Source organism: Meles meles, chromosome 3, assembly GCF_922984935.1.
Source record: "Meles meles chromosome 3, mMelMel3.1 paternal haplotype, whole genome shotgun sequence".
Lineage (NCBI taxonomy): Eukaryota > Metazoa > Chordata > Mammalia > Carnivora > Mustelidae > Meles > Meles meles.
In genome coordinates this window covers 33,600,514-33,661,461 of record NC_060068.1, presented here as the reverse complement: position 1 = coordinate 33,661,461, position 60,948 = coordinate 33,600,514, and the positions used below count along the sequence as shown (strand labels likewise).

The 60,948-nt window shown below is 51.9% G+C and overlaps 1 protein-coding gene across 7 annotated transcripts; it reads right to left on the bottom strand.

Annotated features, from left to right (window-relative positions):
* Positions 1 to 208: 208 nt before the first annotated feature.
* Positions 209 to 39,343, bottom strand: FLT4 (fms related receptor tyrosine kinase 4). 7 transcript variants are annotated; one of them, XM_045999775.1, is made up of 30 exons: positions 39,228 to 39,343; positions 25,171 to 25,267; positions 24,505 to 24,749; positions 24,238 to 24,350; positions 23,943 to 24,108; positions 23,644 to 23,783; positions 23,135 to 23,303; positions 22,740 to 22,857; positions 19,936 to 20,090; positions 19,655 to 19,817; positions 18,296 to 18,422; positions 17,156 to 17,264; positions 15,834 to 16,196; positions 15,396 to 15,542; positions 15,166 to 15,297; positions 14,931 to 15,037; positions 14,540 to 14,675; positions 14,000 to 14,104; positions 13,541 to 13,654; positions 13,309 to 13,397; positions 13,027 to 13,177; positions 12,196 to 12,290; positions 11,695 to 11,817; positions 10,501 to 10,612; positions 9,337 to 9,436; positions 8,909 to 9,014; positions 8,185 to 8,330; positions 7,122 to 7,242; positions 6,149 to 6,234; positions 209 to 2,005 (listed from the first exon to the last, which is right to left on the bottom strand). In XM_045999775.1, exons 1-30 carry the CDS (start codon positions 39,292 to 39,294, stop codon positions 1,804 to 1,806), a joined length of 4,104 nt encoding a protein of 1,367 aa, XP_045855731.1. In that variant the 5' UTR covers positions 39,295 to 39,343; the 3' UTR covers positions 209 to 1,803. The 7 variants fall into 7 exon arrangements, with proteins under 7 accessions (XP_045855731.1, XP_045855733.1, XP_045855736.1 ...); XM_045999777.1 differs by having other exon boundaries at positions 209 to 2,002; XM_045999780.1 differs by having other exon boundaries at positions 6,173 to 6,234.
* Between the last annotated feature and the right edge of the window lie 21,605 nt (positions 39,344 to 60,948).

Genomic DNA, 60,948 nt, shown 5'->3' with positions numbered 1-60,948 from the left:
CCGAGTGCCCTCTGCTGGTGGTCCTGGGGAACTGCAAGTCAGCTGGGGCGGGGACCAGGAGCTCCAGTCCTTGGGGTCCCTCCTGTGGCCTGCCCAGTGGCCTGGTGGGGCTGATGATCCCATGGGAGGACGGCAGGAACCCAACCTTCACAGACAGCCAGGACTGAGCTGAGAACCCATTTACTGTAACTCAAAGACTGGCATCAAATTTATTATTATCTTTTGTTAAATATTTTAGATCTTTTCAGAACACGTGGTCTACAAGGCCATGGTGGGTTTTCTTCCCAGTACATTTTTGTGTGTGTAGTTAAGTGACAAGGGGAGAGAGGTGACGTAAACAGGTGGTATGCACGGGCGGAGGGCCCTGGGGGGCCGCCCCTGCCCCTGTCTCAGGAGCCTAGCTCCGCTGGGGGAGAACGGTCTCTGGGCTTCCACCAGCTAAACCTGAGACCCAGGTCTCCTGGTCCGGTGACATCAGAGGAGGAGGGCCACTGGGGACAGCAAAGATTACAGTCACACGTGTGTTCAACGTGTCTTAAAGGCACAATACATGGTGGGGGGTGGGGAGTGGGGGTGTTCTGCTGGGCCAGCCCCTGCTCGCTGCACGGCCGCCTGTCCTGCAAGCGTCTCGTGGGGGGGGTGGGGGTGGGGGGGGTGATGTCCTTCTCCATGGTGCTAACTGGACAAGGGTCTCTCTCCGGCCAGGGGTAGGGGTGGCTGGGCAGTGGGTGCTGGAATGGGGAGGGGCTGGGCAGAACAGCTCCAGCCTCCAGAGGGCCCTGGGCCACTACCCTGGGAGGGCAGAGGCTGGACATCAGGCTCAGACCAGGGGGAAAGACACCCTCTGGACCAGCACCAAAGACCTTCCTCAGTGGGTCCCACAGTGTTTACTCCTCAAAGGGCCATTCACAGCTTGGAAGGTGTTTGGGTGGCAGATCCAGGCCCCCGAGGGAAGAACCAGCCATTTCTCACACTGGGCCACTTGGGACCATCCGTGGATTCTTCCAGTTTTGGGCCAGGCAGGTGGGGCCGCAGCAGCTTGGGCTAGGTCGGCTCCTGACTGGGGGTCAGAGGCAAGAACCATCTAGATTCACAAAGGCCTTCCTTGGGCTCCCCTCAGACTAAAGTTTTGAAAAGTACATTCTTCACAGCAGCTCAGAGTCTCTAAAGTTCTAATGAAAAACCATCTGTTGAATAGTTGTCAACACCCAGGGGAAGGTACACCGTGACGCTTGGCCCAGCAGAGACCACCGCCCCTGGAGGGCAAGCTGTTTGGCCGGGCTCAGGAGAGAACACCTCACCCCCCAACTTCTCATTCATCGTTTGAGATGGAAATATGGTGCATTCTCTCAGCCTTGGAGAGCCAAGAAAGCCATTCCCATGGGAATGAGTGGAGTGGACAGTGGGCAGGACCTGGAGTCTGCAGCTCGAGTCTGGTTCCACGTCTGTCACTGTGACTCTCAGACCCTCAGAGTCCTTCTCAGAAAGTGGGGATCAAGCCCCCACCCGCCACAGTGGGAGGAGGCAATCAGGACTGGCCCTATGGGTATGGGGTTGAACGGAGTCTGAATCTTGAGGGAAGAAAGTCCCAGGGGATCCGCAGGGTGGCCTAGGGAGGCAGGTGCAGTGATGGAGTCTGGGGGAGCCCTGGAACCTGGGTCTTGCCTTTCCTAACTAGGGAGGAGGAAACATCTCCTATCCAAGCTGAGGGAGAGGAGTTCCCAGCCTTCTGGTCGCTTCCGGGCACGGCCCCCACCAGCTGTCAGACCCGGGGTCTTGGGGGCCTTGCCCGGGACAAGTAACTCAGTAGCTATCGTCTGTGAAGAAGGGCGCACGGGCGGACTGAGGATGGTCGCCCCCATCCTGCGGCCCCGCCAGCTCCCCGTACTCGCTGTTGTAGAACACCTGCCCTCCCCGTGCCCCCCGATCCGGCCGCCGCCGCCGCCCTTGGGTGTCAGGGTGTGCCCTGGTCACGTCCATGTTCCGGCCCGGTCCTTTACAGCTGCTGAGACAGGGAAGGTGATGGTCAGTGAGACAAGAAGAGAAGAGGGACAGGACCCTGATCAGGGTCCGGCTGGAGTCACCAAAGACAGCATTGGAGGGCTGAGCGAGCCCAGAGCCCTCAGAGACACAGACTTGACTCCCTCACACAGAGAACCGGACTGATGGGAGTGTTGGCAAACCCTGGAGCCAACCAGGCCCCCGCCTGGGTGTGGGGGACAACGGAAAAGGCCCAGTTCATGCTCGCAAACCTGTTTCTTTCCTAGACTCACCCATCCCTATAATGTACTGACTCCGTGGCTCAGGCCCCTGGGCATCCTCCTTGCTCTTCCCTTTCCCCAAACCCCTCACACCCAGTCCATACAGAAGTCTCGTCTGTGATGACTCCGGAAGGTGCCGGGCTGCTCTCTGTGTGCCCTCCTGCTCCAGAGCGCCCCCCTCCGACGCTGGGTTCTCCCCTGGCCCCTGTCTCTTCTCCCAGCCCTGCTTCAGAGATCCTTTCTGTGGAGACCATCCTTCTCCCCATAGATCCCCCCACGGCTCTTAGGTACTCTCAGAATGAGCACTGGGCTTCTCACCCTGGGAGAAGAACCAGCCCCTCCCCCTGCCTCCTCTCTGAAGGCCCTAGGACACTTCCTACTTACCTCTCACTGTCCCCAAGATTTAAAACTATATATATTTATTTATTTGAGAGGGCCAGAGAGCACTAGCAGGGAGACAGGCAGAAGGAGAGAATCCTCAAGCAGACACCCGGCGAGCACAGAGCTTGATCCCAGGACACTGAGATCACTACCTGAGCCGAAACCAAGACTCAGACGCTTACCGGACTGCTGCCCACCCTACGCCCACCAGGCACCCCATTCTTTGAGATTTTTGAGGACCTTGCTACCTTTCTTCTCGTATTGTTTTTGCCTTGCCCGGTGTTCAGCCTGATTTTTTTTTTCTTTTTTTCTTCATAAATGACCCAGCCTTTTTTTTTTTGGCCTGAATTCCCAGAAGGTTTACCTTGAAAATCTAACAGTTAAAGTCAGACATGCAGCCAAGTCTGCTGTCCTGGGGCAGTTTCCCCAGGACCTCTTCTGCTGTGTCAACTCAGTTCTTTCATGTGAGAGGGTCCCTTGAATTACAAGTTTAAAATATCAGTTCTGTCCCACCACCAGCATCGTTTCCTTCGGAAACTCCAAATCTCATGTCCACTCAACCGCTGCACTTGCTAACTTTCTCTTTGTTCTTCTTTACCTCTTTATTTATTTTGCTTTTCTTTTCTGGTCCATCTTCTGTGGCTTTCCCCGTAAGGGAGCATCGATCATATCTGTTGATCCCTGCCTCCCTGCCCCCCTTCCCCAACCCCCCGCCACCCAGTCTTCATTTTGGAGGTGGAGATCTGTCTCTTATTTCAGTTTCTTTCCCGAACGTAGCCAGCCACCACTCGACACCTTTGCACTGTTCATTTCCGTTCTGAGTGACTGAATTTCCGACTCCTGGTGCAGCTCGTCGTTTAATTATATATTTAATTCGCATTGGGCGTATTGTATCAGCTTTTCTCTGCTTTTTCTTTTTTTCTTTTTTTTTTCATTTTTTCTCCATTTTATTTATTTTTTCAGTGTAACAGTATCTTTTTTTCTTTTTTTTTGAGTGTTGACATCTACTGAAAAGTTTTCATTCCATTTTATCCTATCTTTTTAATGGATAGTGTATGGATTCATTTTTTTTGATTCATTTTTATTTTTTAAAAATATTTTATATATTTGTCAGAGAGAGCATGAGCTGGGGGAGGGGCAGAGGGAGAAGCAGGCTCCCCGCTGAGCAGGGAGCTTGGATGCGGGACTCGATCCCAGGACCCTGGGATCCTGATCCTGACCTGAGCGGAAGTCAGACGCTTAACTGACTGAGACACCCAGGCATCCCGTGCTTATTTTTTCTGTTTGTGATTATTCGTGCTGGGATTTCTGGAACTAGAAATATCTAGTTATCCTATGGAAGTGGCTTGGGAGATGGGCGGTTTGGGAGGCTTCCTCATTTAGGCTGCATTACACCCACATCTTTGGTATCACCTTGAATTCCTTCAAGGGCATCCCTCTTTGCAAAGGCTCCAGTCCTGTTATGATGTAGTATTGCCACCAAGAAACAACCAGTCGCTTTGCCCGGTAGTGCTGGGCCCCTTCTCGGCGGCTGTCATGCAGCCATGCCGACCTGCCGCAAGCCGAGGGCTTCCAGACCTTCCTCTTGGCTATACACTTGGAGGAGACACCCCCCTACAGGGTGTGGACTGGGCATTCTGCGTGGCCACTGAAAAGGCCCGAGGACTGACCTGGAGGTGAGGAGCCCATGGGGGCTGCTGATCAGCGGTTCGCAGGAGACAGGAAAGGACTGGGCAGAGAGACTCTCTCCTCCACCTCCCCCATGGAGCCATCCAAGGCACCTTCTGTCCTTGCACTCATTTGGAGAACGTTCCACATGCCAAGGGAATGCAGGTGCCTCTCTCGATGCTGGTCTGGATGTGTGGCCAAGGGAACTTGTGTGGACAAGAGGGCTTCGTGTCACTGCTATTGCGAGGTACAATTTCTGTACTAAATGGTTCCCTTGGGTGTGGATGTGTCTTCTGGGTTCTTGCTTCTGGAGACTCTTCTGTGACTTTCTTCTTCCTTCAGCACTAAAGCACTTGTGTCCTGTTCACGGGCCATACAGAAGCAGTGCCTTCTCCAAATGGCTGCCCTTGGAGCCTCCTCCATCAGACCTCTGCCTCCTCCCTCATCTCTCTGGCTGGTCCCAAGGACCACGAAACACTCTTCTCTCTGGGTGCGGGGCCCATCATCCTCTCCCTCTGCCGTGACTCAGGTATGGCTCTGCTGGTCTCAGCGCTGAGTTTCCTACTCACCCATAAACCCGAGTCTCTCTCTCCTGTTTATGGTACAGGCATGAGCTCTGAGGGACTGTTTTTATGAAGATGTGTGGAGATTAGAACAAAAGTAACAACCGTCCTCTGGCTCACCCTCTTATTGAATTACGTTTTTTTGGAGGGGGGATATAAAATACTGTTGGGTAAAGAAATGTCATTCAGACACTATTTCCAATAATGCGATCAGCGTTCATTTCCCAAAAACTAGGTTACCAACGGAGATCACCGTATAGAATTCATGGAAACAAAAGAGGGGACCAAGATGCAAGGAGCAGACAGTAAATTCGGTTGGACATGTGAGTCCTCAAACCACCAGCACCCACAGTGCCACAAACACACCCTTTGTGGGCTGCTGGGAAAATCACCACTAATGGGTTCAGCTGCAGAGATGGTAAAGACACCTGCCAGAACAGTGGAGACTCACCACAACTGTCCTAACGCAATGCAAACAAATGTTTGCGGTCTCGGGGGAAAAAACTCAGTGACATCGTCCTACATCGATTAAAAAATGGCACAGGCAGAGGCTAGGATTTGTTCCTGAAAACTGTGTCAGAAGACCCCAGAAGGGGGCTCTGAACAAAGACACAGATCAAAGGTCCCCTGCTTTACCAACGGAGCCCGCCAGGCACCCGCCTCCCCCGTGGGTCCTGTCCTTTAAACAGCTGTGTGCAAGTCCACTACTAGAGTAAGTAGGTAGACATTTAACTATCTCATCTCCACCCTTAAAAGATGAAACATTCAGGGATTTCTTTTGGGCGGGTGCTATCCTCTTGGACAAAGGGAGGTCACTGTCTGTGTTGGCACATGAGAATTTCTCTGTGACTGCATTCCTGCGTTCTTATCAAACTAGGACACCAGCCAGCTCCAGGTCACGTGATCTGTCTGGTTCTGGGGTCACTGGAGTGTAAATGTGGGCGGCTCTGGGGGTAGTGGTGACGCTTCTGGCTGCAGGAGGGATGTGTAGGCACTGTGGGCATACTGGATCTTACTCATTTCATGGAGGCGGGCGTCTGAGCACCTGTCAGATGGAAGGGAGATGGGGGGACCAGGTGTGCTGGGCCAGGATGCTGGTGGGAGAGGGGACTTCTCCGGTGGCCAAAGGCCTTGAGTCCCAGAGCAGCATGCTTTGAACACCCAGAAAAGCAATAGGGAGCCATGGTAGGTTTCGGGTGAATCAGTGATAGGCATGCCCAGGCCCGGCTTGCCCCTCCCGGCCCCTTGCAGGGAAAGAGACTCTGGAAGCCCTACCTGAGCCCGCTTTCTTGTCTGTACCTGCTCTCTAGCTGCTCAAACTCCTCGGAGGCCAGCACCATCCCACTGTCTGTCTGGTTATCCTGCGGGGAGAGAACAAGCCCGTCTGCAGGCAACCACCCTAGCCAGGACAGCGCGGCACGGACCTCCGCGGCTGGCCTGACACCTGCCCTGTGGAGACAGAGCAGAAAGCAGGTGTCCGTTCCTTGCTGGAGTGTGCAGGTGAGGGTCACACACCCCTGCCAGAGAGGGAGAAACTGAGGCTCAGGCTGCTGGCAGAGCAGGAACACAAAGAGAACCAGGAAGACTCTCGAAAGAATCTGGCAGCTTACGGTGTTAAAAAAAAAAGGTCTTCACGGAGACATACCCCACATTTAGTGGGGTTCTGTTGCCCTTCGATGGTGTATGACTTGGCTCCTGTCAGGGCTGGGAGACCCCAACGTATCAATCTGGCCCTGGGGGACATGAATTGGGGACAGCACTTGCTGACCAGGCCTGTCTGGAGAAAGGCCTGGGCGGAAGGTTTCCGGCTGTGGATGCTCGTACCAGGTTGAGTCTGTTCTTTTGCAAAATGGACCCCTGGGCTCCAGCCTCCCAGTCCCTAGAGGCCCATTCTGCTTGAGCAGATCGGAGAACAACGCTGTATCCCGTGCTCCATATCATGGCCTCCTCCTCAAGGGACACCATCCCTTCTCTTGGGCCACATGGCTTGGTGGCCACCAAAGGGAAGCTAAAGCAACAACAACCATCTAGAAGGAGAAGCTGTCTTTCCATTGGGTTTCTCTGCTGTGCGGCGGGGAGACCGGTAATGAGTGAGGAGGGCACGGGGAATGCAGCCGAGACCCCGGCATGCCCGACGTGCCATCCGGACTTGACACTGCAGTGCGGCACCCTTTCCTGAGCTGCGCCTGGACCTCCTCCCAGCTGGGAAAGCCTGCTCTGGGTGCACAGGCCTGCCTGCCCCACTTACCACGGAGGCCTTGTAGATCGTCGGGGTCATGGGAAATTCTTCGAACGTCTTCATCCTGGAGGAGCCCTGCGTCTGAGTCCCTCTGGCCAGGCACCCCGGAAAGGACACACAGTTATAATATCTGTGGGGAGAAAACAGCCTGCTGAAGGAACGTGTCCCAGAAAGCCCTCCCTACCTCTCCTTCTGCCCCCTCTCCTCCCAGAAGGACCCTGGGCCTGGGCTTTGAATATGGGGCGGGGGAGCCTGCAGCCCTCCAGCACACACTCCCCCTGTGCTGATCTGTCTCCTCTCCTATGCAAGAGAACACCTCCTGGGAAGGGCATGGGAGGTGGGTGGAGTGCACCCAGCCTGGGTGTGGCATGGGGGCTGGTGAGATGGGGGGGACCCCTCTGTGCCAGCCGCCCCCCGCCTGTGTGTGTGCATCTGTGTGCCCTGGGTGGCTGGTCGAAGAAGGCTGGCGGGCACCCGCTAGCTGGCTCTTCCTGTCCCCCAGGCCTGGCCCTGCCCCCTCCGCTGTGGCACAGGGGAGGCGGGTCTCGGAGCCCTTCTCTCGGCAACCCCAGTGGGAGCACGAGCAGCCTTCCTGGAGTGTAGACAGCTGTGGGCGAGAGACATTGGGTTCAGATCTCTGGGAACTCAGGCTAAGTTCTAAATCCTGAATGTGGGTGGGTGGCTGGCCCATCCTCCTCCTGGGATCCCAAATGTCAAAGAGGGGAAGGGCTTTTGGGAGCCAGGAATGCCAGACGCAGGAGAGGCTGCAGGGCAGACAGAAGGTCTGAGGGGCCGCAGAGGAAAGCAAAGTCGCAGACTACATGGCCTTGGAGGGGACCCCCAAGGCTCGCCAGGCCCTCCAGGGGGCCCCAGAGCCCAGTATGTCCTTTAAAATCACTGCGCTCTTTCCGTCGGGGTACAGAGGTCTCTCAAGGCCTTGTAGTTTGCTGTTCCTTGATGACTGGCGGGAATCAACTATGCTGTATCCAACCTGCTTTCTCCCTGTCCTGGCGGGGGTGGGGGGTGGGGGGCGGGGGCACGGGATCCGGGAAACCCCGCGAGGATGGCTGACCTGGCGGCCAGGCTGTGCCGGTGCAGGCTCGATGGGCTGTCCTCGGGGTCTGCCTCGGCCACATGCAGGGCAGTGGTGGATGCTTGCAAGAAGCTGCCCTCCTCCAAGCTCTGAGAGCCACAGGGGGCCATGCAGTCCTCCTCCTCCTGGCAGGAATGGCAGAGGCCCCGGGGGTTAGAGACCACTGCCCCCCTGCTGTCCCCACCTCTGAGCTCAGGATTGCCAGGGGCAGGGGGTTCCTGACTGACGAAGTTCTGTGTTCCAAGGTGCTCTGGGGATTCAATGAGCCTGTCCGGCAAATTCCCCCAACAGGCGCCCCACTTACAATGAGCAGGGTGCAACAGGGGCCACCCCGATCCAGGGACCCCCCTTCCGGGGGCAGACTTGGACTCTGCTGCACAGCCCCCGCTTACTCCTCCCGCTCCCAGGCCACCAGGGCAGCCCTGAGCTGGTTTTGCTCCCTGTGTCCCCAGGCACCCCAGGCGGGGGAGCCAGAAGTCAAGGGTGGGAAGGGTGGGTACGGGGACGGGGCTGCAGGAAGCAGGAGGTAGAGGAACACACCAGCCTTCTGCCAGAGAGAGGGGCTCCTTGCAAACTACCCCCCGACCCAAAGACCACCCCGGGGCTCCTCATGGCCAAAGATGAGCCCTGGCCAGTTGCTCAAGGGCCCTGGGGCTGCTGGCCAGAGGTTGTTGCAGCTAGACAGGGCGGGCAGAGGACTCACCGGTTGGCCCCGACCCTGCAGCAGGTCCCCCAGGATCTCCACCAGCTCTGAGAACGCAGGCCTCTCTTTGGGGTCCCCTGACCAGCAGCTTAGCATGATGGTGCGTCTGCGGGTAGAGCTGGCTGCTGGCCTGTGGTCTGAGCACGCCCGCACCCTGCACCAGCAGATCCCAGCTCCCCTGCCTAACCCCTGTCCCCCACCCCCCCATCTGTCCACCCAGTCTCTTCCTCCCTGGCGGGGCGGGGGGGCAAGGTGGAGGAGAGCTGTCGGTGGACCAGTGGGTGGGTCAGGGGTGGAGTAAGACACTTCATCTGCAGGTCTCCAACCCACCCCTGGGCCTGCACCTCCTCCCCACCCCGGCCCCCTGCCTGTGTACAAGACCCCTCACCCATGGCAACCTTCCCCTCTAGCCTCCTAGGGAAACTCACATGGCGGGAGTGGCTAACTCTGGGGCTCGCATCCGTGTGCCCTCTTTTAGCCGCTGGCAGAACTCCTCGTTGATCTGCACCCCTGGGTAGGGGGAGGCTCCTGAACAGGATGAGATAGGGGTGCGTGGGGAGAGGGCACTTGTTGCTCTTACCACCCAACCCCCCAAACTGCTTCTCTCCTGCCCCCTATGGCAGGGGCTGGTCCTGCTGCTCCCAGCACAGGACCAGGGTGGGGTGGGGGCCCACCAAGGCACTTCTGTCCCCCAGTGATAGTTCTTCATTTGGTTAAAAGGGCCCCCGGGGGCAAGCTGCACAGGAGCAGGGCAATCCTCTGTTCTCTCCCTTGCTCCAAGCCCTGAGTGGCTCTTCAGGGACTCAGAGTACAGGTCCTCACCCAGGCCAGCTTGCAGGGGTTGCAGGGACCTCCCCTTCCCGCCTCTTTGCATTTCCCGATGCCCCTTGTCCACAACTGGCCCACCTCCAACATGCGGGGACCAGGAGCCTGACTGTCCCCTCACCCTGACCTGCTGTCTTCCTCGGCCCGCCCGCCCTACCTGAGCCCCTTCCTCAGCTGGGCGCTCCCCTCTGAGTCACACATAGCCCTGTCCTCCCCGTGCCCTCCAGGCCCTGGCATCTGTACTAACAGCATTCATGGTGCTGTTTTAATTTCTCTGTTTTCTCCCTGCCCATCTCCTTCCTAGCATGCGGGCTTCCTCCTGGTCCCAGTGGGACCCCGGGGCCCCAGTGGAGCTCTCATAAGTAGGTACACCTGTGAGTGAGCATCCAGCCTCCACCGGACGCTCCCTGGCCCTTGAAGGCAGGAGCAGCTTCGCCAGTGACAAGCTGAGGGGTGGGGGGGCTCGTCCAGGGAGGTGAATATCTGGGGACCCGTGGTGATCCCAGGGACTGCCTGATAAACACAGGCTGGGCCCTGTCCCCTGTTCGATGCGAGAGCCCACCACCGTGCAGGGGTGGCTTTGGGGGGGGGGTGCGGGGGCACATGCCGGAGACAGAGGGGCGGGGTGGAGGGCTCTTGGACCACTTGCCGTAGAAAGACCGCCTGCTGCAGGAGCAGCTCCCTGCTTCACAAGCCTGGTGCTATGACCGGAGGCCGAGGCCGGGGATCCCGCCTCTCCCCTCCCCTGCAGCCTGCCCCACACTTACCCAGGGAGAAGATCTCCCAGAGCAGCACCCCGAAGGACCACACGTCACTCTGCGTGGTGTACACCTTGTCAAAGATGCTCTCGGGGGCCATCCACTTCAGGGGCAGCCGGGCCTGGGGGAGGCACAAGGAAGCATGTCTCCGTGAGGGAGAGAAGAGAGAAAGAAGGACAAACATGTCGGTAGCTCCCTCGAACCCCCAGCCTGTCCAGAACTCTGGAGCCACACCCCAAGAAAGGCCTTGGGCCATATCTGCCCCTTGTGCCTCCAGAAGACTCTCACATTCCGCCCCTCCTGCGAAGGCTTCTGCCCCACTGCTGTTCTCCTGGGTCTGTCTGGGCCCCTTGCTTCCCGTGTACAGTTTGGGGGGAGCACTCGGAACGCCTCCCCCTCCAGACTCCAGACGCAGCCTCTGGAAGAATTGGGACCCTGGCCCCCCTCACCATCCCCACCTCAGCGGCTCACTTGGTCTGCACACAAGAAGCCGGACGTCACTCCTGACCGCTCGTCCTGGGGCTCATGACGCGTCTTTCCCATTGCCTGTCTCTCTACCTCTTGGGCCCTCTACTTGGGAGCCCTGAGGGCCCTGGCCCCTCCTGACCGGCCTCTGCCTTCCCCACTACACTCAGCACACGCTCTCATCCTTCTTCGAAGCCTGCAGAGGGGGCTTCTGGAAGGCACACCTGACTCTCCCGGCCACCTGCCTCCACTCACCTGCGAGTTAGAATGAAGTGCGAGGCTGGCGGGGTAACCCACCTCATCCTAGACCCATCCTGCCCATTGCCCGTTTCCCAAGCCTCTTCCTTCCTCCTCCAGGGCACAAACCCCCAATGAGCTTTGCGAGCTCACTCAAGTGCCTGCCACACCATCTCCGAGCACCCTGCTCCCGGTACCCACATGCTTTTCTGTACCCACATGCCCCATGCGGGGTCTGCCTCTGATACCCAGCCCCTGTAGGGTAGGCATTCAGGGTAGGCATGCGGGGTCCATCAGCGTCCCCCTCATAGACAAAGCTCCAGCTGAAGCACCAGGGTCCCTGCTTGTCAGCTCCTGTCCCTACTCCCCCTGCCCCCATGTGCCCCGGTGGGGCCGCTCAGGTCCCTGTGGGTGTGGGCTCTCCAACCTTCCACGGAGATGGCTCTTGGCTAGGAGGTCCATGCCCCCATCCCCAGGCCTCCCCCCATGGCCTGCACTCACACTGCCCTTGCGCACGTAGTCAGGGTCTTTGTAGATGTCGCGAGCCAGACCGAAGTCACAGATCTTCACCACGTCGCATTCTGACAGCAAGATGTTCCGGGCAGCCAGGTCCCTGTGGATACACTGGGGGAATGGGGGTGGTGGTGGTGTGAGGGGGTGGGGAGCACAGGTCCCTGGGGCCCACCCATGCCTGAACCCTGCTCTGTCACAGAGAGATTTCTATGCTCCCCCAGGACTCTCCATGGTGAAGGTTCATGGAACGATGCAGACAGCAGAGGAGGCCGTGGGGTGGGACAGATGGCAAAGTCCCCTTTCTGCCACTGACTAGCTAGAGATCTCAGGGAATCACTTCCACACTCTGGGCTTTGTTTCTGCCTCTGCAAAATGGGAGAAATACGTGCTGACCACGGAATCACTCAGGGGTGAGCTAGGATAGGGCTTGCCTTGGTATGCTGGTGGCCTGTGCCCTCTCCCCTCCGAGGGCCCTGCTGGGGCAGTCACCTTGCGGGAGGCCAGGAACTCCATCCCTCGGGCCACCTGGAAGCTGTAGCAGATGAGGTCCTCCATGGTCAGTGGGCTCAGCCACAGGTCCTGGGCTACACAAAGGAGCAAGGGAGGCTCAGGGGAGGTCGGTGGGGGTGAGGGGGAGGCTCTTCCATGGCTCCCATCTTCTACCCTTCCCCAAAGGGAGCATTTGTTCACCGCCCCTGGTGCACCCTCCTGGTGGGGCCCCGAAGCCCGTGGAACTAGCTAACAAGCATGTGGACCCCCTCTCCTGCTCCTCAGCATCGGGTCTCTGCAACACCCACTAACCACGCCCAGTGCCGGGAATCTTGTTGTGTCACGGGACCTTTGCACCTGCTGCTTCCGCCTGTCTGCTCCCACCCTCGTCTGGATGACAAATGCCTAGATAGCTAGTGATGCCCAATCCAACGACAGACGCCTCCGCGGAAACTGTCCCTGTGGTGTCCTCCCTTCCAAAGGAAAAGCCCATTGCACGCTCTCCCAGGTAAGTCCCTCCAGGGGGGCCCGAGGCCAGCTTCTCCCCCAGTCCCCTGATCACGAGGTATCCTCGTATCAGCCAAACCTCTTTGGGCGAGTGGAAACCAGGCTCTTCTTCTTCTTTTTTTTTAAATATTTTATTTATTTGACAGAGAGAAATCACAACTAGGCAGAGAGGCAGGCAGAGAGAGAGGAGGAAGCAGGCTCCCCGCGGAGCAGAGAGCCTGATGTGGGGCTAGATTCCAGGACCCTGGGATCATGACCTGAGCCGAAGGCAGAGGCTTTAACCCACTGAGCCACCCAGGCGCCCCGAAACTAGGCTCTTCTTACCTTCTTGGACCGGAGGGGCCCGCCCAGCCCCGCCCTTGCCCATCAGGAGCCGGGAGAGGAGGGCCCTCTCGCTGCTTCCCGGCCTCCTCCTGTCAGCTTTGGCACCTTCCACCATGGCTCGAAAGCGCCTTCGCTGCTCAGGGGACTTCTCCTGCCAAGACACAAAGTGGGTCTGAGCGGGGCTCCGCCACCCACAGCAGAGGCACCCCTGCCTCCCCAGCCCACCCTGGCGGACTGCGGGCTCCTGGCAGAGCTCGGGCCAGTCGCAGGTTCCCCACTTACCGCATAGGGGCTGAAGGCCTCCCGCTTGGCACGCAAGAAGTTGGAGAGATTGCCATACTTGCAGAACTCCACGATCACCATGAGGGGGCCTGGGGCAGGGCAAGAGCCAGGGGCTTGGGACGGAGGCCAGGCGGGAAGCCCGGCACCGCAGGAACGCCCCACCCCCGGCCCCACCCCCACCCAGCCCAATAGGATCCTCCCGCCGGGGAGCCAGGGACCGCAAGCTCCGTACCATTTGGCTTCGTGCACGCCCCCAGCAGGTTGACTACGTTGATGTGGTTACCGATGTGGATTAGGATCTTGAGCTCCGACATCAAGGCTCGGTGTTCGCTAGCTGTTGCACCCTCTGGAGGGGACACGGGCGCTTCGCGTGGGGCTGGGCCCGCCGCGCGCTGCCCCCCAGTCCCTGCGCGTCCCTTCTCCTGGCCACCGGCTCCGCTAAGGCGCAGCTAGAGCTCCTGCCCGTGGGGGTGTAGGGTCCCTAACTCGTCCTGCTCGCCCCGTTGAGGCTGGGGTTTCAGGTGGAGTTGGGAAGAATTCCCCAGAACTGAGTCCAGGGCCTCCATGAAGAACTCTGCACGAGTCTGGCACTGACCGTCAGTTTCCCCTCCTGAAGCACAGCCCAGCCAGGCCACCCACAGTCGTTGCCCCGGCCACTCCCACCACCCCCTCCACCCGCTGACCCTCACACCTTTCAGCATTTTCACAGCCACAGTGTCGCAGCTGCTGCCCTTGTGGATTCCAAAAGCAGAGGCTTCCACCACCTTCCCGAAGGCCCCATGGCCGAGGACTCTCCCTGTGGGGGCAGGGACCCAGGTCCAGGTGAGCTGTGTAAGGGTGAGGGTAAAGAGGGACGGGCAGCAGGGGCCACCCGCGCCAACGGCCAGGAAGGAAGGCCCAGGAGGGGGAGGAAACTCGGGGGCCTCTCTGCCAAACAGGAAGCGCAGGGAGAGCAGGAGCGGGCAGCAAGGGAGAGGAGAAGCAGACAGGAAGGCCTGCATCCTCTCCCAGCAGGTGTGATGGGCCCTCCCTGCTCCGAGCAGCAGGAAGTGACCCCGGGGGGCCTGAGAACTGGAGTCCTGGCTCCAGCTCTTGGGATGCACACCCAGATGGACAGGGCAGGCCAGGTGGGATCCAGGCCTGACTTTCTGGCCTGGGATGGACGGATTTCAGCACTGCAGAGGAAAGAGGTCTCTGCAGGCCGGTGGGGCAGGCTGGGTGATGGCCTCACCAAGATGCAGCCGCTCCCGGGGGAACTCCCACTGGCTGGCGTCATAGGACAGGTATTCACACTGCTCCTCCAGAGGCACCTCCCCGGGATCCATGATGATGGACAGGTAGCCGGTCTTGATGTCTGCGTGGGCTGGCTGGGGTGGGGATGGGGACGACTAATTGATGGGGCCATACCACCGTCTTGGGTAAGCCTTCCCCCAGGACAGATGGGACCTCTTTTGGGACTCTCCAGCAAGGAGGGGACGGACAGACTGACCACTTTTGGTCGTGTAAGAGCCCAGCACGGAGGGGTCAGAAAGGCTTCCCAGGTGAGGTTTCCAGGTGAGCCAGGGTGTACAGAGACCCCACAAGGAGCGGTGGAGAGGCTCAGTTGGGAGAGGAGCGCTCACCCTCCTCATGTTACAGAAGATGAGGAGGAGGAGGACCCAGAAGAAGACAGCGATGACCCCGGTGCCAACAAGGATCACGATCTCCATGCTGCCTTTATCCTCGGAGCCTGAGTGGACAGAAAGGGGCGAGTCTGTGTGTGTGTGTATGTGTTAGGGGGAAGAGGGTGTGCTCTGCGATAAGCTCCCCTTCTGGTGGGGACCACTTGGGGGAGGTGGCTCTGAGACCGGACCGGACCTTCCACAGCCACGCTGGCGGAGGAGTTGACGCAGCCCTTGGCGTTGCACACGCTGCACAGGTAGCGGCCCGCGTCCTCCTCACGCACGCGCTGTATGCTCAGCTTCTGGTTCGAGTCCGCCAGGTCTATTCCTGCAGGGGATGGAGTGGTGCTTGGAGTTCAGATGGGTCTGGGGCCTTGCCCCGGCCAGCGTCCGCACCCTGCCCTTAGCCCGGGTCCACTGCCCTACCAGACTCTTCCTCCAGCAGCCTCTCATCTTTGTACCACAAGATGCTGGGCACGTGCGCCCCGGCCACTGGGCACCGCATCTCCAGGGAGTCGCTCACGTTCACCAGCAGGTCCGTCAAGTTCTGCGTGAGCCGCGGGGCTTCCAGGGCTGGGGGTGGCAGCGGGCAGGGAGCTAAGCGGAGTTGTAGAAAGCAGGAGGGCATCCCTCCAGGGCTGGGAGCAGACAGTGGAGAGGGATTGCGCCAAGCTCTAGGAAGGATCGGGTTTGAGCGCAGGAGCGCAGGATTAGGAGGGCTGTGGACCTCCCCAGGGTGGGTGGGGGTGGGGTGGGGTGGGCAGGACCCTCCTGCAGGTTCGGGCTTCCAGAGAGGCAGCCCAAGGCGTGCTCTGGGAGGGGAGAAAGTTTCCTTGGAAGCGCCGCCAGCCCTGCCCGCCTCACCCTGCACTGACAGGTACTTCTTGTGGCAGTGCTTGTCGTGGCTGCGGCGGTCCTGCACCTCGCATACGTAGTCGCCCTCGTGCTCAGGCGCCACGCTGGGGATGGTCAGGGTGAGCGTGGCGTGGCGCGCCTCTGGCTCCGCCTCCTCCAGGTGGGCCGCCAGAGGCGTAGCGAAGAGGTGTACGTTCTTGCAGTCAAGCAGCAGCGGGTTCCCGTGGGCGTCGTGCAGTGTGGACAGGTTGAGGCGGTACCAGCGCATTTGCTCATAGGTGTAGTTGTCGGCCCGGCAGCTCAGGCGCACCTCCTGGCCCTCCAGGGGCTCCTCCGATGGCTCGGATTTTATGCTGAAGCCATCGGGGATGTCTGGGGGTGGGCGGCAGGCGAGGGAGGAGGCGGGTCTGTGACACTGCCCCCTGATTTTGCTCACACCTCCCTGCCTGCCATGAGGCTCACTCTCCGTGTCCAGCTGCCTTTGGACTCACTCTGCTCTCAACCAGAGCATGCATCGCGGGTACCTGGACTGGGTACCCGCCTCCAAGGAGCCCTCTTCACCCCTCTTCTCCCCGACACTGACCAATGGGGCCAGCTCCCTGCAGCCAGCCCCACGGACTCCTCCAGCCTCACCTTCTTCTAGCACTCTACTGCACGCGCCCCATCTCCTGGCCGGAGCCCAGACCATCAGTGCCGTCCCTGTCAGCACATTTGGTGTGGTCCTTCCCACCCTCCCTTGCTGCCCACCGCGCTCCACCACTGTCCTCTCCCGAATATAATCTCATCCTTCCCTTAGTTTGTGGCAATGCCTCGCTCCTGATTTCCTTTTGTCCATCTGGTCACACTCCCTGTTGGGCTCCTGTGGAGTCTTCTCCCCGCTGCCTCTGGCCCCATGTCTCATCTATGATCCTGGGCCCAGTGACTGCCCTTTAATGGGCTTCTTAGCTTTCCTGGGGTCACTAAAACATTTGAACATTGGAAGAAGCTCTGGGCCTTTTCCCCAGGAAAAGTGTACCTGTGGGTCAGCTGCTGTGTTGGAAAGGGGGTGGGTGGGAGATGGAACCACAGGGAGTGGAAGGGCACCAGTGGGGATGTACCTCCAGGGCTGGGGACAGATGGTGCCTTCCATCCCAGTGTACCAGCACCCTGGTCCATGTGCTAATGGTCTCCAAATCTATCCCTCCCTCTGAGACCAAGGAGCCTAGTGTCCCACATCTTCGGAAACTCAATGGGCCCAACCTGACCTCACAGTCCTCTCCTAGGCCTTCTCTCTGGCCTCCAGCGCCCACGGGTTCCCGACCTCCACCGCCCCCCGCCTTCCGGTCACTCACTGGTCACATAGAAGTAGATGAGCCGCTCATCCTGACCCACTTTGTTGAAGACCACACACTTGTACATGGCAGACACATTGGCGTTCTGGATCACCAGCTTGCTCACCGTCTACGCAGAGCATGAGCACAGGGCTCCATTTCCTGCCCAAGCTCCTCCCACCCTGACTGTCCTTCCTTTCTGTAGGGAGGATTGGGGCTAACTAACTGAGGCCTCCAGCTGAAGAGGACCAAAGCTCAGAGACGGAACCAGGGACAGTGAGGTTGGGTGCAGAAGGGGAAGGCCTTGCACAGCAGGGGGGCTCTCTGGAAACATCAGGGACATGGCTAGTAACAGCAGGCATCCGCTGTGGCTGAGGTCAGAGAGCAACGTCAGGCAGGCCTCTGGGTATGGATGGACTTGGGCTGTGGCTGCGTTGAGCAGGGGACAGGCCCAGTCTAGAGATGGGGCAGTCCAAGCCAGGTTTAGGATTCGGGGTTTGGAGCAAGGCTGGTCATTCACCCAAGGCACATTCACCCCAGGGCTGCTCACAGCCCTTTTCTCAAGGCCCTGGGTGGTGGCCAGGAAATGGGATGGGTCCCAGGTCTCCCGAAGGATTTTGACCTGGGGAGTAGGACTCTCGGAGGCAGTGGGGAGGAGAGAGGGCCACAGGCCCTGCCTACCACCAAACAACCCCCCCACCCCACCCGATTCCAAGCTGGGCACTTCCTGGCGAGGCCTGGAACAGGAAGAGGCTCTGGAGGTGTGTAGGAAAACAGGAAGTGACTGTAGGAAGTGGGTGCCTTTGTTCAGTCCCCTCCCCCGCCTGGCCTCTTCTAGGCATTGCCCCCAGGCTGCGCCCAGCAGCTCCCTTCAGAGGGGACCTGGCTAGCCCCAGGCCTGATCTTCCCAGCCCTGGGGCCTGTGGGTAGCTGGGGCCTGGGGCCTGGCCAGGCTCCTTTCAATCTAAGCTTCCTGGTCTGGGAAGCAGCTAGAGATCCCCCCTCTGCATCCACAAGCAGGAGGGGACCTGAGGCCCAGGACAATGCAGAAAGACCACCAACTCTCAGAGCTCTGCAGCCTGGTCGAGATGGAGAGGGCCAGGAGAGGGCCCCTTCCTGCCTCCCTTCTGCTTCCCCATCAGTGACACGGCTGGTGCCTACCTTATTCTTCCCTTCCACAAACTCGGTCCATGTGTCCAGGCTTTCAATGGGGTTCACGGCATCCTGCGTGGTCACCTCTCTCCAGTCCCGACACTGTGGCATGTGGTCTCTCTGCTGCCGCCGGCTGCTGGGAACAGCGTGTCGGGTGAGGGCTGCGGGACACAGCCTTCCCCAGCAGGCAGAAGCTCACGCCTGTGGCTCTGCGGTTCCCCTCTGGACTCACGATGTGCCCCTTCCTGCAAAGTCCACCTAGATCTCCCAGGGGCAGCGGAGTCACCTCTCCTGTTCCAGGAAGCCCTCTCTCTCCTCCTTCCAGAGCTGCAGTCCCTTCCTGGGCTGGGTGTGACCCCCGCACTGTTGGTCTCTTGTTGGGCCATGGGTCTGGGGTTCCCAGGGAGACTGTTGTCTGCTCCCAGCAGAGCAGTGCAGGACCCCAGAGTTCTGTCCATTGGCACAGAGCATAAAGGTAGAGCATCAGAGGGAAGCCAATTTGGAAGTGCCTGGTCTAGAAGAATCTCTTATGAGCCTTAGGTGCAACAGGCCAGCCCTACAGAGCCTCTTCCTCTTCTGTGCTGGGGCTATGGCCTGTCTCCAAGTGCAGCTCTCTGTCTCCTCCTTGGGTTCCCAGCATCCATCCTTTCCCAGGCTGTGCCCCTCTACCCGGCCCACAAGGTTCTCTAGCTGGACAGCAAATGCGACCCTCCCACTCCCCCCACTCAGTGCCCTTCACTGCTCCTAATACCCTCCAGACCTCTGGCCACCTTGGCACCCTCCTCTCCCATCCCCTGCTGGCCAAGCTGTCCCTGCTTGGGGCATACTCCTGGGCCTGTCTGTCCTGGTGGCACCCAGCTCAGCACAGGGGAGCACGGTCCAGTAGGGCCAGCAGTGGGGCAGGCTCTGCTGCTGACAGCTGTGACCTGGGGAAAGGCAGGTTCCCGCTCCGACCCTCCCTCTGTTGCCTCCTCTGTGAGCTGTCATCGTGAACAGGGCTCAGGAAAAGCTAACTGGGCATGGGTGGTGTGTCCCGGGGCTCAGTACAAGCCTCATAAAACTAGCTCAGGTCCACCCACTTGGAGCCCCATTCCTGTGGTCCCCCTGGACGATGAAATTATGTGTCCTGGGGCTTTACTTTCAAGGAGGGGGTTGGGTGGGGGCCGCACCATGCCCAGTGTCCAGCGTGGCCTGACTCATGCTAGGGGGAGGTGAGGCCAGTGAGGTCAGGGATGGGCTCTTGTTGAATTGCCGTAGGTTCCAGCTTAGAGTAGGGCTCTGGGGAGGAGTGGGGGCTGGGAGTGGGGTTCTCCGCCAAGGTTGGGCATGGGGCTGGGAAGCGGGAAGGAACGGGCTGGAGCCACTCACAGGCTGCGCTGGGCGAAGGCCTTGCAGGGAGTCCACGGTCGCCAGTGCCACTGGACGCTGAGAGGAGGGGGGACCCCGTAGGCGGTGCAGGTGAGGGCCTGGCGACTGTGGCGGGAGTAGGTGCTGGGGGAGGAGGCCTCCTTCTCATGGATGTGGGGCGGTACTGGGGGCGCAGGCAGACAGCGGGTCAGCAGGCCCCTGCGTACCACCCACCTCCCCTGGCTTCCCCTCTTCCAGCTTGTTCCTCCCTTCCCTCCCCTCCACCCCCTTGCCCCCCTTACCGTTTACCACCAGCTCCAGGCTGATGTTGCGCCGCAGGCCGGCCGCGGAGTTCCACAGGGCCAGGGTGTATGTGCCCGCGCTGGCCTCCGTCACCTCCTTGAGTACCAGGGCATGCGGACTCTGGCGCCCGGACACTGACTTTCTGTCCTTGTACCTGGCCCAGGAAGGGAGTTCAGCGGACTGCATGGACCAGGCTCCTGCCCCATCCTGGCACGCCTTTCCTGCCACAGCCAGGCCCCGACAAGGGCAGCGAGCATGCTGTCAGGGAAGGCGGGAGGAGGCTGGTGCGAGTCCCCATGGGCCCGGCTCCAGCGAGAGGCCCCTCCTGCACCAGACTAGGCGAGGGTTGGGGCTGGGGTAGCTGGATCCGGACTGGAGAGCGATGGGGATCAGATGGTCTGCAGGCCTGCCCTGGTCTCACCGCGCCTGCAGGCTCAGGACTGGCTACCATGCCCAGTACGCCTCGTCTCTCACTGTGGCGTGTGCTGGGAAGGATTGGAGGTGCAGTCCCCCTGCAGCATGGCCCAGACCCTTACCCCATGGGGGAGGGCCCTGCCTCACTTTCTGAGCCCAGCTCTGCCCTTCCTAGAGCTTTTCAGATACAGGAACTTCTTGCTGTCCTCACACCTGGGGCCTGGGCACTCGCTGTCCCCTCCTTGCTTGGATGCCCAGGCCTCTAGATACTGTATGGCTCCCTCTCTCCTATACGGAGAGCAACGTTAGAACAGCGTTTCCCTACCGCCCTAGGAACCAGCTCCTGCCCTCTGCCCTGCTTCTACCTGCCTGCCCACGAGCATCCTGGTTTTCACACATGTGTCTGCTGACCGTCTGTCTCCCCTAAGGAGTGCTGCAGAGACCGTCCCTGTACTGCCCTTCCCTACACAGCAGTACCTGCAGTTGCCCACCCATACGTAAGCAAATGCATGTGCAAATACATGGACATCTTTCACCCCAAACCCGGGCCTGAGCTGGGCGGCACAGCACAGCCATTCTGCAGCCCGGGCTCCACCTGGAAATGGTCCTCCCTTAGGCAAGGGCCTTCCCCTGGCCGAGGGAGAAGTACACCCTTGGTCAGAGACCAACAGTGAGGGGGAGGTCAGGGAGAGACCTGACTCATCCAGGGTCCCACACAGGGCGGGGCAGAGCAGGCCCGGGGCTGTGGGGTCCGCCGGGATCTGCTGCAGACTTCTGAGTCCACCACCTGCTGTGTCAGTGATCCCATGCCAACCCCTTCATGGCCCCAAGCCCCCAGGGTCCTCTTCTGCAGACTGGGGGAGCAAAATGAACTTTCTTGCCAGGGTCGTGAGGTTTAACTGAGCATTAGTGTGAGCCCTGCGCCAGCCACGAGCTTTAGCAGCGGAGGACCAGCCTGGCTAGCTGTCCACTAGCTCTCCATCTGTTCACTTATAACCATCACATGCTTGACTCGAAGAGAGCCCTGTGGGGCTGTGGGGGCTACTAGTCCCTGGGGCCAGTGTCTCAGTGGACAGCGACCTGGCCGAGCACATCTTGGAGGTAGGTGTTGGCCGAGCGAGAGGAAAAAAGCCAGAGGCAGTGGGAATGGTGAGAAGGCCCCAGCTGCTCGAGCATCAGGCCTGGGTCAGACCCCAGATGCAGCAGAGCTGGGGGAGAGCAGAGCCTCCCGGAGCAGCTGAGTCCTGCTGGCCTTGGAGGGCAGGAGACAGAGTCCCAGGGGTCTCCAGGAGGCTGACATGTAAGGGAGGGTCCAGGCTGCCCCCACACCTCCTCCCCCCCAAATGCTGGTCCTGTACCAGGTACCTCCAATGGACTCCAAAGCCTGTGGTCTCAGAGGGAGGTTTTTTCCAGGCCAGGCCCGGGGCATCCTGAGGTCCTCCCAGGAGGCAAGCCAGCACAATGAGATCCCGGCTGAGAATGTCTGGGCCTCCGCTACTCAGCTCTAAGTTTTTCGAAGTGGTCATCCTGCCCGGAGGGATGTACCCCAGGCTGGGAAGGGCAGGGCTCCTCCAGCCAGCGCAGTGGGGAAATGATGAGGCAGAGCCCTCTCAGGGGGCTTGGAGTTCAGGTAGGAATGCCCTCTCCCCTCCCCCACCTCTTTCCTTGTCTGCACCATGTGACAGCCCAGCCCTGGGCCACACTGAGGGCTCCGATGACCTCTGGGTGTCTGTGTGGGGGTGCTATGCCAACCCGAGCTCTTAGCTCTCGGGGAGCACCTAGCAAGGGTGGAGCCACCACGAAGGGACCCCCCCTTCACTGGCCCTTGACACACCCCATAAGGGAAATCTTACTGTCAGGTCACAGGCCAGAGCTGGGGCCCTAGAGCCTATGGGCCTCCTGGAAAGTCTTGCTTCCTGCCACACAGCTCAGGCTCGGCCCAGAGCCTGACTCTACAACACTTTGTGGAACCTGTGGCATCTCCGAACTTCTGGGTAGGAGGGCCCTGGTTGGGGTGGGCAGCAACATGTTCAGAGGCGGCCCTGAGGAGCTCAAAGCCGCTGCTGCAGGCTGGGCCAGAGCCCCGGGACATCCTCCTGCTGGCGGGGCCCTCCGAGATACTCAGCAGGTGCAGGGATGGGTTAGAGGAAACCCTGCACAGAGCCCAGCATGCCCTCACATGACGCCAGCTTGCACAGTTTCATAGCAAGATAACTTTTCCTCTGGCTTAAATACTGTATCAGGTGTGCACTCCTTAGAGTGTCTTCAGGGGTCTCAGGACATGGACACTTGTAGTAGGGGAAGCTGCCCTTCCCGCCCTGTGGTCTGTTCTCGTTCTGGGCCTGGGGGGTGGGGATCTTGCGAGAGGGGCAGGGGCCAGGGCTGGTACCATTGGAACTCTGGCGGGGGGTACGCCGCTAGCTTCACGGGCAGCTTCACCAGCTCGTCTCCTGCCGTGGCCTCCAGGACCGGACCCTTGAGCCACTCGACGCTGATGAAGGGCTTTTCTGCCGGATGGGAGGCATCCGTGTAAGGCCGGGCCTGGAGTCACTGACCTACCCCTGCCCAGGGACTCCCAGCCATGGTCCGGTAGCCCCAGCGGCCAGACGCTTTGTGGACCCCGCTTGCCCTGCCCTCTGGGGGTCCAGTCATTGCCCTCCCTTCCCTCTGGCTGGACTCCGCCCTGCTCAGGTGCACCCTGCCCTCTGACCCCGGCCCACAGTGCACAGGGACCCTTGTTCCCTGGGCCTAATAACGGACGCCCCGCCCAGCCCCAGGCGGTACCGTGCACAATGACCTCGGTGCTCTCCCGGAATCGCTGGATGCCGTTGTTGGCCTCGCACACGTATGGGCCCAGGTCGTGCTGGCTGACGTTGTGGATGGTCAGGATGCTGGAGAGCTCTGTGTGAGTCTGCTGGGAGCGCCGCTCTGGCACCCACTTACCCCGCTCTGCCTACCCACACCCAGGGGAAGCCCAGGGTCAGAGCAGGTGGGCTCTGGAAAAAACAGCACCAAGGGCACATACCCCAGCCCAGCTGTGGCTCTGGAAGCCTTGGACCCCGACCCAGAATGTTCCTTGGGGTAGCCCCTTTCATCCGACAGGAGCTCCTTGGGAAGGACTGGGTCCACACCTCTTCCATTCAGGGGCCAGTGTGCACCAGGCGGGGGTGGAGGGTGGTGCGTGGGCAGTGAGGGGGACTCCTGCAGAGAGTGTGGGCATAGGGCAGGTGTAGGCAGGGATGGGGCCTCCGGGGGTGGTTCCAGTGTGGCCCTGCAGGGGCTGTCGGCTTCACCTGCTTTCCTGGATAGTCCCAGTTGAAGGTGACGCCCGAGTTGAACTCGGCCCACACGGTGCAGTTCAGGACCAGCTTCTCCCCGACCAGCAGCTCCAGAGACTTCTTGGGGAACAGCTGGATGTCATAGAGCTCATTGCCTGGTGACACAAGCACAGTGACCCCCGGGCCCCTCACGGGATGGCGCGCACACAGAGCGCAGGGCACAGGGTGCCCTGGAGGCCAGCTGTAGCTCCGATGGCCCCATCCTTGGGATTTGGGGGATGCCCCATAGTCCTCCTGCTCTGGGCAGCCCGTACCTGTGATGTGCACGAGGAAGGGGTTGGATAGGAAGTCCTGGCCACCCAAGGTGGTCTCACACTGCAGGTAGAGGGCATCCCGCAGCAGCGGCGTGGGCACGCGCATTCCCCTGCGGTCGTCCCAGACCACCTCCTGCCCGTCGGGCCGCAGCACTGAGCTTTGCTGCTGGGACATGGTGGCTCTCAGGGCCCTTTCTCCTGGCCAGACCCACAGCCACCTTTCCCAGGGACAGGACAGGATGGGAGGGACTGGAGCGTGGGGCGGGAGTTGGGAGGAGGGAGAGGAGGACCGTACCGATCGCAGCGTGACGTTGAGGCCAGGGATGGACACCAAGCAGGGCACCCACATGGAGTCCTTCCTGTTGACCAGGAACGTGTCTGGCTTGTTGATGAACGGCTGCTCCACGTCTGAGGGGAGGGAGGCAGGTTGTGGGAGGGGAAGGCGGGGCTTGGGGGGGTCCTCCGCTCAGGGGAGGGGCAGCCCCCAACCCTTCCCCGGACCTGGGTCTGCAGGCTGGGGTGGGGGTTGCGGGTGCCTCCCGGGCAGCCGCGGGGCCCTCACCTCTCACGAACACGTAGGTGCTGGCGGCCGTGGTGCCCTCGATGCGGGCTTTGATGTACTTGTAGTAGCAGAGGTAGCTGCCCGTGTCGTTGGCCCGGGCCTCCTGCAGCAGCAGTATCTTGCAGTAGGGCCTGGTGTCCGTGCCCTCGCAGTCTCGCACCACCCCTGTGTCCTCGCCGTCCTTCTCCCCTGTGGCTGGTGCCTCCTGAACCCCTGGCCAGGACCACTCGAGGGGGTGCTGCCCCCTGGCAGAGGACACGAGAGCTCAAGAGGGCCCCGAGCCGCAGCCCCCACGGCACAAGCCTTGCCCATAGCTTGTCTCACCCCGAGGTTGGAACAGTCCAATTTTGGGGCACATGCTATAGCTGAGGGTGGGTGTAGGGGACCAGGGGTCCATGCAGGGTAACCTAGGAGACGGGCATGGACTGGCCTGGGGTCAGCGTGGAGTGACCCAGGGCTGGGGGTGGGTGCCAGGTGTCTGCAGGACCGGGGACAGACCATGCTTCCAGGCACGCACACTCAGGTGCCCAGGGAGCCCCACTAAGCCTTGAGGTCGCTCTGCCCTCACGGGAGGTGGGGGGAGCACCTCCTGGATTCTCCTCTACCATCTTCTGCCTTGGCCTAGGGGCACTCAGGCCCCTATCCCCCTGGCTGAGGACTGCATACCTGCAGGAGATGGACAGGCTGTCACTGGCGTCAATGACGTGTGTCTCCTCTGTGATGTTTAGGGTTGGGGGGGTCATGGAGTAGCCCCTCGCCAGGCCTGGGGTGGAACACAGGGTTAGTATGGCGCTGGGTCGTGAACACATGGTGACGTCAGTCTGGTCCTGATGGGCCTTCCCTCCCCCCTAAGAGCATACTCTTCCCCAGGGCCGGGGCTGCTCTAGCTCTTGGCTCTGGGCGTACCTGCGAGGCCCCAAGATAATGAGGAATCTCTAGCTCAGGTGCCCCTGGCCCTTGTCCCTGGCAGCAGTCTGGTCCCACCCTCAGTGACCCCCGACCTAAGGGAACCCCAATCTCTGGCTCCACATACGCTGAGCTCCAGCATAAAGTCAAAGGGGGAGACCACAGTTCTCATCCTACACTGGGGGACACCTGGAGGGTGCGACCCTCCCCCGTCTGTCTCTGACATGTTGGTGTGTGTGTGCCCGTGGGCTTGTGTGTGCGTGTGTGTGCGTGTGCATGTGAGATCCCGGTGGGGGTGGGAGCAGGCCTTGGGGGAGGTCTGGACCTGGAACTCTGGCAGATGCATCCTGCCGGGACCATCCTGAGACAACAGGAAGAGAGGACTGTGTGGCTGGAGGCCCAGGGCTGTGTCCTGTCCCTCCTCCTGTGTCCCTGTCCTCCTGGGGGGCATAGCCCCCTATTGGTCCCAGCCCACAACCCTCTCCAGTCTCACAGATCCAGCTTCCCTGTCCTCCCCAGCCCAGCTCTCTGATGCCCAGTGTTCCATACTGGCAGCTAACTGTGGCACGTGGATCCCAGGGCCCCCCCACGGTAGTTTGCTTTACACCACCCTGACCCTGACCTGCACTAGGAAACAGTCCCAGGACACACTCTGGACACCAAGATCTCATTTCAGCATCCTAGGGACAAGGCAGCCACTAGCCAGGGCCTGGCTCACCCCTCCCTTCCGTGCCTCCTGCTGGCCAAAACTTTCTAGGCACCACACCCTTGTAGGCCAGAGGCAGAAACTCCTCACTGAGCACAGTCCCATTGTACAGACAGGGAAATGGAGGCCCTCCTGCTGGAGGGCACTCTCACTTTCATATGAAGTAGGGGCACACCAGGACTCTGCCCACTGCCTTCTCTCCAGCTTCATCTCCTGATACATCTCTGAGATGCGCAGAGCTCTCACCATTGGGACCAAAGATCTCACTTTGGGACCAAAGTGCCAGGATTTTCATATCTTCTTCTTTTTTTTTTTTAAGATTTAATTTATTTCTTTGAGAGGACGAGAGAGAGAGAGAGAGAGAGAGAGGAATACAAGCATGGGGAGGGGGAGAGGGAGAGGGAGAGGGAGAAGCAGACTCCCCACAGAGCGGGAGCCAGATGTGGGGCTTGATCCCAGGATGCTGGGATCATGACCTGAGTTGAAGGCAGATGCTTAACTGACTGAACCACCCAGAAACCCTCAGGCTTTTCCTCTCTTGAAGTCTTTGCCTTCACCTGTCTTTTTTCCCTGGACATTTGTACTTCCTTTCCTCCTGAGGATCCCCCTCTTCAGGGCCTCATTCACTTATCCCTTCCCTGTGGTGGGCAATCAGTGTTACTCAGGCAGCTTCCGCCTCCTGGGCCCCTGGTGTTAGAATACATCTCAAGCTGAATGGTGGTTTTCTGGTCACATCTGAAGAGAGGCTGTATTTTCTTCACCTTCCTAAGTTCAGTACAAAGGAGAGGCACACTGAAGGTGGAGGGGATGGATTCAATAATGGTAGGATGGGTGATGGATGATCAGATAAATAAGTAAATGGATGGGTGGTTGGATAGTTGGGAGGGTGGATGGGTGGATGGATAGTTGGATGGCTTGATGGTGGGTAGATGGATAGTGGATGGATGGAATGATGATTGAGTGATGGGTGGGTGGGTGGACAGTGGGTGGGTAGATGAATGGGTGGTGAATGGATGGGTGGATTGTGGGAAGATGGGTGGATTGGTGAATGGAATGTGGGTGGGTGGATGGGAGTGGACAGGTGGATGGGTGGTTGATTGTGGGAGGATGAGAGGATGGGGGTGGATGGTTGGATTGTGGAAGGGTGGATGCTGGAGTGGGTTGATGGCTGGTGAATGGGGCTTGTAGGATCTTCCTCCCTAAAGGACACCATACCACCAAAGGAAGAATCCACATCACTGTACTAAGCAGGCAGACCATCTTTGCCATCCCTTTCATCCATCTGTGCAAGTCTCTCCCTTGTTGCCCCAGTGCCCGTCTTCACTCACTTCCACCAGGCCCTGAATGATCAGCAGACTGTGCTGTAGACTTCACTGTCTTCCTCCATCCCTCCTGCCTTAACTGAAACCTGAAACCTTCTGAAGCACTGCTTTCCCTGAGGTAGTAGCGCTTTCCATGGTACATGCCTGGCAGTGGAGGGCTTCCTGTTGTCATCTCCCTTCTCTGATGGTATCGCCTGCTCCCCGCTAAAGCTGTCATTAGTTGCTGTCCTGCTTATTTCCCCTCATTCTTTGCTCCTGGCTCTCCAGCTCCCATTGCCCCAACTCAGGCCAATCCTCATGGTTTCAACATCCACACAGATGACTCACCAGTGTCTTGGCCTTTGTGGTCCTCATCTCCACTGTCCTCCCTCCTCCTCTCAGCCACTCACTTCCTGGGCACACCCTGGACCTGGTCTTTACCAGAACCTACGCCATCACCAAGTTCCTGCCTCTTGCCCTGCTCTCCCCATCTCCCCGCCTCTTGCTAGATGCCCTTGTTCCACCACGGCTAAGTCCTTCAGCCTCATTCAGTCCCAGTCCAGGGACCCCTCCTCAGATAGCCCCGCCTGACCTCATCCCTGTCCTGGCACAGTGGGGACCTCAGCCCATCATTTGTATTCTTTCCTTGCCTCTCACCTTCCACCCCAACCCTGCAGCACCACCACGGCCTCCCGTGGCTCAGCATTCAGTACAAAGCCAGAGCTCTGTGCTGCTGCCCCCTACTTTCTTGTCCTGTAGACAGACCCTAAATGGACCCTTGGACTGAAGTTCACGGTGTTCTCTTCTCCCTCACTCTCAGCATTAATGAAGTAAAGCCATTAGATTGAGATCATCTTCCTACATCCAAACTCCTCACCCCCTGCCTGGGTCCTGGAAACCTTCTGACACTCCCCGTCCCAAGGCCAAGCCTTCCATCTCCCATCCTATAAACAACATACCCCTGCCAAACTCCCTCATCCTCTATTCCCTTCTAGCCCTGCCCCCTTTCCTATTTCCCTTCCTTTCACATGGGCTCATCCTCCCTCTGGGTGCAGATGTCACCCCTGTTTTCTGGAGCCATTGGTCAAGGCATCCCATGATCTCCATGCTGCAGGAACCATGGTCACTTCAGGCAGGAAGCAGGGCTGTCTCCTCCTCTGCCACCTTCTGTGAGCTCACTGTCTCCTTGTCTTCCTCTTTCCCCTATGCCCAGCATCACATGTATCACTCCTCACTCTCTTCCTTACAGGTCTCTCCCCTAAGTGTCCAGATACCTCCAGAGTTTCTTCTACCTCCTGTCCTTCTCTCAACTCCAATCTGAAGTATCCAGTTGCCATAGTGCTTGGTCATCCTACAGATACCCCGGGTCCCATATTTCTGATGTTGAACTCCAGACTCATACATTTTTCACTCTTGCCAAGGATTCACCTTGATAGTTCCCATATCCCCTATGGGAGAAGCTATGGGTGAGATTCTACTCACCCTGCCCAATCCACCACCAAAGCATCCTAGAGCCAGCCCCTGCTCTAATACTGGGGCCTGCTCGATTGCATTTAGCCCCAAAGTGGGTACCTGGGCCTACTCTTACCTTTCTTCAGTCTTGCACATTGTTGTTGGTTAAGAAACAAAAAGGGGCCATATCATGCTTGTGCTTCAACCCCATCAGTGACTTCTAACTGCATTTTTAGGAAAATCCAAACTGGACCACTGACCCCATTTCCATACCCTCTTGGGCCACTCTCACCTTGTGTTCATGTCCTTCAGCCATCTTGCCCTTCAGGCTGTCCCATAACATGCATGTTCCTTCCTGTCCCAGGGCCTTTGCACATACTTCTCCTGATTTGCCCCCTCTCACATGCCCTGCACAGGCTTCTTCTCACCCTCAAATCTTAGCTTAGTCATGACTTCTCACCCTGCCCAAAACCCAAGTCACCTTTAAATAACTACTTTAACCTCTTGGTTACTTCATCCTTCTTGTTGCAATTTATAATTAACTTATTTATTTATTTGTCTGTTCAATTTACATTATTTAAAAAAAAGATTTTATTTATTTATATGAGAGAGAGACAGAGAGAGCACAAGCAGGGGGGAGTGAGTGGCAGGCAGAGGGACAGGGAGAATCAGAGTCCCTGCTGAGCAGGCAGCCCAATGTGGGGCTCGATCCCAGGATCATAACCTGAGCTGAAGGCAGCCACTTAACTGACTGAGCCACCTAGGTGCCCCTCAACTTATGTTTTTCCATTTCTTCTCCTAGAGAGTAAATTTCAGTGGGGGTAAATTTCAAAGGACCAGGACAGTCTCCTTTTTTACCCCACCCCACATCTAGCACAGCATCTGGCACAGAATCAAGACTCTTTAAACACCTGTTGAATGAATAAATGGGTGAGTAGATGGACGGATGAATGGACGGATAAATAAATGAGTGAATGGATGGGAATATGGGAGGATGGATGGAGAGATGGCTAGCTGGATTGTCAGATGGACAGACAGATGAATAGAAGGACAAATAGATGAGTAGAAGGATGAGTGGTTGGTTGAAACGAAGGATGGCTAGGTGGAAGAACAGATGTACAGACAAATGGATGGAAGGATGGGTGGACAGAAGGATGATTGATGGAAGGATGGATAGGTGAATGGATGAAAGGATGGAAGAAGGATGGCTAGATAGAAGGACTGATGGACAGATGGATAGAAGGACAGATAGATGGGTGGAAGGTTGGATGGAAGGATGGATGGTTGGTTGGATGAATGGTGGATGGACGGATGGATGGACAGATGGCTAGATAGAAGGACAGATGGCTAGATAGAAGGACAGATGGATAGAAAGATGGATAGATGTGTGGAAGGTTGGATGGATGGATGGTTGGATGGATGGTGGATGGACGGATGGATGGACAGATGGATGGACAGATGAATAGAAGGATGGGTGGATGGATGCATGGATGCATGGATGGATAGATACATGGATGTATCAGTGGATGGATGGAGAGGTGGGTGGATGGATGGATGGATGGATGGATGGACAGATAGATAGATAGATGGACAGATGGATAGATAGATGGATAGAAGAATCAGTGAATGGATGCCTGGATGCATGGATGCATGCATGGATAGATACATGGATAGATGGGTGGCTGGCTGGAGAGGTGGCTGGCTGACTGGCTGGCTAAACAGGCCTCAGGTTTTGCTTTAGGTTGGAACTATGGTCAGACCCTGTCATTCCTCTGCAAAATATGTTTCCAGTTTTAAAACCAAGCTCCCTGGTGACCATGTGTACCCTAGAATGTTCAGTAGCTAAGACAGATCTGACTCAATGACTGTCTTGCCCAGAAGTTCCAAGCTGCCCAGCCCCCACCTGCAAACCCAGCGAAGATGCATCCTTCCTGCCGGGCTGTTGTCTGTCCGCAATGTCCTTCCCTTCCCACAGCAGGAAGCGCTGTCATCCTGGCCTCTGCTGCACTCCCCCTGCCTTCCTGTTCCTGGCCCAGGAACTGGCTTCTTCCTTCCCCTGGCCTACAGCCCTGGCCCCCCAGCTCGCTACAGAGCAGTCGGGGCAGGCGCCGGGCCGAGGTCAGGGAGGCCAGAGTGCACATCTCCTCTTCTCTGTGCTGTCAGCAGCCTTGGGCAGTGGGGACCCTGGCGTCAGCCACAGGCAGCCGGCCGTGGGAGCAGCACACTGGGATCCTGGGTGAGGGGCGAGTGGCAGGAGGCGGGGGTGTGGGCAGTCCTCCGCGTTAGGCACTAACCATGGCCTTGCAGTTGTTGGCTCCTTTGATCCTCACACAACCCGGGAGGAAGGAAAGAATCACGAGTCCAGTCGGCAGCGAGGAAGCTGAGGCTCTAGGACCCACAGAGGCAGCCGTGCAGGCGCCCGGGTCTGGCCGAATCCAGGCCTGTCCCTGCCCGGTTCCCAGTCCTCATATCTCTGTCTTCTTCTCTAGTGCCTGCCTCTCTACTCTCCAGCAGCCTCCTTTCTGGCTTCCAATCTGTCGCTCAGCCTAGAGGGCTGTCGTGGTCTGGGGACACCCTCACTGGCTGCTCGTGGCCTTTCGGAGCTGTGCATGCCCTTGGCCTGGCCTCCAGGGTGAAGCCCATTCCAACAGACACCGCCCTCCTGGCCAGCTTCACCTCCCAGTGCTCCTGCCACCTCCAGCATCCACCAGTCCTTGCCCACCTCCCTGCAGGCCTCAGGTGGTGTCCTTTGTTCTTTCCTGTTCTCTGTGCCTGGAGAATCGCTGCTCCTACTCCAAGACCTGCGGCTGAACGCATGGTCTCTCCCCTGTCCCTGTCCTTAGTCACAGCTCTGTCCTCAGGTGCAGCACAGCCAACCCAGGGATGAAGTCCAGATGGTCTGTGAGCTCAGGGGTGCCCCTCCATGCACTGACAATTTCTTACTGCAGATGCTATCGCGGTCACCCTGTGGGTGAGGGGGACTTGGTGGCAGTCCTGCCAGTCTGATCCACAATCTCCTTAGCAGCTGTGCCCTGGACATCAGAGGCAGCTAGGAGCCAGGCTGCAGACTGGAGGCAAGCTGAAGGAGAAACATGGGGACAGCTGGCCAGGGGAGGCCGGGCTTGGGGTCTCTATGCATGTGTCCTAGAGTTGGGTGGATTTTGGGAGACCTGTTCAAGGTCCCTCTCCCTTCACTCTTGGAGGGGAGGCACAAGGGTGTTCGGTCCTAGAGTCCCTCCCCCCCACCTCCGAACCCTCCACACCTGGCTGGTAACCTCTGTGCCTCCAGAGGCCAAGGATGACAGTGAAGAGGCCACAGTCCCCTGACCCTACAAGACTGAGATGGCTGGGATAAGAGGGACAAGCCCCCCAAGCCCAGCTGCATGCCGCACAATGCCAGTCTCTGGCTGTGTGGCCTCGGGGAGGGCCCTTCCTCTCTCCAAGCCACAGTTTTCCCACTGGAAAAATGAGAATTGTCCCTAGGAAGACAGGGAAGCACACCTAACACAATAGCACATCACAACCCATTGCAAGAACAAACTGTTGCCGGCTCAGGAGCACCCAGCAGGTGGCTGTCACCGCCTGCTGAGTGTTCTGCACACCACAGCTATGGTGGTGGTGGGGGTGGGTCAGAGAAGGCCCTACCGGTAGGAGGGGGTGAGATGAAATGTGCTTTGTAGAATGAGTAGGAGCTGGCTGGCCCAGGAGAACACACAGGGCAGAGGGGATGGGTGAGGCTAGAATATGGGTGACCTTGGGCTGCCAGGTAGATGGAACAGATGTGGGGCAAGGAGGCCACAGGAAAGGGTTGTTGGCCTTGCCCACTGGTGTGCTCCCTCCTCCTGGTGATGGCACCGTCCAAGGCTCCAAGCCTACTTGAGCTGTTCCACCCTTCCTGGCAGCTTTCCTGAGTGCCTGCGATCGGTGGGGAGGGAAGGGAGGACTTGCTTCCAAAATGCCTCTGGGAGGGCACCCCGCCCAACCCCTCAGACCAGACCATACCCACTGTGGGGCAGGACAACTAGAACCATAGGGAGCAGGAGTCCCCAACCCACAAGACAAACACATGTTTAAAAGGTGGAGAATTCCCAGTATTGGCAAGGTGGTAGGCAAACAGGCAAGTAGGGACTCAGCACTAAAGGAAGGCTCATACTCTGACTTCCCCACCCCCATCGCATTCTGCTTACCCCAGACATCCTGTTAGGGTAATAATAGCAAACACGGATTTAGCACTTTCTGTGTGCCAGGCCCAGCCTGTGCACCTGCACACCCCACCCTCCTACTCATGCCCCCCGAGGTGGGCTCTGTTCTTGTCATTTTGCAGTTGGGAAAACTAAAAGTACAAGGGTTAACGGGCTGCTCAGAGATTATCTCTGGGGGACAGGATCGCAGGAAGCTACTCTTTACTCTGTACATGTCTGTATTGGGGTTTCTGCAGCTCGACCTATCTTCTCTGCAGCAGCCCTGGAAGCATGGCTCTCCCTTCCACTACAGCTGGCCATCCTCGTGGCAGTCACTTGTCAGGCATTTCTAATTCCACTCAGCCCCCACAGCCAGCTGATCATGACGTCATGTCCATCCTCAGAGGCAGCACCAAAGGTGGTGGTGGGGGTTCCCAAACCTGGAAGCTCCGGGTTTGCCCTTCTTCTCTCCCTGCCCGCCCCCCTCCCCAGCAAAGTGCTTCGCACTCAGACACCAAGCAGGGAACTCCTTGTGCCCAGAAAGCCAGATCCTGGGACAGTCCTCGTCCAGTCCCCCACCCCTCCAATCCACTGTCCAGCCAGCCTCAACGTCCATCCCCTGGCTTGCCATGCCAGTGTCTCCCCACTGGTCTAGAGTTACCCAGTGGCTAGATTATTTTTCTAGAACACAAGTCCCTCTCCTGCCTAAAACCATTACGTTACTTGGGGGCAGAAGCGGTGTTCTTCCCATGGCCTTACAGGTGACTACTGCTCCCTCCAATCCTAGAGTCACATGTTGAGGCCCTCTCCTTGGGTCCCTGCTGCATGTTTCTGCGGCTCCGTGCAGCGGTCGGCCCATTGCATCTGACAGCTGCTCAATGCACGGAGGAGGGGGCTTATGCTTGCCTTTCATGGCGGGGTCCCTAGCATGGGACTTGGCCTGTGACTGCCCCAACTCCCTGAGGGTCTGGGGAGCAAAGGGACAGCAAAGAGTGGGTGGGTAGGTGTGCAGGTGAGCGATGGAGGTGGAGATGTCCTGCAGGGAGGTAGGCACGCTGGCCAAGGGTATACTTGGCAGAAAGGAAAGGTGTCTGCAGGGCATATGCTCCTATTGAAAAGTCTCTGGGACAATCAAGATAAAAATGTCCAAGAGGTGGTCAGAAATTTAGGCCCCCACCTGCCCACTCCACCAGACCCTTCATTGGGGAATGCAGACAACCATCTGACCCTTCTGACCCCTTGGCCCCCATGCCGTCTGGGACCAGATCCCTGACCCCTGACACTCCTTCAAAGCTTTGTGAGCCATCCCCAGCCTTAACTCCTCATCTCCAGGACGGACCCAGTAAGCCATGACACAGAGCTAAAACCTTCACATACCCTGGTGTAAAGCAGTCTGCTGAACCGTTTTCAACTGAGGGGAGGCCCCACTTCTAGACACTCCAAAGGCACACCTCCGTGCCCCGTGTGCTGCTTTATACGGATGAATCTCCATCCAGCAGAATTTGGGGTAGCTCTGAGGATGACGCTTTAGGTTGGGTGAAGATCAGAGCTTCTTCCCCCAAACCCACCTGAAAGCCCTCGTTCCATGCTCTGGGGGGCACACAGCATGTGGGAATGAAGCCCCTCCCCCCGAAACCCACCCACTCAGAGCAGTCCCATCCTCTGCCTGGAGTTCTTGGCAGCCCCTCCGAAGGCAGGGTGTATCTAGAGCAGGAGAAAGGTCATGGCTGGAAGCTGGGGTGTGCGGTGGGTGCAGGCTAGGCAGACATGGGGTTAGGGATGCCCTTGTGACGCCGGCAGGAAGGGTTTGGACCACTGGCTCAAGAAGTTGGGCTTATCGCTGGCTGGGGGTGCTGCGGAAAGCTCCGATTTGTGTTTTAGAAAGGTCCCCGTTGGGGCACATTTCTGGAAGCAGGGACCGCTGGACTACCCCCTGAGGGTGGGGGGGGAGGGGCACCCTGGCAGAGGCTGAGCTCCCTGCAGCTGTGGGTGCAGCCGGCTGTGCCAGGCAGTTGCCGTGGCCTGCCTGGGGTCAGGACTCTGCTCTGTGGCAGCAGGACAGGCGGTGTTATCAGACAGCCCAGCTGGCTCAAAGGTGGCCCCCCAGCGCTGCTAAATCGGGGCCGTGGGCTCCTGCCGCAGGAAGAGGGAAACGCAGGCAGGATGTCCTCTCCTGTGGCCGACAAGTCCTTTCCCATGAACCCCTGCTGACCTCGCTGGCCACGTGGCGGGGCTCCCCCACTTGCCACGGTGACCTGTGCCTGCTTGCGGGGCTCCCACACCCTGGCCTGGCTCGGGGCAGGGGTGGGGGGAGAGAGGGGGCCCCTGAGGTGCAGAAGCCCCGGCCCGGGGGCGTGCCCTCTGCTGCCGCACCCAAGCCCAGCCCTGCCAGCCCCGAATGCCCGCACCTTCCTGCTCCCAGACTTCTCCCTTCGGTGTGACCGGAAAACTGAGATCCCAGAGGAAGCCAGTGTCTGAAAAGGATCGAAACTCAGGAATCCCTGGCTCCAGCTGGACACGTCGTTGGCTGCCTTCGGCTCCAAAGTCAGCACAGGGAGTGTGAGGGGCTCTCTAGACTCCTCCCTCGCCCCCCCCCCCTCCCAGAGGACTCTCAGAGAGTCGTGGGGGACCGGGAAGCCCTAGTGGGCAGAAACCTGCCCCGCGGAGGCAAGTGTCCAAACCACAGCCTGAGGAGTGTAAACCAGACACTCTCTCCTGGCTAAGACCCCACTTAATTTTCCTGGGTTCCGGATTGCCCTCTGCTCTACTATAGTCAAGTGCCCCCAAGTTTCCTCCTTCCTTATCTGACCCAATTGTATCAACTGGGAACTCCCACGGGGAACCTCCTCCTGGAGGACCTGGCTCCCGGTAGCCCTTCGTCTTGCCCCACCTGTGCTCCTCCTCGCAGGGTCCCCACCTGGTTAACCACCTTCATGACCCATTCTGTGGCTTAAGCCAGACACTAACTAGCATGCCTCCCTCTCACACGCTCCCCCACCAGCTGCCTCTTCCCCTGCCATAGCCTCCTGGCTGTGGGCTCCCACCTTGTTTTGTCCAGAACTTCCCTTTTGCAGGTGTGCCGCAGGCTCCTGCCACCACCTCCAACTGCCTCATTTCTCCCCACCCTACCTCTGGCCCCTGGAGACTCTAGCCTTATCTGACTACCCGCACGTCCCCATACACCAACTGGACTCTCCTTCCTCTGAGCCTTGGAGGGGTTCTTGGCCCTCCTTGGAATTCCCTTCCCTGGAGTCTGGAGATCTCTTCAAGAAACCCCAAGCTAGAAGCGATGCCCCCTTCCGCTGCAGCCCATGGCTACCAGCTGGGCCGCATGGGGGTCCTGAGCACTTCTGTCCCTACAATAGAGATGTCTGATACCATATCCGTGTCCCAGCCAGGCTGGCACTCAGGAAAACCCCTGCAGGACAGGGCTGATCCAAACCCTCCCTGAGCCATTCTGAGCAGACACCAAAGCTTGTGACTTGCACAGAACTGTGGTCTCCTTCCCTGGGTCAGGGTCCCACTGCCTGGGGCTGCATGGGGGTGGCAGAGTGGGGAACTGGACAGATAATCCTCATTATACTTCATTCTCAGTTTAGTGCCTGGTCGTGTGGGCTCTGTGCTCTGAGGAGGAAGAGAGCCCTTCAGCCACAGTGACTGAGCTGGGGCCAGTGGCTCACAGGACCAAGTGAGGTGGCCCAGCCCCCCACATCCTACCTGACTGGCATGCCCTGTCCCTCCCCCACTGCCCTGTCCACACCTGGTTCTGGCTCAGGACTGAGGAACAGGGACAGCGGAGAGCTGAATGGCTGGCCACATGAGACTCAGCCTACAGCAGGGGCCAGTGTCCTCAGGCCAGGGCAACCTAGCTGCCCGGCTGTCCCTGAGCAGATGGCCCACCGTCCAATGGCACAGACAGCCACTCTCCAGACTAAACCCAAAAAGCAGAGGCCTGTCCTCTGCGACCTGCCCTCTCCCCAGGGACACTGCCAACGAACTGCCTTTTGGAACTAGACTGTGACCCCCCAGCCATAAAGTCCAGCCCAACACCGCCCCTCAAATGCTTGCCCAGTACGCTCCTATGCGTGGGGAAACTGAGGTGCGGGGAGAAGAGGTTGCAGCCCAGACCACACAACCAGGGATTTAGGGACCGAGCTGAGACAAGAATCTGGATCTAGGGCTAGCCAGGTACTTTGTGGAGGAGTCAGTTTCAGCATCTCTGAGATTCTCATCTGCCGCTACCTGGCCCATCCTGGCTGTCCTGACACTTGGCTGCAACTTAAGTGTTTATGCTTCTGCTCCTGCATCCCCAGTCAGGCTGGCAGCTCCTCAGGGCAAATGCAGGGCATATTTCCCAGCAGCTGTGCAGGGGGGCGGTAGGGTCTATCTGGGCCACCCTCCTCCATGGGCCCCTTCAGCTAACATCCTCTTCCTTCCTTGTCACTGCCTGACTTTGGTACAAACCACCTGGGCTCCCCATAGGACCGGCCTCATCCCTCATTCCTCCTCCACCTCCGGAGCACCCAACCCTAGGCTCTCCCCATTCTCACACCTTGCAGAACATTCCCTGGCTCCCTCCCTTCCACATTCCTGTGGGGGAATCCCATCCGGGAGACTCTGCTCTGCTCCCTCTCCAGCTCCCCAGCCCAGCCTCTCTTGAGCTTCAGCCAGGACACCCAACACCCAACACCCAACGGCCAGCCGGATGTCTCCTCAAGGTGGGGTCTCCCATTCCTCAGCCTGACCCATTTCACTTCTCTCACCATACTCATTCAGTCACTCAACAAACACACTAGGTATCTGTGAGAGCCTGGCCCTGGGCTGGATGCAGGGGAGCAAGGAAGGGCAAAGGGGCAGCCCCTCTTCTCTGGGCTGCCGCAATTCAGAGCCATCCTCCATCCTGCCTTTAGATTCATCCACACCTCCTTCCTCTTCCCTGTCCCCTGCCCCTCAGCCTGTGAAGGCATAGAAAACAGGTCTCTGTTATCCTACAGATCTGGGCGGACCATTTCCCTTACTGCTGGCCTTTGGGAACCTTACAGAAGTTACAGATGTCCTTGTTCTATGCTCCCTCCTCTGTAAAATGGGTTTGACACTCCCTTGGGAGGATTGTTAAAAGAGACGAAGGGTTCAATATCTGCCGTTTTCAAAGTAGCAAGGGACCCCTCTATCCCTTCCAGCACTTTCCCCTCAACCACTGCAGACCATGACCCTCTCTCTACCCTCTGATTGTCAGGGTCACTAGATCTTATGTAGACGTCCAGCTCATGCTCACCCCTCCTCTGACATCTCTATACAACGACTCTTCTCTGCTCCTTTGCTCATCTCCCACACGTCCTCTTCTCCAGCCGTACGGGGGCAACTTCTGGATTATACTCCTGTCACAGACCACACCCGCGTGTTTAAGACCCTACGTGGGTGCTCCTGCCTTAGAGTCCGAGCTCTTGAGTTTGGCCTCCAAAGGCTCATACCCCGTCAAATACGGGGAGCGCTGGCATTCTGCCTCTTCTGCCACGTCAATCTCTCCTGGGTTGTCAACTCAAGGTTCTCAAGTTCCCCTGTGCACCTGCGCCCAATCCGCCCGACGGCGCGGGTCTCTGGTGGTCCCCGAAACCCTGTCTCCGCAATCTCTGGCCTTGGGGAAGGTGGACACCTGCCCCGAGCGCCCTCTGGGGGACCGATCTCGGGCGCAGCTGGGAGGCGTCGGGAAGTGCGCACCCAGGTCTGCGGCCGGGCGGGGATCGCCCGGGTACGGTCCCCATTGCGCGCGGGGTTGGCGGGGAGCGCAGCGCGGGGCCGCGCCGGGACTCCTCCGGGTGGCTGGTAAGCAAGGGCAGGATCCTCGCGGAGGATGCGGTGCGATGCGGCCCGGCTCCAGAGGAGCTGAGCCACCCGTAGTGGACGGTGGTCGAGGACCGCGAGCACCATCCCGGCGCTGCGGTGCAGACGGCGCCCGGGGTCTGACCCGCCTGCAGTCTCCGCCCGCCCTTTCCTCAGCCTGGCGGGCCCCGGCCCCCTCCGCCGGGTTCCATCCCGCGTCCGTATCCCCGCGCTCCCAGTGCCCTCTCCCCTGCTGCCCCAGGCTCCCGGGGGTCCGGTGCCCCGCCCGTCCCCGTCGCCCCGGGAAATCGTCCCCGCTCGCGGCCAGCCGCGCACTCCTGCGGGCGGAGGGCTCACCGCGCTCGCCGTCGAGCAGTCCGAGGCAGAGCCACAGGCGCAGGCACAGCGCGGCTCCCCGCTGCATCTCCGGCCGCTGAGGCGCGGGTCCGACCTGCGCGGCCACCGCTCGGGGCTCGGAGTGTGGGCGCACAGAGCGAGAGCCGGCGGGGCCCGGGCCCTGCGCGGCCGAGGCGGGGCAGGGGCGGGACCCTCCCCCGAGGGCGGGGCCAGGCCCGTCGGACCGCCCATCGTACCTATCAGTCCTGCCCCCTCCGCAGCTGGGGTGGCTAGGCGGCGAGGTCCGAGCGTGCGCGTCTCGCTCGGTCCCTGGAGGCTGGTTAGGGTCCCACTTCCGAAGCCCGCGGGGCCGCTCCGGGTGGACGGAGAACGCAGGGAACGCACCAGCCCTCCCCTGCGCGCTGAGAAGGCGACGAACCCCGCCGCGGTCAAGATTGGACGAAATGTGTCAGCGCCTACTTTTCTGTAATTTCCTTTCATCCATAAATAGTGTTCCAAGTGAGAAAAAAAAAAAACAAAAAAGCAATGAGTACAACTTAGAGATCTTTGGGAATGTTCTGCAAGCTTCATCTTACCACCTGCGCGGTGTGGATGGGGCTGTACCCTCGGGGCTGCATCCAGTAGAACCACCCCCCATCCCCCATCCCCCAACCCCACCCCCTACCCCCGACGCACGGCCTCTTCCTTAGATCTCCCCCGAATAGTTTTACTCTGAGCTCATTCATAAGTCCTTGTATCAGGTGACACTCTACTCTCAGACTTGGCAACCCTCTCACAGACTTCCTTTCTCTTTTCGGTTCTGTCTCTAGAATTTTCCTATTTAACAATAAATCCCCTGATGATGACGACCGCGGCCTCCCTCTCCGGCTTTTAGTCCAGCCCCACCCTGTACGCAAAAGTCCGTTCGTCTTGGCGGAAGACCAGGACCCGATTGTTGATAACAACCATGACCAACTCTCAAACTGCGAGTATTAAGTATGTTGTAAGGTTGGAATTCACAAATCGGTGGGGGATAGTTCAGATGATGTAAAAAAATAATGTTGGAGGAACCGGACAACCAAATGAAGGTAGACTTTTTCTCGGCTGTGTATTGATGGTCTTCCAATAGTTTTAGTTTTAAAGGAAAGAAGGATGTGTCAATGTGTTACGAATGGAAGTTTAAAATCTGTCTCCACTGCCCAGATCAGGGAATATAGAAGGGCATCAACATTCCAAAAGTCTCCACCCTTTCCCGTCACAAACGCCTCCCTGACTTCCAAATCCCGGCTTTATCAATTACCCTGCTTTTCTTTATCTTTTTTTTTTTTAACCCAAATATGTGTTTTGTTTTTTAACTTTATTTAAATTGATTCATCCCACATATATCTTTTTGCCCAGCATCTTTTGTGAGATTCACCTATCAGTATGATGAACCATACTTTCCTCATTTTCATAGCTGTGTGATAACCACAATTTATTTGTCCATTGACTGTTGATAAAAGTTTGAGTTGTTAATCAGTTTCCAGTTTTTGCTGCTAAGAACATGCTTATATATATTTCTTGGTGTACATGTGACCTGTTTTCTAGGTGTGTGTCCAGGTGCAAGGTCAGAGCATGTGTATCTTCAACTTCTGTAGACAGTGCCAACTACGTTTTTTTCTTTTTGCTACCATTTTGGACTCCGCAGCAGTGTAACTAGTTCCCTATACTCTGCATCTTCACAGAATCAGCTCTGATTTTTTTAATTTAACCATTCTGTGACAGATCATTATAACTCTCATTAGCTTTCCCCTAATTACTGTTGAGGTTGAGCACATTTTTATTTTTTTTAAAAGATTTTAATTATTTACTTGAGAGAGAGAGAGAGAAAGAGCATAAGAGGGGGGAGCAGTAGAGGGAGAGAGAGAAGATGCTGGGCTCATCCCAGGACCCTGGGATCATGACCAGAGCTGAAGGCAGATGCTTAACCATCTGAGCCACCCAGGTGTCCCAGCACATATTTTATTTTATTTTTTTAAAAAATATTTTATTTATTTGACAGAGAGAAATCACAACTAGGCAGAGAGACAGGCAGAGAGAGAGGAGGAAGCAGGCTCCCTGCGGAGCAGAGAGCCCGATGCGGGGCTCGATTTCAGGACCCTGGGATCATGACCTGAGCCGAAGGCAGAAGCTTTAACCCACTGAGCCATCCAGGCGTCCCAGCACATATTTTAAAAGATTTATTTTTTTATTTGAGAGAGAGACAGCGCCAGTGTGTAAGTGGGGGGAGGGGCAGAGGGAAAGGGAGAGAATCTCAAGCAGACTCCCTGTGCAGTGTGGAGCCCCCCTTGGAGCTCCATCTCTGGAGGCTGAGATCATGACCTTGACTGAGATCATGACCTGAGCTGAAATCAAGAGTAGGTCCCTCAACCAACTGAACCACCTAGACAACCCTATCTTAACTGTTTTTAGGTCCAGCATCTTTAACACTCACATTGTTGTGCCATCATCAGCACAATACATCTCCAGAACTCTTTTTATCTTGCAAAACTTCAACTTTGTACCCATTAAACAATAACTCCCCCCTCCCCTAAACCCCTGGAAACCATCGCTGTACTTTTCATCCATATAAATTTGACAACTCTTAGGCACTTCTTACAATTGGACTCATACAGTATTAGTCCTTTCGCAACTGACTTATTTCACTTAGCACAATTTTCTCAATGTTCGTCTATGTTGTAGCATGTGTCAGTTTCCTTCTTTTCTAAGGTGGACTATTATTCCATTGTATGTATATACCACATTTTGTTTATCCATTCATCTGTCAACGTACACTTGGGTTGCTTCTACCTTCTGTCTATCGTGAGTGATGCTGTTATGAACACCAGTGTGCAAATATCTTTTTGAGTCCCCGAGTTGCATGAGGGTTCTTTTTCCTCCACATCCTTGTCAATACTTTGATAATAGCCATTCTAACAGGTGTGAAGTGATATCTCATTGTGGTTTTGATTTGTATTTCCCTGATGATGAATAATGTTTGAGCATGTTTTTGTGTAACTCTAAGCCATCTGTACGTCTTCTTTGGAAAACCATCTATTCAGACCTTCTGCCCATTTTTTAATCAAGTTATTTATTATTTCCTGTTGAGTTGTGTGAATTCTTTTTATACTTTGGGTATATGATTCGCAAATATTTTCTCTCATTCCGTAGGCTGCCTTCTCATTTTGTAGGTAGTTTCCTTCACTTGTTTATTTTTGTTTTTGTTGTTTTTGCTTTTGGTGTCACACTCAAAAAGTCATTGCCAAGACTAATGTCAAAGAGTTTATTGTTTATATATTTTTAATTGTTTCAGATTCTTTACTTGTTTTTGTTCAAGTCTTTACTTGATTTTGAGTTAATTTTTTAAATTGAGGTATAATTAACGTACAGAGTTACATTAATTTCAGGTGTAGAACATGATTCAACAGTTCTATAAATTGTTCAGTGCTTATCAAGGTAAGTGTACTCTTGGGGCGTCTGGGTGGCTCAGCTGGTTGATCATCTGACTCTTGGTTTTGTGAGATCTCAGTGTTGTGAGATCAAGCCCTGGGTCAGGCTCTGTGCTCAGTGGGGAGTCTGCTTGAAGATTCTGTCCTTCTGTCTCTTCCCTGCATGCTTGCTCTCTCTCTCAAATAAATAAATAAATCTTAAAAAAATATAAGTGTACTCTTAATCCCTCTGTTTATCTCACCCATTCCCCTCCCCACTGTCCCTATGCCAACCACCAGTTTATTCTCTGTATTTAAGTCTCGTTTTTGTGTTGTTTGTCTCTTTTTCTTCTTTATTTGCTCATTTGTTTTGTTTCTTAAATTCTACATATGAGTGAAATCATGCACTTGTTTTTCTCCGACTGACTTATTTCACTTAGCGTTGGAGCTCTGGGTTCATCCATGTTGCAAATGGCAAGATGTCATTCTTTTCAATTGTCCAGTCATATTCTGTTGTGTGTGTGTTTGTGTGTGTGTGTGTGTGTATCACATCTTCTTTATCCTTTCACTTATGGATGGACACTTGTGTTACTGTCATATCTTGGCTGTGGTAAATAATCAGCCTTTGCATTATTTTAATGCTGTTTTTGATAAATGGAAGTTGTTATTTCTAATATAGTCCATCTTAATAATCTTTTCCTTGTACATAACCTTCTATTGTGTTCTATTCTAAACATTTTCTGCTTACCCCAAAGTCATAAAAATATTTTCCTCCATTTTTTTTTTTTTTGCTCAGTATGTTAGTGTTTCCTTTTCACAGCTAAATTGGCAGTTCAGGGGCACCTGGGTGGCTCCGTCATTAAGGGTCTGCCTTTGGCTCAGGTCATGATCCCTGGGTCCTGGGATTGAGCCCCGCATTGCCCAGTGCTTTCCTGCTCTGCGTGAAACCTGCTTCTCCTTTTCCCACTCTCCCTGCTTGTGTTTCCTCTCTTGCTGTGTCTCTCCCTGTCAAATAAATGAATAAAATCTTTAAAGAAGAGAGATAGAAAGAAAAAAAAATCAATGCCAGTCCATTTAGAATTGATTTCTGTGTATGGTGTAAGATAGGAGTCAATATTCATTTTTTAATATTATTATTTAATTGGCTTAGTATAATTTGTTGAAATAAGTAGCCTTTCTACCCTGAATTGTAGAGGCACATTTGTCATAAACAATGTTACATACATGGAGAGGTCTGTTTCTGGACTGTTACATTTCATTTGTGTTGTGTACTTGCATATTCTTGTCCCAATACCAAACAGTTGTAATTGCTGTGATTTTGTAACAAATTTTAATATGTGATATTGTTAGTGCTTAAAACTCTTGCTTCTTTTTCCAGAGTGTCTTACTTTTTTATTGGTTCTTTGCATTTCCATATTCTAAAATGAACCAGCTTGTCCATTTTTGGAAATGAAAAATATGCCAGAAATTTAGTCAGAATTCCATTGAATAGATTTGGAAGAATTACCATCTTAATCATTTTCAATCATGAATACACTATGTCTATCCATTCATCCAATCTTTTATTTCTATCCCTAATGTTGTAGATTTGATTTGCTATCTTTTTTATAATTCACATCATACATTTTTAAATTTCCAGTATGATTTATTCTGTGAATTATGAGCTACTTAGAAATAAATTATTTAATTCCTAAATATTTGGGGATTTTTTTAGTCAACTTTGATTTTTAGTTTAGTTTGTCTTTGATCAGAGAATGTATTCTCAGTGAGTTCAGTCCAGTGAAATTTACTGAAACTTCCTTTTAGGCTCAGGATGTGGTCTATCTTGGTAAACATTCCATATGTACTTGGAAATAATATGTTTTAAGAGGTTGTTTAGTGTAGCATGGCACTACACATGGCATCTAAATCAAATTGGTTAATTATGTTATGCGGAGCTCCTGTATCTTTAACTTTTGGGTTTTTTTTTCCTGTTCTATCAGTTAGTGAAACACGTATGTTAAAATTCTACCCACAATTTGGGTTTGTCAGTTTTCTTTTTAGTTTGGTTAATTTTTGCCTTATGTGATTTGAATGTATACAACTATGTATTTACATATTTATTTTCTATAGGTTAATGAAGTGTTTTTATCCTTTTTAATAGACTAATCACGTATTTTTTTATCATTACACTTTTTTCTTTTATTAATGTAGTAGATTGCAAAGATGGCCACCATTCTTTATTTCTCTCTGTGTCCATGCCTTTTACAATGTGATTGGCAGGTCCTCCTTTCATGTAATGTGAGGAAATATTTTTGGAGGCATGTAAATTTAAGGTTGTTATAACTTCCTGTTAAATTGACCTTTTTATTTGTATACTTGTATATTTTTATTTGTTGTATATGATTTTTTTTTTAAAGTAAGCTCCATACCCAGCATGGGGCTTGAACTCATGACCTGAAAATTAAGAGTCACATGCTCTACCAACTGAGCCAGGCCAGTGCCCCTTTATGTAATACTTGTACCTTTTATCTCTTGTAATAAGTCTTAATGTAAAGTCTACTGGGTCTGACATTATTACAGGCACACCAGCTTTTTGTTGACTAGAAGGTGTTGGTCTATCTTTCACTATCCTTTTTCTCCCAACTTACAGTCAATTCCCTTCTAATTGACATATGCATTGCTAAAAATCACCAGACTATGCAAATCCCACAACAAAAACCACAGTGTAGTGGGGAAATGGGACCAGGGGCATAACACTCAAAAACGTCATCAGAACACATTGAAAAAAGAAAAAGATAGGAGCCTAGTAAAAATGGTAGCAGAGGCTCTACTTTTGGCATAGCAGCGTCAGGAGTCAGTGGACACCGGTGAAAATTATTGTAAAACAGTCATTTAAAGTCTCTGGAAATGGTACTAGAATAGAAATAGAACAGAAAATGAAGGAACTTTTATTCAAGAAAACCTATAAAAATTCGGCAAAAACAGTGAGAGTCTTTGGCCACCGAAGTACAGCCTGCAACTTTTCTCTCCTCCCCAAGCTCAGAGTGATGGACATTCCACTCCAGACCTGTGTACCTGAGAATACAGGGTAGCCTCCCTTCTAACTCTCAATTGGAGGCCTGTGGTTTCTTTCCTGGATGGGCAGGACATCAGCGTTTCTCATCCTGCCCCTTGGCTACCCATTGCAGAGGTTGGGTTTGGGTGAGTGTAGGTAGCCAAGAGGTGAGGCCCCCATCTTCTGCCCAGCTCCCATTCATAAGACAGAGGGTCTACCTCAGGTGTGGTGCACTGAGAATCCAGGTCCCTGATTGCTCTCACTCCAGCTAGTTTGTCAAGTGGGAGTCCTATGATAGGAGAGGCAAAGGAAGAAGAGCAGAATTGCAGCTTTTCCTCCTTTCTATGGATCACCCAGTTCCTAAAGCAGGTATTTTTCCCAGAAAGAAGCATACCACCATCCCCACTCCTAGCTCTAGAGTCTGGCTCTGAGATTTTGCCCAGAGGGAGAGGTAGGTGTAAAACAGAGTACTTTCAAGCTCTTCTCAAAAGAACTAAATTCATTCACAATAGATTAGGAAAGATCAAGCCTAAGGGTATGTCCAGGAACAATGGAGGTTTTGGGGAAAATAAGAGAAGAGGACACTCACAGGTTTGTTAGAGATCTAAGCCAAACCATAAGGGCTAAAAAGAGCTCTTCTGAGGTCAGAACAAATCTCTGACTTCAAAATCTATCCCTGTAAAGGAGCCCAAATTTAATTCAAACACTCTGTGCCACAATTGAAGCCCCAGAGCATTGTTAAAAATAATAGAGCATTCAGTCAGCAATTAATGGAACTTAACATCTGGATGTGGGTGGGAATGAGACAATCAAAAGTGCCCAAATCCCTGTCATCCCAGGGTAACTGTACAGGTTCTACAGTGTAATTGCGAAGGAGAAGTATAAGGTTCACCCTGCTGGAGAAAAATGGAGGCCAGTAAAATAATCCAGTGAATTGTTAAACAAATAAACAACAAACAACAACAAATCCTGGAGAAGGAAATGGTGGAGACCAGTACCTAGAGTTGTTACAATATATTCTCTGAAGTACCTAGTTTCCAACTAAAAAATTTATAAGACATGCAAAATTCTAGGAAAGTCTGACTCATACCTGGAGGAAAAAAGCATGCAGTTCAAGCTTTCTGTGAGAAAAATTAGGTGTCTGATTTAAAAAAGTTCAAAGTAGCCATAAATATCTTCAAAGAACTAAGCTAAATCATGCTTAAAGGAAGGATAGATGAGCTCTGGGTATTATACTCAACTAATGAATCATTAAACATTATATAAAAAACTAATGATGTACTATAACTTGGCTAACTGAATTTAAAAAAGTAAAGGAGATATGAAAACAAACGTCTCATTAAATAGAGAATACCAATAAGAGGTAGAAATGATTAAAAAGAATCAAATGTGGGGCACCTGGGTGGCTCAGTCGGTTAAGCATCTGCTTTTGGCTTAGGTCATGATCCCAGGGTTCTGGGATGGAGCCCTGCTTTGGGCTCCCTGCTTGGCAGGAAGCCTGCTTCTCCCTCTCCCACTTCCCTGCTTGTGTTCCTGCTCTTGCTATCTCAAATAAATAAATAAAATCTTTAAAAAAAAAAAGAATCAAATGGAAATTCTAGAGCAGAAAAGTAGTGGCCTAATACTAGATTTGAACTAGCAGAGGAATCAGTAATCTTGATAATAAAGGGTTAGAGATTATGCAATCTGAAGAACACAGAGAAAAAAGAGTAAGGAAACTTGAATAGCGCCCCAGAGAAATGCGGGACACCAATAATGTACCAACAATATATGTGCAATAAAAATGCCAGAAGAATAGAAGGAAATGAAAGGAAGAAATACATTTGAAGAACAAAACGGCTGCAAATTTCCAAAATTTGGAGAAAAACTGCACATTTGAGAAGTTCAATGAACTATAAGTAGGATAAACACAAAGGTGTCCACAGCAGATGTATCATGGTAGAAATGCTAAAAGACAGAGACAAAGAGCAAAATCTTTAAAACAGCCACAGAAAAATAAATCATCATCTACAGGAATCCTCCAGTAAGAATAATAGCTGACTTCTCAGCAGAAAAAATGGATGCCAGAAAACACTTAGGTGCCATATTCCAAGTGTTTAAAGAAAAAAACTTGTCATCCAGGAATCCTATTGACAATAAAACTTTCTTCCAAAAATGAAGGCATAGTAAAGACATTCCCAGAAAAACAAAATCTGAAAGAATCTGCTGCTAGAAACTCCACCTTACAAAAAATACTACAGCTTTTCTCCAGATTGGAAGCAAGTGATCACAGATAATTCAATTCCACATGAAAAAACAAAGACTACCAATAAAGGTAATTATAAAAGACAGTATAAATGCATATTTCTTTTCCTTTCTATTACTAACAGATTTAAAAACAATTCTATAAAACAATATGCATATGATTACTAGTTGATCCTTTAGTATAGAAATGTAACATATTTGCAATAATAGCACAAGGGAGGAGGGTGTGAGAAAAACTCTGTCAGGTTGCAGACATGACTTCAGACAGTAATTTGAAGCCACAGTAAAAAATAAAGAGAGCCAGAAATGGTAAACAAGAAGGCTAAAATGGTAGAAGCTGTAACTATATACTTGATATCCCTTCTTATCTCAGTTTACACACACACACACACACACACACACAGAGTTTATACACACACACAGAGTTTATACACACACACACACACAATGGAATATTATTCAATCATACAAAAGAATAAAAAAAGAATGAAATCTTGTCATTTTCAACAACATGGATGGTACCACGGAGTATAATGTTAAGTGAAATAAGCCAGTCAGAGAAAGACAAATCTCATATGATTTCACTCAGTTATGGAATTTAAGAAACAAATGAACAAAGGGCAAAAAAGGAGAAAGAAACAAATGAAGAAACAGAGTCATAGAGAACAAACTGATGGTTATCAGAGAGGAGGTGGGTGGGAGGATGTGTGAAATACATGGTGGGGATGAAGGAGTACACTTACCATAATGAACACTGAGTAATGTATAGAATTGTTGAGTCACAATATTATATTGTATTGTATTATACACCTGAAACTAACACTGTATGTTAACTAGATTGGAATTAAAATAAGAAATTTAATTAAAAAAATAAAAGACATAAAATTTTGTAAAGTTCTAATTAAAACTGTAAAGTTTTAAAAGTGTATTGGATTTGTAACAGGGATGAAATATGTGTAACTATAATACCACAAAAAAAGGGGGAAAGGAAATGGAGCTATATAGCAGTAATATTCCTATATTCTACTGGAATTATGTTAGTATAAATGTGAGTAGATTCTGATTGGTTGAGATGTATGTGTAAGCCCAAGAGCAATCACTAAGTTTAGTTTGAAAAATTGTTAAAGAAAAGAAATGTTACATAAGAAAATATTCACTTAGGGTGGCACAGTCAGCCAAGTGTCCTACTCTTGGTTTTGGTTCAGGTTGTGAACTCAGGGTCATGAGATCAAGCCCCAAGTTGGATTTTGTGCTCAGCAGAGTCTGCTTTGGAGGCTCTCCCTCTGTCCCTCCCACTCATGATTGATCTCTCTTTCTTTAAAATAAATAAATAAACTTTAAAAAATAGTCACTTATTGTAAAAGAGAATAGAAGAACAATAGATGAAGAAAATAGAATAACAAAAAAAGATATGAGACATATAGAAAACAGGAAAATGAGATGGTAAATATAAACCCATCATATCAATAATAACATTAAATGTGAGTGAATTAAATCATCTAATCCAAAGGTAAAGATGATCAGACTGTACAAAAACAAGAAGCAACAATAGGCTCTCTACAGGATACACACTTTAGATTCAAAGACACAAATGGATTGAAAGTAAAAGGAGAGAAGAAGATACATCATGCAAACAGCAGCCACACAAAAATTGGAGTGGCTAGCTAATATCAGACAAAATAGCCTTCAAAACAAATGATGTTATTAAAGATAAAGAGGAACATTTTATAATGATAAAAGGATCAATCCATCATGAAGATATAGCAATTATAGACAAATATGCAGATAACAACAGAGCTGACAGCAAGAAACGGAGATATAGACTATTAACTGCATTGTTGGAGACTTTAAACCCTACTTTTGACTTTTTTTTAAAAAAATACAGGGCTTGAACTCATGACCCTCAGATCAAGATGTGAGCTGAGATCAGGAGTCAGACACTCACCCAACTAAAGCCACCCAGTTGTCCCAATCCCTACTTTTATTTTTTTAAATTTATTTATTTGACAGAGAGAGATCACAAGTAGGCAGAGAGGCAGGCAGAGAGAGAGGGGGGAAGCAGGCCTCCCGCTGAGCAGAGCGCCCGATGTGGGGCTCAATCCCAGGACCCTGGGATCATGACCTGAGCCGAAGGCAGAGGCTTCAACCCACTGAGCCACCCAGGTGCCCCCCAATCCCTACTTTTAACAGTGGATAGACCAAGTAGGCACAAGATCAACAAGAAAACAGAAGACTGGAGTGACACTATAAACCACTTGGATCCATAGAACCTATAGGACACTCAACCTCCCAACAGCAGAAACATACATTCTTCTCAAGTGCACAAGCAAGATTCTCCTGAGGAAACCAGGTGCTCGACCATAAAGAAAATGCTGATAAACATAAAACAATTGAAATTAGATAATGTTCTCTAATCACAGTAGATTGAAATGAAAAATCAATCATAGAGAGAAATCTGAGAAACTCAGAAACATGCAGAATTAAACAACATATTTCTAAATACCCAGTGATCAAAGAAGAAATCAAAAAGGAAATTAGAAAACAATTTGAGGTGAATGAGGGGTGCCTGGGTAGCTCAGTTGGTTAAGCATCAGACTCTAATTTTGGCTCAGGTCATAATCTCAGGGTTGTGAGATTGAGCCCCGCATTGGGCTCTATAGTGAACATGGAGCCTGCTTAAGATTCTCTCCCTTTCCCTCTGTCCTCCCATTCCCCAGATCATGCACTCTCTCTTCTCTCTCTCTAAGATAACAAAAAAAAAAAAAAAAAAAAACCACAAAAAACAAAAACAAAAACAAAACCAGAATAAGCCTGAGGGGCTGAATGCCATGAATTTTTAAAATCACTGGGACTTAGGGCCTGGAACTTTAAAAGTCATCTGACCCAGCACTTGGTGACCAGGTAGGGTGAGTGATAGCTGTGTTGCCACACTTAAAGAGACAGCACCCTGCACAGAGAGACAATATAAAAATGGCAGTTGACATAATGCCAGGTCAAATGGGCATAGAACTAGGGGCCCAATACAAATTTTGCTAACACTGCTGCTCTGCTCCCAAGTTCCCTGGTACACATGTCCCCTCAGAGCTGGTCTACATGGGTCCCACTAATACCACAGAGAGCAAGTATAGCACACACAGGCAAAAAGTCAGTAAGACAACTGTACTGAAAGGAAAAGTGACTCAGATATAGCAGCATGGAGTAAGCAACACACATAGGGTACTCTCCTGAAGTGCTAGGTTCTCAGGAGACACTGCACACCAGAGCATTCTAGGACCTTCTCTTCATAAAAATCACTATTTTCAAAAGCAGAAGACACATATGACTTTCCTAACACATAGAAACAGATAGAGTGAAGCAGAAAAAATGAGGAGACAGAAATTTATCCCAAATTGAAGAACAAGACAAAACCACAGCCAAAGATGTAAGCAAAACAGATAAGTAACATGACTGATACAGAATTCAAAGCAATGATCATAAAGATACTTACTGGACTTGAGAAAAGAGTGGAGTACATTAGTGAGACCCTTAACACAGAGATAAGGAATAACATAGTAGAGATAAAGATTTTGATGAATGAAATGAGAAACATGCTGGGTGGAATGAACAGCAGGATGGAGCAAGCAAAGGAAAGAATTAGTGAACTAGAAGACTGAGTAATGGAAAGTAATACAAGCTGAAAAAAAGAATTACACAAAATGAGAATAGACTTAGGGAACTCAGTGATTCCTTAAAACATAACAACATTCTTATTATAGAAGTCTCAGAAGAAGAAAGAGAAAAGGGGACAGAAAATATATCCAAAGAAATAATAGCTGCAAACTGCCTTAACCTGGGGAAGGATACAGATATCCAGATCCAGGAGGCACAGAGAATTCCTATCAAAATCAACAGAAACAGACCCAAACCAAGACATACTGTAATTAAGTTTTCAAAATACAGTAATAAAGAAAAAAATTTCTCTAAAATCAGCAAGACCAGAGAGGTCAGTAACTTACAAGGGGAAACCCATAGGCTAACAGGAAATTTTTACAACAGAAATTTTGCAAGCCAAAACGAAGTGGCACAATATATTCAGTATGCTGAATGGGAAAAGTCTGCCAACAAGAATACTCTATCCAGCAAGGCTATCAATCAGAATAGAAAGAAGGATAAAGAGTTTCCCAGACAAAGAAAAACGAAAGGAGCTTGTGATCACTAAACCAGACCCGCAAGAAATATTATAGGGGACTCTATAGTGGACTCTAAAAGTGGAAAGGAGAGAACAAAAATTACAGTATAAAATTGGAAACACAAAAGCAGTAAAAGTGAATATTTTTGTAAAAAATAAGTCAAGGAACTCACAAAAAAGGATATAAAATATAATAACATACCTTGAAAGTGGGAGGAGAGGAGCAAAGAATGGGTTCAAACTTAAATGACCATCAACTTAATATAGACTTCTATGTGCAGAAGAGGTTATATACAAACCTAATGGTAACCATATATCAAAAACAATGAATAAATATGCAAGGAATAAAGAGAAATATATCTAAATATTTCGCTAAAGAAAAATAAGCAAATCATGAAAGAAAGCCAAGAAAGGATCAGAGAAATTCTTCAGAAACAACCATGAAACAAGTAATAAAATAGCAATAAATATATATCTGTCAATAAATACTTTAAACATAAATGGACTAAATGCTCCAATCAAAGGACATAGGGTGAAGAATGGATAAAAAAGCAAGACCCATCTATATGCTGCCAATCAGAGAGACATAAAGACACCTGCAGATTAAAAGTGAGGGGTTGGAGAAATTTCTATCATGCAAATGGATGTCAGAAGAAAGCTGGAATAGCAATATATCAGATAAAATACACTTTAAAACAAAGACTGCAACAAGAGACAAAAACATATATAATCATATGTAATCATAAAGGGGACAATCCAAAAAAGAAGAAATGACAATTATAAATATTTATGCATCCAACATAAGAGTGCCCAAATACATAAAACAGCTAATAACAAACATAAAGGAAATAATCAATAATAATACAATAATGGTATGGGACTTTAATGCCCCACTTACATCAATGAACAGATTACCTAAACAGAACATCAGGGGTGTCTAAGTGGTTCAGTTGCTTAAGCATCTGCCTTCTGCTCAGGTTCATATCATGATCCTGTGATTCTGGGATCGAATCCCTCATTGGGCTTCCTGCTCAGTGGGGCGCCTGATTTGCCCTTTCCCTCTGCCTCTTCCCTCTGCTCATGCTCTCTCTCTCAAATAAATAAATTGTTTAAAAAACAGAACATCAACAAGAAAACAATGACTTTGAATGACACACTAGACCAGATGGACTTAACAGATATATTCAGAACATTTCATCCTAAAGCAGCAGAATACACATTCTTTTCCAGTGCACATGGAACATTCTCCAGAATAGATCACATACTGGGTCACAAATCAGGCCTTAACAAGTACAAAAATACAGATCACACCACACATATTTTCCAATATCAATGCTATGTAACTTGAAGTCAATCACAAGAGAAAATTTGGAAAGACTACAAATACATGGAGGTTAAATAACATGCTATTAAACAATGAATGGTTTAATCAGGAAATTAAAAATGAAATAAAATATGTGGAAACAAATTAAAATGAAAACACAATGGTCCAAAACCTTTAGGATGCAGCCAAAGTGATCATAAGAGGGAAACATATAGTAAATCAGACCCATCTCAAGAAGCAAGAAAAATCTCAAACAACCTAACCTTACACCTAAAGGAACTAGAAAAAAGAACAAATGAAGCCTAAATCCAGCAGAAGGTGGGAATTAATTAAGATTAGGGCAGAAGTAAATGACACAGAAACTTTAAAAACCCAATAGAACAGATCAATGAAATGAGGAATTGGTTCTTTGGGAAAAAAGTCAATGAAACTGATCAACTTCTGGCTAGACTTATGAAGAAAAAAAGATAAAGGGCCTGAATAAATAAAATCACCAGTGAGAGAGGAGAAATAACAACCAACACCACAGAAATGCAAATAATTGTAAAATAGTATTATGAAAAACTGTATGCCAGCAAATTGGACAACATAGAAGAAATGGATACATTCCTGCAAACATAGGAATTACCAAAACTGAAACAGGAAGAAATAGAAAATTTGAACAGACTGATAACCAGCAATGAAATTGAATCAGTAATCCAAAAGAATCCCCCAAAAAACAAAAGTCTAGGGCTGGATGGCTCCATAGGCAGATTCTATCAAACATTTAAAGAAGAGTTAATACCTAATTCTTCTCAAACTATTCTAAAAGGAAAAGGAAGAAAAACTTCCAAATTCATTATATGAGGCCAACATTATCCTGATACCAAAAATGGGTAGACACCCCATGAAAAAGGGCAACTACAGACCAATATTCCTGATGAACAGAGGTGTAAAAATCCTCAGTAAAAGGCTAGCAAACTGATTCCAACATTACATTTAAAAAATCATTTACCACGATCAAGTGGGTTTTATTCCTGGGTTGCAAGTGTAGTTCAATATTTGCAAATCATTTTGATACATCACATATATAAGAGGAAGGGCAAGAATTGTACGATCATTTCAACAGATGCAGAAAAAGCATTTCAACATACTACAACCTTCACTCATGATAAAAACCCTTATTACCTCAATGCAATAAAGGCCATACATGAAAAACCCACAGCTAACATCACCCTCAGTGGGGAAAAACTGAGAGCTTCAACACAGGGTCATCCACTCTTAACCATTGTAATTCAGCATAGTACTGGAAGTCCTAGTCCCAGCAAACAGAAAACAAAAGGAAATAAAAGGCACCCAAACTGGCAAAGAAGAAGTAAAACTTTGCGATTTGCCAATGACCTGATCATTTATGATAGAAAGCCCAAAAGACTCCACCAAAAAACTGCTAGAACAGGTAAATGAGTTCAAAGTCATAGGATACAAAATCAATGCACAGAAATCTGTGACATTTTTATACAGCGATAATGAAGCAGCAGAAAGAGAAATTAAGAAAACAATTCCATTTACAACTGCACCAAAACAAATTAAGATACCTAGGAATAAACCTAACCAAAGAGGTGAAAGACCTGTACTCTGAAAACTATAAAGCACTGATGAAGGAAATTGAAGAGGATGCAAAAGAAATGGAAAAATATTCCATGCCTATGGAATAGAAGAACAAATGTTAAAAGGTCTATATTATACAAAGCAATCTATAGATTTAATGCAATCTCTACCAAAACACCAGCATTCTTTCACAGAACTAGAACAAGGAATTCTGAAATTTGTGTGGAGCCACCAAAGACCACATAGTTGAATTCATTTTGTAAACGTAAAGCAAAATTGGAGTTATTACAATACTGGACTTCAAGTTCTATTACAAAACTGTAGTGATCAAACTGTATAGTACTGACACAAAAATAGACACATAGATCAATAGAACAGAAGGGAAAACGTAGAAATGAGTTCACAACTATATACTCAATTAATCTTCCACAAAGCAGGAAAGAATATCCAATGGGAAAAAGACAGTCTCTTCAGCAAACGGTGTTGGGAAAACCGGGGAGCAACACGCAAGAGAATCAAACTGGACAACTTTCTTACACCATACGCAAAAATAAATTCAAAATGGACTAAAGACCCAATGTACAAAGGACACCATAAAAAGCCTAGAAGAGAACACAGGCAGTAATCTGTTTGACATTGGCCATAGAAATTTCTTTCTAGATATTTGTCCTGAAGCAAGAGAGACAGAAGCAAAAATAAACTATTAGGGCTTTATCAAAATAAAAAGCTTCTGCACAGCGAAGGAAACAATCAATTAAAATATCAATACAACTAAAACAAAACAAAACTAAAAACAACCTATGGAATGTGAGAAGATATTTTCAAATGGCATATCCAATAAGGGGTAGTATCTAAAATATATAAAGAACTAATCAAACTCAACATCCAAAAAAACAGATATTTCAATTTAAAAATGGGCAGTCAAGAAATGGGCAGAAGTTGGGATGCCTGAGTGGCTCAGTGGGTTAAGCCACTGCCTTCAGCTCAGGTCATGATCCTGGAGTCCTGGGATCTAGTCCTGCATCAAGCTCCTTGCTCAGCGGGGAGTCTGCTTCTCTTTGTGCCTCTGCCTGCCGCACTGCCTGCTTGTGCTCTCTCTCCCTAACAAATAAATAAATAAAATCTTAAAAAAGAAAAAAAGAAATGGGCAGAAGACATGAACAGATATTTCTCCAAAGAAGACATCCAGATAGCCAACAGACACATGAAAAGATGTTCATCATCAACCATCATCAGGGAAACACAAAAGAAAACTGCTATGAAATATCACCTCACACCTGTCAGAATGGCTAACATCAACAGCACAAGAAATAACAGGTGTTGGCGAGGATGTGGAGAAAGAGGAACCCTCGTGCACTGTTGGTGGGAATGCAAACTGGGGCAGCCACTCTGGAAAACAGTATGGAGTTTCCTCAAAAAGTTAAAAATGGAATTATCCTATGATCCAACAATCATACTACTGAATATTTACCCACAGAATACAAAAACACTAATTCAAAGGGATACATGAACCCTGATATTTATAGCATTATCTATAGTACCCAAGTTATAGAAGCAGCCTAAGTGCCCACTGATAGATGAACAGATAAAGAAAATATACATACAATGGAATATTATTCAGCCATAAATAGGGATGAGATCTTGCCATTTACAACAACATGGATGGAGCTAAAGAGTGTAATGCTAAGCGAAATAAGTCAGAGAAAGACAAATAACAAATGACTTCACTCATATATGGAATTTAAGAAACAAATGAGCAAGGGGAAAAACAAGAAGATAGAGAGTAAGAAACAGACTCCTTGTTATAAAGAACAAACTTTATAATGATGGTTACCAGAGAGGGGGAATTGCGGGAAGATGGGAGAAACAGGTGATGGGGATTAAGGAGGGCACTTGTGACGAGTACCTCGTAATGTATGGAAGTGTTGAATCATATTATACACCGCCAACGAATATAACACTATATGTTAACTAACATATAAAATAAAAACTTTAAAACATAATCAAGCTCAGAGCAGAGAAACCAGCCTGCAAACTAGGCAGCTTTCGATTTGCCAGTGTTAGGAAGAAATTTGGGTTGAACTGCCGAAAAGGCCAAGAATGGAAGACTCAGACCATAGAGTTAAAAAATGAAGACACAGAATAGGGAAGTAGCTATGATGTAAGAACCATTTTTTCCTGGGAAAGACATGCATGTCATAGGTAGACAGGAAGAAATGTAGGGATACAAGTCTGAGGAGACCTTGGTCCTCAGGGGGTACTTGATGTCCCCAGTAATTGAGCCTTGTCCCAGGAAGCTGGTCTTGAAATGATGGTCAGGGGATACTTTAGGGCAGGAGGCAGTGCCTTGTTTCTTTGTGGTTTGCCTGGGAATAACATGAGCCCCACAGAGGTAAGCCCATGTCCAGCACAGTGCTGGAGGCACCTAGCCTGAAGAAGGTAGACAAGCAAAGGCTGAAGGAGATGCTCCAAGTCACAGGCCCAAGGCAACCTCCCAGAGGGGAGGTTTCTATCTCGCACCCACCCTCTCCAGGTGTGGCCTGGAGGAAGGGTCACAACAGGAGGAAACAGCAGGACCTTGGCCCCAGGCCAGTTGGCTATATGCCAGTGATCACAGAAGGGGAGACCCTAACTCTGCCCAGAGCTTCTGAGGGTGGAGAGTGACCTCCAGGGAGCCTGTACAACCCCCAAACTTAGATCACCTTCAGGGAAGAGGGGAGGAGATGGAGAGTTGGGGAGACTTGACAGATCAAGCATTTACCCAATGGAGCCTGAGTCAGCTTGGGAGGATCTGAGATTTAATCTAGAAATGGCTAAAGAAACGTGGGAGGACAGTTTGTTTACAACATCTGTGAAAATGGAGGAGGTTGCTTCCTCCAATAATTTCACTCGATTATGGATAAAGAATCATGTCTGTCTGTCTTTCCTTCCTTCCTTCTAAGATTTATTGATCTATTTGTCCGAGAGAGAGCACAAGCAGGGGCAGAAGCAGGCAGAGGGAGAAGCAGGTTTCCTGCTGAGCAGGGAGCCCAGCGCCAGACTCGATTCCTGGACCCTGGGATCATGACCTGAGCCAAAGGCAGACGCTTAACTGACTGAGCCACCCAGGCATCCCAAGAAACACGTATTTCTGTGCCTCTGAGTTACAGTGTGTCTACGTTTAATACTATCAGACTATATGTCTAATACTTCCACAGTTGTGAGACAGAAAAGCCCAAGAAGAGATTTGATTAAGTCAATTAATAGAGGTCCATATCGTGGAATACCAGACAGCCTTAAAGGAGGTGATTGTTTTATATGTACTCGTGTGGAGAGATGCCCATGAGATATGACTAAGTGGAAAAAAAAAAAAGCAAATGACAGGGTATACATATAGTGTGAGAAAAAGGAAGGCAGGCAGGGAGACATGTGGGAAGGACAGATAGATCCAAGGACCTGCCGGTTCTGCCACTGTCTCATGGTCAGTGTGCTGCTGCTCCAAGCTGCAGGGCCCAAATGAATGGAGGAAGGAAGATGCCCACGTGGAGCCCCCCCGCCCCCACACCAGGAGCTCCGACCCTGCCCTACAGGCCACCCTGCCTGTTCATCCTCATTCCCTTCCACTGCACAGGGAATGACCTTGAATTCATTCCCCCTGAGACTGGCCCACATGGGGACAGTACCTATGCTCAAATACCTAATGGGCTATTGTGGGGGCCGTCTGTCTCTGGGGGGCCAATTTAGGACCACAGTCTTTTCAAGTGGTTCCATTTTGTTGGAAATGATGTGCTTCTGAAGACCCTGCGTAATTGAAAACATACATTTATCAAGGCTAATTTTCCCCTTAACCATGTATGTGTGCATGTGTGTGACTGTACGTTTTCTCGGTGCCCATTCTTTATGGCTCTTGTCGTGCGTGTCTACTTTCATACCATCTTTTCTCTCCTCCACGGTTGTCTCTTTCACCTCACAGACTCTCTGGGATTATAGCATGGCATATGGTGGGAGATGTTGGGAGACGTTTCCTTGGCTACATAACATTGTAGCACATGTGATTTCAAGCACGGATTCTTCTTTGCGTTTCTCAGCTCTGGCCCTAATGCTGCCCCCTGATGAATGTGGTCCTTGAGGGTGGCATTCCTGTGGAACACGGCTTGCAGTGTGGTAAGAATTTTAAAACAGCATAGTCACGGACAAGAAAGAGAGAAAGGGAGAAAGGAAGGAAGGAAGGAAAGAAGGAAGGAAGAAAGAAAAGAAAGGGAGAGAAAGAAAGGAAAGAAAGAAGGAAAGAAAGAAAGATTGAAGGAAGGAAAGGAAGGGAAGGAAGGGAAAGAAGGGAAGAAGAAAAAAGAAAGAAAGAAAGAAAGGAAGGAGGGAGGAAAGAAAAAGAAAGAAAGAAAGAAAAGAAAGAAGGAAGGATGGAAAGGAAGGGAAGGAAGGGAAAAGAGAAAGAAAGAAAAAAAGAAAGAAAGAGAAAGGAAGGAAGGAAGGGAGGAAGAAAGAAAAAGAAAGAAAGAAAGAAAGAAAGAAAGAAAGAAAGAAAGAAAGAAAGGAAGGAAGGAAGGAAGGAAGGAAGGAAGGAAGGAAGGAAGGAAGAAAAGAAAGAAAAATAGAATAGTCAAGGCAGACCACTTGCAGGTGAAGATCCAGGGTATAGAAGCCGGGGTTACAAGGTCTTAAACAACCGCAGCAACAATTTGGTTACTGCCTAAATGGCGCCATCGTGTGGCTGTGTTGTGCCCTGTGGCCAAGCGCCTAAAACGGGTATCTTTATTTTTTAATTTTTAAAATTTAATTTTATATTTTCAATGTTTCCGGAGTCATTGTTTATGCATCACACACAGTGCTCAAATCACTGCAATTTTCAACGACATGGATGGAGCTAGAGGGTGTAATGCTAAGTGAAATGAGTCAGTCAGAGAAAGACAAATACCATATGATTTCACTCATACGTGGAATTTAAGAAACAAAACTAGCAAAGGGGGAAGAAAGAGACAGAGAGGCAAACCAAGAAACACTCTTAATTGTCGGGAAGGAGGGGATGGATTGAATAGGTGATGGGGGGTGAAGGAGTACACTTGTGATGAGCACTGGGTCACGTATGGAAATGTTAAATCTGTATATTGTACACGTCATTGTTAGCTGACAGGACTTTAAATAAAAACTTAAAAAAATAAGCCCAGAAAAATTAAAAAAAATCGCTCCCTCAATAATTTTGTTTTATATTTAGAGGGATTTTTAATTTAGAAGGATTCACATCATTTTCAAAAATTGTGCACAAAGTGAGTCCTTATGAATTATTTCTAGCATGCACTTTTAAAAAATATTTATTTATTTATTTTAGAAGGGGAGAGAGAGCATGAGCTGGGGGAGGAGCAGATGGAGAAGAAGAGAGAGTGAGAATCCAGACTCCCCACTGAATGCAGAACCCAATGCAGGGCTTGATCCCAGTACCAGGAGATCAAGATCTGAGCCAAAGGCGGAGGCCCAACCGACTGAGCAACCCAGGCACCCCTGCTTTCCCATTTCTTAAAAAACAGTCATATGAGAGACTGTGGACTCTGAGAAACAAACTGAGGGTTTTGGAGGGGAGGGGTCTGGGAGGTTAGGTGAGCCTGGTGGTGGGTATTAAGGAGTGCAGGTATTGCATGCAACACTGGGTGTGGAATAATGAATTCTGCAACACAGAAAAGAAATAAAATAAAATAAAATGAAAACAAAATAAAATGAAAACAAAAAACAACAAACAAACAAACAACTGCCATGGGATTTTGATAGTAATTTTAAGAGTTCTGTAGATTTCTTTGGGGGAGTACTGAAATATTATCAATATTAAGTCTTCTAAGTCATAAAAAAGGTTTTCCAATTTATGAACATGAGATGTCTTTCTATTTATTTAGGTCTTTAAATTTTTTAGCATGTTTTTTAGTTTTCAGTGTATACGTCTCACACTTTTT

What these genes read in the sequence shown, in the direction of transcription:
- FLT4 (XM_045999775.1), bottom strand. Translation starts at nt 39,294, where the DNA reads ATGCAGCGGGGAGCCGCGCTGTGCCTGCGCCTGTGGCTCTGCCTCGGA. An exon ending in GGCGTGCACGAAGCCAAATG is followed by an intron (nt 13,398 to 13,540) that starts GTACGGAGCTTG and finishes GCCCTGCCCCAG; the next exon opens with GCCCCCTCATGGTGATCGTG. An exon ending in CTGGGAGATCTTCTCCCTGG is followed by an intron (nt 9,437 to 10,500) that starts GTAAGTGTGGGG and finishes CATCCTGTTCAG; the next exon opens with GAGCCTCCCCCTACCCAGGG.